This window comes from Thunnus thynnus, chromosome 21 (assembly GCF_963924715.1).
Source record: "Thunnus thynnus chromosome 21, fThuThy2.1, whole genome shotgun sequence".
Taxonomy (NCBI): Eukaryota; Metazoa; Chordata; class Actinopteri; order Scombriformes; family Scombridae; genus Thunnus; species Thunnus thynnus.
The window spans coordinates 18,308,136-18,378,782 of record NC_089537.1 but is presented as its reverse complement, the minus strand read 5'-3'; the positions used below and the strand labels follow the sequence as shown (position 1 = coordinate 18,378,782).

General features: G+C 39.9%; 6 protein-coding genes across 14 annotated transcripts in view; 2 read left to right on the top strand and 4 right to left on the bottom strand.

Annotated features, from left to right (window-relative positions):
- The window catches only part of slc22a17 (solute carrier family 22 member 17), a 19,670-nt gene extending 6,199 nt beyond the window's left edge, over positions 1-13,471 (bottom strand). The window contains exons 1-6 of the mRNA XM_067577909.1: positions 12,937-13,471; positions 10,210-10,757; positions 5,641-5,744; positions 3,723-3,877; positions 3,464-3,629; positions 1,264-1,388 (exon numbers count right to left, since the gene is read on the bottom strand). Of these exons, the coding sequence (XP_067434010.1) occupies positions 1,264-1,388; positions 3,464-3,629; positions 3,723-3,877; positions 5,641-5,744; positions 10,210-10,683 (1,024 nt within the window). The 5' untranslated portion in view covers positions 10,684-10,757; positions 12,937-13,471. The remainder of the gene's footprint in view (positions 1-1,263; positions 1,389-3,463; positions 3,630-3,722; positions 3,878-5,640; positions 5,745-10,209; positions 10,758-12,936) is intronic.
- Positions 13,472-20,632: 7,161 nt separating this feature from the next.
- Positions 20,633-23,180, bottom strand: cebp1 (CCAAT/enhancer binding protein (C/EBP) 1). Its single transcript, XM_067578461.1, has 3 exons — positions 22,764-23,180; positions 21,510-21,818; positions 20,633-21,388 (listed from the first exon to the last, which is right to left on the bottom strand). Exons 1-3 carry the CDS (start codon positions 22,764-22,766, stop codon positions 21,083-21,085), a joined length of 618 nt encoding a protein of 205 aa, XP_067434562.1. The 5' UTR covers positions 22,767-23,180; the 3' UTR covers positions 20,633-21,082.
- A 109-nt stretch (positions 23,181-23,289) lies between these two features.
- On the top strand, positions 23,290-28,399 carry ngdn (neuroguidin, EIF4E binding protein). The gene is made up of 11 exons (XM_067578456.1): positions 23,290-23,340; positions 23,575-23,634; positions 24,438-24,509; positions 25,129-25,266; positions 25,384-25,468; positions 25,642-25,694; positions 25,801-25,918; positions 26,197-26,371; positions 26,571-26,724; positions 27,418-27,481; positions 28,207-28,399. The coding sequence occupies exons 1-11, from the start codon at positions 23,320-23,322 to the stop codon at positions 28,224-28,226; spliced, it is 960 nt and encodes a 319-aa protein (XP_067434557.1). The 5' UTR covers positions 23,290-23,319; the 3' UTR covers positions 28,227-28,399.
- A 655-nt stretch (positions 28,400-29,054) lies between these two features.
- pabpn1 (poly(A) binding protein, nuclear 1) lies at positions 29,055-46,503 on the bottom strand. 4 transcript variants are annotated; one of them, XM_067578457.1, is made up of 8 exons: positions 46,346-46,503; positions 46,008-46,197; positions 43,391-43,499; positions 42,401-42,468; positions 39,089-39,195; positions 38,397-38,484; positions 37,397-37,548; positions 29,055-29,811 (listed from the first exon to the last, which is right to left on the bottom strand). In XM_067578457.1, the coding sequence occupies exons 2-8, from the start codon at positions 46,140-46,142 to the stop codon at positions 29,616-29,618; spliced, it is 855 nt and encodes a 284-aa protein (XP_067434558.1). In that variant the 5' UTR covers positions 46,143-46,197; positions 46,346-46,503; the 3' UTR covers positions 29,055-29,615. The 4 variants fall into 4 exon arrangements, with proteins under 4 accessions (XP_067434558.1, XP_067434559.1, XP_067434561.1 ...); XM_067578458.1 differs by having other exon boundaries at positions 46,426-46,498; XM_067578460.1 differs by lacking the exons at positions 46,008-46,197; positions 46,346-46,503 and adding an exon at positions 45,649-45,799.
- Positions 46,504-48,107: 1,604 nt separating this feature from the next.
- Positions 48,108-69,462, bottom strand: zfhx2 (zinc finger homeobox 2). Of its 3 annotated transcripts, XM_067578630.1 has the most exons (7): positions 69,092-69,462; positions 66,612-66,771; positions 66,326-66,495; positions 59,081-59,239; positions 56,651-56,711; positions 52,012-56,216; positions 48,108-51,225 (listed from the first exon to the last, which is right to left on the bottom strand). In XM_067578630.1, the coding sequence occupies exons 1-7, from the start codon at positions 69,371-69,373 to the stop codon at positions 50,788-50,790; spliced, it is 5,475 nt and encodes a 1,824-aa protein (XP_067434731.1). In that variant the 5' UTR covers positions 69,374-69,462; the 3' UTR covers positions 48,108-50,787. The 3 variants fall into 3 exon arrangements, with proteins under 3 accessions (XP_067434731.1, XP_067434733.1, XP_067434732.1); XM_067578632.1 differs by lacking the exons at positions 66,326-66,495; positions 66,612-66,771; positions 69,092-69,462 and adding an exon at positions 61,502-61,800; XM_067578631.1 differs by lacking the exons at positions 66,326-66,495; positions 66,612-66,771; positions 69,092-69,462 and adding an exon at positions 60,908-61,420.
- Positions 62,220-64,560, top strand: thtpa (thiamine triphosphatase). Of its 4 annotated transcripts, none has more exons than XM_067578636.1 (4): positions 62,220-62,338; positions 63,333-63,402; positions 63,694-64,191; positions 64,287-64,560. In XM_067578636.1, exons 2-4 carry the CDS (start codon positions 63,333-63,335, stop codon positions 64,385-64,387), a joined length of 669 nt encoding a protein of 222 aa, XP_067434737.1. In that variant the 5' UTR covers positions 62,220-62,338; the 3' UTR covers positions 64,388-64,560. The 4 variants fall into 4 exon arrangements, with proteins under 4 accessions (XP_067434737.1, XP_067434735.1, XP_067434738.1 ...); XM_067578634.1 differs by having other exon boundaries at positions 63,691-64,191; XM_067578637.1 differs by lacking the exon at positions 62,220-62,338 and adding an exon at positions 62,353-62,489.
- Positions 69,463-70,647: the final 1,185 nt, after the last annotated feature.

Genomic DNA, 70,647 nt, shown 5'->3' with positions numbered 1-70,647 from the left:
AGCTTCCACATCTGAGCGGCACATAGAGCAAGCACACTAGCATTTCATTTAAGCCCGCCTCCCAACCACATAAGCACCAGAGATTTCCGCCAGAAGAGCCAGCTAACTTCCAGTTTAGCTCTCTGCTATCCTGAAAGGGGATAAAATAATTCAATGGTGTGGCTTTTCTAGACTTTCCAAATGTTATCGGACTGAATGAATCAAATTCTGATGGGGTTGTGATGCTTAAAAAAATGTTTCCACTGTTTTACAGCCACTCCTTTTCCCATGATTGTGCACCGGAAAAATACTCTCTGGGCCAGTGTGGATCACGTGTCGGACCTGGAAGCTGTAATTGCACGGTTTGGCTACTATGTCAAATTGGCTTCAAAGCCCAGCGCTGTTTCTGGGGGCTTGAACTTATCTAAAAGAGGAAGTGCTACTTCTTCTTCCTCTCATGTTGGACTGAGGGCAGACTGGATGCTACATTGACTCACTATTGCCCCTTGAGGTACAAAGTGGTATTACAAGACAGTACGGACCAGGGCTAGCTGGTTAGCATGCTAAATTCAATAGATATCTCTGCAACACAATACATAGACCTACTTGATCACCAAAACTGTTAGTTCTTCACATTCTGTTGATAATTTTAGTTCATTTTTGAGTGTTTTAAACTGAAATTCATACATAATTCTTACACATTGCACCTTTGAGTATTCAGTAGTCATTAAATTTAAAAATTTGGTTGCTGATATAATTCATATTATTATGGCAATGATTTGCTTCCATAGAAATACTGATAAATAATAGAGGCAAGGATATAAAACCAGAGGTTTCTACAACATCGACATTTGTAAGGGTTGCTTTAAATTTTCATGTTCAGTGGAGAGAATTAAAATGAATCTAAACTCAGTTTTACTAAATATGCACCAGGAGTTTAACTTGTCTTCACAGAAGGTGCACAATCAATATAGTGAGGTTTGTTTGATTTCCAAAGATGCTGCACATTTTGTAGCAGCAGGTCATTAAGCTCCATTATAATTTAATTGATGGAGTCCCTATGTGCCTTTAATAAATCATTAATTATAACTGAGTGTTATTATCTGCTCTTGGTGGTGATGCATGATAGTAACTCATGTTTTCAAATGTACTGTAATAAGTAACACATAAATAATGCAGCCTTCATAAACTGAATGTCCATTCAGTGATGCAAAAAAACGTGAGCTGCTCTCATTTTGAGGGAGGGAATGAGAATCTGATCTGTTACTGTGAAGCTACACACACCTGTGAAGCTCTCATCATCCCTCACATCTCTGTTGGAGTTTCTTCTCTCTGTGAAGGAGTTCATGTCCCCAGATCGCTCTGACAGAAGGAGCCAGCGTGGAGACTCTGGAAATACCCCAGGAATGCTGCAGGAGAGCAAAGACACAACATAAGTCCAGCTCACTCTTTGATCTTTGCTGACCTTTACCCGGCACCAGAACTATTTAGAAGTATTATATTTTTTGCCTGTGACCCAGATTTGCTCCTTTTGCTTGGAAAATAACCAACGTGGGCCACAAAGTATCAGAACTCTTTATTTCTTAATCCATCTTTTCTTTGAATCTTATTAAAACCTGCAATTCATTGCCAGTAATCTTACTTTAATCTCTGTTAATTTGGTTTTGAAACTTTAATGAAGGCTTATCTTGTAATAAAAGTCTTAGAGGGACTGAGGACCCTAAACAAAGTACAGTTGTATGCAAAGTTTGGGTACGCTTTGACAAATAACATATTTCGGTGACTTTTTAATTGAAAATATTTAAACACAGTCTTTCTTGGACATGGAACATAAAACATAATAGTTTCAGCAAACATTAATACATAGTTAGTTTTTACGTCATAAATTAATCAAAATTTTAAAAATAAAATTAAATAAAAACATCATTGTGGCATGTGCAAACGTTTGGCCATCTGAAGTCTCAGATTCTTTTTACAAGATCTCAGACTTTAATCAGCTCGTTAGGCCTGAGACATGTCAACAGTTGTCATTAGGAAATGTCAGCTGATGCCAATTTCAAAGCTTTACAAATACTCTGACTCTTCAAACCTTGTACGAAAACACTCAGGAATCATGGGTTCCTCTAAGCAGCTGTGTAAAACTCTGACAATGAAAGTTATTGATGCCCACAACGCAGCCTGCAATTTCCACAGTAAGAAATGCAATTACAAGATGGCAGTTACGGAAACTGTGGAGGTCAAGATGAGATCTGACTGGCAGACCAAGAACACTCTCGGAGAGAACTGCTTGTATGCTGGTCAGAAAGGCAAATCAAAATCCCTATTTGACTGCAAAAAACCTGCAGGAAGATTTAGTAGACGCAGGAGTGGTGGTGCACTGTTCCACTGTGGAGCGATGCTTGCACAAACAAGACCTTCATGGAAGAGTCAGTAGAAGAAAACCTTACCTGTGTCCTCATCATAAAATCCAACGTCAGAAGTATGCAAGGGAACATCTACAGAAGCCTGATGCATTTTGGACACAAGTGCTGTGGACCAATGAAGTTAAAATAGAATCTTTGGCCACAATCAGCACTGGTATTTTTGGAGAAAACAAGGAGCAGCATTTCATGGAAAGAACACCTTGCCAACTGTTAAGCATGGAGATGGATCCATCATGCTTCGGGGTCGTGTTGCAGTCAGTGGCACAGCAAACATCACACGGGTGGAGGGAAGAATGGATTTTACAAACATCACACTGTGTGTAAAAAAGCTGAAGCTGAAAAGAGGAAGGCTTCTACAACAGGATAATGATCCTAAACATACCTCAAAATCCACCACGGACTACCTCAAGAGACGCAAGCTGAAGGTTTTGGAAGGACCCTCACTGTCCCCTGACTTAAACATAACTGAAAATCTGTGCTTAGATTTTAAAAGAGCTGTGCATGAAAGACAGCCAAAGAATATTGCAGAACTAGAAGCCTTTTGTAAGGTTTGCAAGGTATTGACTATGTAGGGTTCCCACACTTTTGCACATACCACAATGTTTTTATTTATTTATTTGTTCAATTTATGACATAAAAAGTATCTATGCATTAATGTTTGCTGAAAATACTGTGTTTTATGTTCCATATTTTAGAGTGTTTACACCTTTTCAATTAAAAAATCACCAATATGTTATTTGTCAAGTGGTGCCCAAACTTTTGCATACAACTGTAGCTCTAATGCATTCTGACATGAGCTAAAAGGCTCAGTGTGACGAGGGGAATGGAATCAATACAATCCAGCAAAGCTTTCAGCAAGTCAGTTGGCATCAAGACACTTTATCAAATGACAATCAGGTTCTATCACCTCTCGTCTTTACTCTGCAGTTTCTCATAAAATAACCAACAAATGTGCTCGACAACAAATATCTAAATGCAAAAAGAAAATTCTAATTATTTAATGATGATATCTTAGAATCCAGAAACATGGAGCATGGAAGCAAATACACACAGACTCGTACCCGTAGCTGAGGAAGAGGGTTAGCGGTGCGGAGCCGGCTCCCAGCAGGCCCCTCCAGGACTGGCAGCCGAGAGCCACGGCCAGCAGCAGCAGTTCCCCGGCTACAGTCATCAGTCCGGCCAGCATGGTGACCACCAGCCTCAGAGACGGCTCACACAGCTCCAGGCCTGACAAGATAAACACAACATCCATCCTATCAACATATAACTTTTCCCTCTGTCAGGTCACACGGTGCATATTTTAAATGTTCAAATACTCACGGGTGATGTACAGAGTGAGGTAGACTCCCGCACTGGCAGCCGCCAGACAGAAACGCATGACGATGAAGATGGAGGGGTACGGAGAGACACACACCAGCACCCCAAACACCACTGACAGGGTCAGAGAGGTCAGCAGAGTCTTGGACCGACCCAGCCTGCAGGGAAACAGAGATGTATACTGAAAACAGGACCTGGCCAACAACTCACTGAACCTTTACTATAAATATGACAAAAGAAGAAAAGTGCACCGAATCATGTATGTTTTCTAGTAGATACAAGTTTTTAAAACAACTACTGTGACTTACTGACAGATATGATTTGGATGTTGTTGATCTTTCACCCGATTTATTATCAAAACCAAAAAATATTTAGATTTGATTCATTTTTATCATAAAAAACAAATTAGCAACACACAAAAACATGATGTACATCAGCAATGAAATGTAATGAAAGTTCTGATAGAGCAAAAGCAAAGACACTACTTCACATGTTTGAATATTAACAGGAAGAGGACGAGGGCACAAAACAGGATCTACTGAACATATACTGTACGGAGTTTAGAGCCACAATGTGACTTCTAGACTTTTACAACATAATTTCATGAAGTTTTACTGTTGCCTCCACATTCACAGTCTCATATTATTAATTAAACGTCTTGTTCCGCTGCTGAAAAGCTAATTCTGACCAAATCAGAAATAAAATCAAATAAAAAGTTTACTCAAAACAAAATTAAGACAATTTACGGCCTGATTTCATTTCCATATTAAGATTAACCTGCAGATGCCCGGTTCGACAGAAATGACATCATCTGAATGTATCGAAACTTTCAAAAAGAAATGTTTCAGTCTTAATTCCACAAAGACAGAAACATAAAATTTATCTTCAAAGCCGCTCTGAAGCGTAACTGATCTAAATATGATGATTAGCTAATTCTCAGCTGCTTTCATCCGTTTTGCCTCCAACCTGCAGATTAGCGCTCTTCCCTTTTTTTCTTTGCATGTTCCCAGGAGGCGGCATTAATTCACTCGTCTTAACAAACAGATGCTATGCTCAATTGGTCAGCAAATTAATGAAGGCTGTTAGCTGATTAAGTTGGCATCATCTCCCTCACAATTCCCCCCAAAAACTACCGCTTCCCCTGTGCGATTTTCAATCTGACAACACAGCAGACACAGGCGGGATCCATTATGTCAATTATCTGTGGTGCTCGGGGTGTGCCTGATGCAGACTGTGCAGAGCTTGAGGCCCTGAACTCCAAGATCCTGTGTAATAAAGCTTGCAAATGTAGAAAGATTTACATTAACTATCCCTCGCTGGTTGTGTGTGGAGGAGACTTGAGGTTTTGTGATATATTCTTATGTTTGTCTGTTGCAAACAGCAGTATTTCTCATACAAAATGATTTCTTACTGTGATAGAGAGCCTTCCGACACTTGATACTAAATCTCTCTTCCTTTCAGCATGTGGCCATATGCTGTTTACTGATAGAGGAACCACTGGCAGGCACAGTAAATCTATGGCTAATTTCATTTGAACATTAACAGCTAGGATACTTTTTGTACTTTGTGTGTGTGTGTGTGTGTGTGTGTGTGTGTGTGCATGTGAGGTAATGAAACTGCAAAGTCAGAACAACAGACTGAAAAATGAGGAACAACGTTATTTTATGTGAAACACAGTTATGTTCACACAGACGGACTTTTACCAAAACATGCTTACAAATCTGTGTGTGTGTGTGTGTGTGTGTGTGTGTGTGTGTGTGTGTGTGTGTGTGTGCGCGCGCCCTGCGTAACAAACAGAAAGACCACATACAAATTTTCCACATTGACACAGTAACCTATTAACAGAACCTCTTCTTCTCCTCCTTCTGTAGGTTTAGTGTGTGTGTGTGTGTGTGTGTGTGTGAATACGAGTGAATATTACCTGTCAGCGGTGTAGCCCAGGCCAAGACAACCGGTCAGCACGCCCAGGATGAAACACACCTCCTCCACCGGGACCAGCCAGTACTGACCACACACCAGATCCCACTGGACAGCACAGACACAAGATGGAGAGAGAGGAGGAGAGTTACTGTCTGTTTAATACGTGTACATGTTAGACAACAGACAGGATGGGTGAAGGGAGGGAGAGGTTGAAACAAAGCAGAGACCTAACTGACAAAATCCAGATGTGCACCTGCTGGCTTAATATTTTAATACCACTTAAACCAACCCAAACTTTTACAATCATTTCTGACCCCAGAGCTGAAAATGACATGACAGCAGTTTGGATAAAAAGGGCTCAACACACTGCAGATCAAATCTGACTTATTTAACTAACATGCAACTAAAGTTCTGCTTTTATGTGATTTTATTTAGTTTTTATTCCCCAATGTATTCTTCCTACTTTTTGTTTAGGCCTACGTGTCTTAAGTTATTATATCATTTATAACACTTTGTAGACTCTGTTTACCCTAAAATGACTGAATTATAGTCTATATGGTAAACTGGTTAATTGTCAGAGAAACCATTAATGAAACTGGCCTACAGAGAGAATTTACACCTGGATGTGAAGGCCTATTTCTGTGTCAGACAAGAGGAAACTCTTTGCTCTTTTACTTTAGGTGCAGAGCTGGGACAAAGTATCAATTCATCTGTTAATCTATTATTTCCTCAGTTGATTGATCGGTCTATAAAATGTCAGGAAATGGTGAAAAACGTTAATCGCTGTTTTCCAAAACCCAAGATGCAACCTAAAGTGTCTTGTTTTGTCCCAACAAATAGTCCACAACCCGAAGATACCCAATTTACTATCATAGAGGATTAAAGATACCAATATTCACATTTAAGAAGCTGGAATAAGAGAATTTGGGCCTTTTATCTTGTGATAGTCGCTGATCATCTCAGATTTAAGGTCAGCGCAGAGAAATTTTCCTCCTTCAGCAGATCAATGTGAAAACAGCTTGAGTGTCAAACTCTGCACATGCATCATTCTTCACAGTGAAACTCAAACATCCAAGTGAAGTCATAATAAGCAAAACACATTTTTGAGTAGAGGAGGACTTAAACTATTTCCTAAGTCCTGTTTCGACCAAATACTAATGTTTGCAACCTCAAAATGCAGACAGAACTCATGCAGGTCCAGTAGAAAAGGGTTCATGATGCTGAAATGTGATAAAAGTGAGCATGGATCCCACCTGCAGTTTAAATATAATATAACCTAAATAATATAATATAGTATAAATACAATATATACAAGTTTACACATGAGGTATTAAAATGTTATTCCAGCAAATTCCTTCTTTTCTCAAAAGTATCTCAATAAAATCTGTTTATGGTTCTTCCTGGGTTTAACTGGCTCTCCATGTGGATCATTTCTGTCTGATCAATAATTATGAGTACAGTCTCAGGTGTAAACATAGCTGGATCATAGGCTGAGAGACTGATGCAGTCTAAATCCTTCAGGACCCATTAAACAGGAAGCTGTAACCACATCATATCACTGTATGTGTGGTCGTGGCAGTCAGAGGACAGTTGGTGCATTACAGTGAGTATTAGTAGTACACAGTGGTATCAGTATTAGTAGTGAACAGTAGTAACGGTGGTATTATACAAAAAGGACAATCTGGTCACATGCATTTACTTTGTGCAAAAACAGTACAGCCACATGGAAAGTCAGCACTTCTGTTGATAAAAACAGATATCTGCTCTCAGATCTGAATTTTAATCACATTAAGCCGACCCACTGATTTGCATTAACAGCTGAGCTCTGCTAACGTCGCTGTCGGCTCACCGCTGAAAGTGGAATGATTTTAATGATCTAGAGAGGGAGAGGGAGAGCAGAGGGCCGCTGATAAAAAAAAAAGGCCTCGCATAATTGCAGCTCGTGCGCAGAAACATAAAAGCTTGTCACATAATATCAGTCATCCTGTTGCTGAGACACAGAGCCACAACCCTGCGCACTCGCCGGGTAAAGGGCAGCATAGCAGCTAGTAGCGCTCATACGGGTGGAATGCTTTGGACAACAGGAGGGAGGAAAATGCACACAAACGAGTTTGTAAACTCCCCAGACTGGTTTTGTGAATGAGGATAAGGCACCAGCAGATTTGAGCTTTCTGGAGGGAATGAAACCTGCATCCATTTGCTTTTTTTTTTTTTTTTTTTTTTACATTTCTGGCTCCATTTGAATAGAAAGGGGCGTCTTGCTGCCACTGTGTGATGAACTTCACTAATTCATAACAGACACTCAGACGAGATGAGCTTCAGATGAAAGCTGTGTTGAAGATGTTTTAGGATGACGATGTTTCTGCTGGTGAAAAGCAGAAGCGTGACCCTCAGATGGACAGGCTAGTTATTGATCAGCAGCAGAGGCGGAGCTGACCAGAGTCCTCCCTGCTTCCTGCTCACCAGACTGCCAGCTCAGCAAAGCAGCACTGGAGGAAGAGATCATCATGACAGCAAAAAAATACTGAGCTGAACCTGATTTAAGAGCCAAATTATGTCAATCTTTGTCTCCTTGTCACTCTCACTATGTGAACTAAGGGACGAAGGAATCTGTACTTACTTACTGTACGTCTATACAAATGTATTTGGGAACAGGCTCCTGTTAAATGCTTCCCTTGGCAGTGTTTCTGTATCTTCAGCTCACTGCACTGGTGTGGGTGGATAACCAGTGAACTGTCCTAATGCCATGGACTGAAGGGTTGGGTGTGGCTCCCACATCACTAGGCACAGAAATGAAAACAGACACGCAGACCACAGAGAAACCAGCCAGAGTGGAAAGCTGTGTGCAGCTGGCAAGACTCTGTGAAAAGACATTTAGTCTTAACAAGAGCAAAGGTCTCACAGTGAAATCCAACAACTATGTTTTTTCCCACGATCGTCAGCGCTGACCGTGCTAATCCAAATGCACATGCGCAGTTTTTCTATTCTATACATAATCTGAGAACATATAAGAGTCAGAGGCAGCTTTTTCCTTCAGCTTGAAATCTGAGAATCAGATCTACATCTCTAATTTCCTCTCCACTGATAGATAATCTGGTATACTGGATTTAGGTGTCTAATTCTGAGTATAAGAGAAAAAAAAACGACTTACAATTGTAGATACAATTGTTGACTTTTCAAACCTGTCAATATCCCGGATGTTTCAGGTTTTCCAAGAGACACAATGCTATTTAAAGGAATGATACTATCATGTAACACTACACTGAACGCATCACTGCTTGTATTCACAATATATATCTTCTGCTGCTTTTTTATCGAGTGATCAGAAGTCAGCTACAGTTAAAAGGTTAGAGATAAGGTCCTGGAGGTTTAAATCCTCACAACAGTTAGACAAATAACTGATGTTCCCTAAACCTTCTTTTGATTATTGTGTTGCCCTCAAGCAAGGCACTATATGTGTGTTTTTTTCATGTTTTATCTCACAGTTGTGTAGCTCTTTTAAGATTCATTCTGTACCCTGGTTTCTATTAAATTTGGTACCTACTCTTTCTCTTATTAGTAATCTGGTTGTAATAAGGGACTGTTCCACTGTAGTGACGTTTCTGACCTCTGACATTTCACACATGTCTCAAATATCTCTGAAATCTCTCAGTGACGCAGGTTAAATCTGCATTTCTGAGCGGGTCAACAATCCTCCTCCCAAACATGGTTGAACGCAGGTCTAACAGCGCAGGGCAAAGATGTATTTGTCTTAAGCTCAGGAATTTCATTTAACGACTCCCTGACATGTGAAACAAACAGAGAAAAGTGAAGAGACACAAAATGAGTGGGTGAGCATGTGACACTAGACTAAACTAAAACATACATATATATAATTTATTTTTTTGCAAATGAACAATGTGTAATTCTATGTAACTTTGTGGTTTAGAAGTCGTGCGTACGGATCCACAGCATCAGATTGTGGCAGCCGTCTCATAGGAATAACTCACATGTATGCAGGTGCCACACACATTCATGAACCCACATAAAACAGGAGGTTTGAGTATAAAATGGTATCAGAGGCTCTGATGTTGAAGATTTCCTGAAAGTCAACTAAACGCTACGATTTAGGATTTATTACAAGTGCAAGTGGAATTTATTTGCATTGCAAAATGGATAAAAACCAGTGGCTACCTGGAAAGTTATCAGTTTTAATCTGTGTTTACTTTGGAAATGTATCAAAAGTCAACTAACATAAAAGCCTTTTAAAGTTAATGGGAATCAAAAATACTGTTTTGGTCCCTTAAGGCTCCAGTAGCCACCAGGGAAAAGACTTTTTGTCCAATGCATGGTTACAAATATGTGCAGCTGTATTAAAGTTTGGTGGGGCATTGCAAAAAGGGAGACTGCGTACTCAGCAAGAGCCTCGTGTGGATAAATACCGGATAAAAAAAGAAACACCATTTCAGCATTAAAAGGCCCTAAATCCACACATAAACAACATCGGTAGCCTTCCCACAGAAAGCTAAAACAATGAACCGGGCGAGGATCATAATTAAAGAGCTCAAGAGGCTCCCAGGCTGGAATTTACCTCAGTAACAATGTTGTTCCTCAGCCCTTCTGTGACATTGTAGTCCCAGCCGGCCTCGCAGTCCACCACAGCCGACTGGCTGCCGTTGACGTACTGCTTACACTGGGACAGGCCCCCGCTGTCCCCGGGCCGCTCCCCCTTCTCCCAGGGCAGGGAGGCGTTCAGCACCTCGGGCGACGGCAAGGGCCCCGGCAGGTGGCAGTGGTGGGGCGAGGAGAGGGTGATGAGGGGGTCGGAAGAGAGCAGGAAGGCCAGGAAGAGGTTGGGCAGGATGGAGAGAGCAATCAGGACCCTTTGCTTCTTCCTGCCCAGAGCCAGCACCATCACCTCACCCGTGGGCGGCAGCGAGGGCGGGGCGGGGAGGGAGGAAGAGGACGGCGCCGGAGAGGAGGGCACGGGGGAGGAAGGGAGGGATGGAGGTGGGGCAGGGCACGGGGAAGGGGAGACCAGAGGGGGCGAGTCTGGTGATGTCATGATGGAAGGGGTTAAAGGGGGAGGTTGTGGTGATGGTTGGTCCCCACGTAGAGGGGGAGAGATGTGGGAAATCTCTGTGGAAAAAAAAGAATTATACAGCATTTATTTTATAGTTCAAACACTCAATACAAGAATGATATATGGTGGCTAAATAAAAAAACTGCTAAAATGATTCCTGCATCATCAAAATGTATTATTATAATAGTTATTATTAGTATAAGGAATGACAAGAGATGAGGTTTCAAAAGAAGTATTTACAGACTTAACAAGTTTATTTATAAGTCGTGATAGCATTACTTTCCCTATTTAAATGTACATGATATAGATTAAATCAAATGTTTGTGAATAGAGGAGCTCCGGTGATTCAGCATTGCACTTTCATAACATTGGGGAACTCAAAAGAGGCAGATTATAAAAAGAACAGTGAAAATTGAAGCAAAAGTGAAAAAGATATCCTGACTTTTAGTCCCTTTATGGGTCAGGTCCTACATTTCCCAGAATGCAACTCAATAGCATCTTTCATTAGACTCTGTCTGTCTCCTAAATGCCCACTTCTTTCCAACTCCACCCTTCCAGTTTATAACGCAGGCTTTCTGTTATAATTTCACATAGACTTAAACCAAATTAACCCTGATGACATCACTATGACATCATCACGGTTATTTTTTACAACGTTGGAAAGCTCCGTCCAGCGCGACAGAAGACAACTGAATCACAGGCAGAGTAGCGCTCCTCCTGACGAGTAAACTGACGTTCATGTGTGAAGTTGGTGGAGCGCCCCTTTAAAGTTTAAACGCTCATTAATAACATATTAACTGTCTTAAGCCAAATCTAATGAAACATCTGTGGCTCGTTAGAAATCATACATCCAGGGAGCTGATGTTGCACATTGTTGGCCAGATGACTCAGCCATGTGGTGCTGCTGGACCACAGTCTGTGCGTAATTTTCACAGTGACACTAACGTGAAAGTTCACAGTAGCACGTGTGCAACACAATTCCAGAGGAAGAAGGCACACATTAGGTCATCTGACAGTGAGGCTACACTACTTTAAATACTGAGCAAAAATGTGTCAAATCATACCTACTGAACAAAAGACTACTGAGCAGGTATCAAACAGAAGCACATCGTTTACATAATCTCATTCTGTGCATCCATACCACAACTGAAACTGAAAACTTCTGTTAGAGGAGATGAACTCTGAAAGTAATAGATGCTCAAGTGCGGACACACTGGAGACATGTGTGTGATCTACACTAATAGATAAGCAAATCAACTCCAATGTGAAAATTTGCTGCTTTGCTTCATGTGAAAGTAAACTGAGTATCTTTGATTGAACAAAACAGGCTTTATGAAATTGTAATGAGCTTTTTTCACTATTTTCTGGTATTTTATGGACAAAACAATTAATTGATCATGAAAATAATCATTAGTTGTAGCTCCAATTCATACCAATTGATTTTTTATATAGTTGGTATTTTAAAAACGCTAATTTTTGTTTATAGCCTAATAATGAGCTTTCTAGGCCTTATAATGATCCCCAAGACCCCCAAGTTGTTACATATCAGGTCCTAAATTCACTATAAAAGAGACTCTAATTAAATGAAGATTTTTGTTGTTAGATATGACTCAACGTTTAACCATATTGTAGCCTTTAAAGGTGCATTGGGAGAAAGAAAAAATTCTAATAAAAGTACACAAATTAACTCAATAAACAACAGATGAGTACATAAAAAGCTCAAATGAAAAAAGTGAAATGATGGGTGTCTTCAGGGAAGAAGGGATGTTTGAAAAGCCCTGCACCTCTCTGTATTACAGGCTGCTCTATGTGTGTGTGTGTGTTTGTGCGTGTGTGTGTGCGTGTGTGTGTGTGTGTGTGTATGTGTGTGTGTGTTCCCAGTTGAGAGCTGGAATGTGAACAGCCTGTGCTTTTTCCTCAGCAGCCTCCTCTGTCGGTGCACATGCTGCTGCTCCTCCAGCAGCCAGTGTTGCTGTGTTTTCCTTTGCACAGGGCCAGGAAGTCTCCCAAAAAAAGGAATCCCACAGGGTTACATAAGAGCTTTTTACACGATGGGGGGGAAAGGACGTGGAGGGAATGTAACACACAGCGGGCAGACTGGCCTCTGTGGAAGTCCTCACACATTAAAAATAGGAAGGCAGCAGTGTGAGCAGAATAAAATACAATGTAGGGGGTGAGGAGACAAAGCTGCTATTATAATGTCTGCCTGGCTTTGAAACCAGATGTGTTACTTACCCCTTTAAAACACTGTTATATGTGTGCTGAGACTACTGCCCGTTGTCTCCTCCAAACATCCAAAACATTGCGCGGTGAGAGCAGACAGTAAGAGAGTACTTTCACCGCATTCACCGTATCTGCTCTGCGCCTCGATGCCAGTCTGCTTTGTCTGTTAGTCCAACATGAAGAGACATTTCTGTCCCGGAGAAGTGCTGCTGTCTGTCATAAACACCCCCAGCTGCTGCCTTTGACACACGCAAGGACACCGGACTACAGCGAACCCCTCCGCCACTTTGAGACGCGATGATGCCGGTCGGGGCTACACTCCTCTTCTTACCGTCGCTCCTCTGTAACGTTATTGTTTAGTCCAAGTTTCTGCCTGCCGACATTACACAAAATAATTAAATAACACATAATAGTCTCCGACATCATCTTAAAGGGAAACGCGTCGTCAGTCAGCCGGGCGCGGACAAAGAGCGGGTGGAAAGCTGCATTGGGAGAAACCTGTTTAAAGGGGCGAGCAGCTCCGCCGGCGGCGCCACACTTCGGGAAGAATCGGCTACACTCGGCAAAGCGACGAGATGTCAAAGATCGTGTACAAAGAACAGAGTAATCACTCAACAATAAATCCTTTCTTCCTTATTCATACGTGTATTTATTGGCTAATTCCAATAGGCCTACATTGATTTTTTTGCATTATTTATTTATTTATTTATCATATATAATTATCTTTATTTAATGCTTTCCATCATGAGGTTTTGCCTACTTTATCTCTTACTTACCAACATATATAGTAATACCTTAATATATAAGATAGCATATACTGTATATATCCTAGGATGGAGCCAGACTAACATGAAACATTACACATACACAAGACATGAGACGCATATACATTCATATATCCAAGTATTATCACAATCATTCATCTCATATGTAACACACATGCATCTCATCCTGACCCCCCACCCTCTGCAAACATAACACACACACACACACACGCATGCACGCATACACACACACACACCTCATTAGTTCTCTGTCCTGTGTTCCCCCTTCCCTTCACAGCCATGCCACAAGTTCTTTTTAAGTCTTATACAGTATCATAAATGTACTTTCACACCTCTTTTTTTTTACATTATTGTTTTTAACCTATTTATTGTTGATTTAAGTATGGCACATGATAAAAAAACACTAAAAGTTAATATAAGTATGTACATATTTTCTTAGTGCTCCTGCTCTGATCGACCCAAATCACAATAAGAACTCATTCTAATAACTTAATGTATGTATTACTATATAAATGGTAGTTTTTTACTAAAATAGTGTTTAGATTCACTCATCTCTCCTCTTTCCATTTCCTCAAGTTAAAAGTTTTTCATCTGTTTTTAAAAACTGTAAAATATCCCATGTATCTCACATTATCTGCTAAGATAATTATCATTATCGTGGCCCCCGTAGTTTTACTATTGTCCCACTGTGTTGTCTTTATACATATTATTAGATATGACTATTATTAGACTGGTGATATAAACTTTTTATTAAACTATTTTTTGAATTATATTTCTCTAGTCAAGAAAAGCAGAACGATGAATGAAAGTAAAAGATGAAAGTAGAACTTAACATTCCATACTTTGGCATACTGTAACTTCATGGGCAGAAAGTTTAATATGTGTATGACCTACTGTTGGATGTTCTTATTTAGTTTTAGGTTTGCACATTTCTCTCGTTTGTGCATTTTATTTCTGCTCCAGTTATAGGTACATTTCAGTAACTTTAACAAATGTTTTTGTCACTTAGGAGTTCTTTAAGACACCCTGAAAACTTATCTTTATGTCCAAACCAGCTGCCTGTAGCCATTTTAATGTGTCTGTCATTTTAGTTAATTTAGTTCGGAAAGGTGGAGTCGAAGGAAAGAAGTTTAGAAAGAACAATAGCAAATTCACATGGGAATACTACTTCAGTATGGCTATTGCATGACTTTTAAAAACCCCAAAATGTTTTTATGAATAAGACAATTAGATGTTTTTATCATGTTTTTAAACGTGAGAATCGTTTCTGTCATTTGATACCATGTCAATGACTGAAAGAATGGAACAAAAGACAGAACCAGTCTTGATAAAACTAATGGTAAAACAGAGGAAATACACTGAATGAGTGAGACATCTGTTTTTTCTCTCTGCTCTCTGTTACAGAAAGCCTGCATGCGGTGCTCTGCCGCATGGTGGAGCCATAAATCATAGACCACACAGGACTCACACTGTGCCTCCATGGTCCAGGCTGACAGGGGCTCGTTTTCTCATGGATATGAAAGGATTAACATGTTATTAGTATACATGAGAAAAGAATGGGAAAAAAATCACTTGGCCATTCAGTTTCAGTCGTATTTGTCACTCTGCTGCCACCCTGCAGATAAATCAAACAGTATTTTAGATGGTCTGCCATTGTCTCTGGAAGCAAGACATCAGAGATCTGTTTAATTTACTCCAGTCATCATGAGGCACAAGGCTTGCCAGCACTGTTACTACAGAGTGCCACTCCTAATTATGTACCACAGATATTTTGAGTTACTCTTTCTCCCAGTACACCAGACATTTACATATTGTTTCTAGGTGAAATATAGTGAAATGCCAGATTAAACTGACCCAGAATGTACAGTAACAGCATCCTATTTCATCTTTGGAGCATTTACACAATTTACAATTTTCATTTAAGATTAACTAGTCTTGTTCTTGAATATTGTTTAAATCAGGGAAGGAACATAACACTCCAATGCTCATATTATGCCTATCTCATCCGGTATTGAGTTCAAAGTACAGACAACCATTCATTTTTATCTCTGTGGTAATCAGGGTTTGACATTAGCATCAGTGGCGTCAAACACAGTTACTCACAGACTATCTACACACAGTTCACATTCTCTCTCTCTCTCTCTCTCTCTCTCTCTCTCTCTCACACACACACACACACACACACACACACACACACACACACACACACACACATGCACACACACAAACCACAGCTAGCAAGAGGAAAAATTAGGAATAGCCTATATAATTCTGTCATTTTGAATCATTTGAATTTGTTACATACTGCAGATTTCTTCTACTTTGTATTATTTATTTTGAATAGACAAAGTTTTTTTCTTGCTAGGTTTTTTTCAGTTTAGTTTTTATCTTTTCAGTTAATCTTCTACACCCCTGCACTACTTTTATTATATGCAATGATATATGCAGATTTGTCTTAATCAGCTGCATGTTTTCATAGAAAAAGAGCTTTACACACAGTCTTATCAGAGCTGAATATTTGATTACTGTAGTGTTATAAATTTTATGTGGCCTTGATTTGGGTGTTTACAGTGATCATTTACATTTAATCTTGTAAATCTAGTTCTTCAAATAAATTGTAGCACACCATAGTCAACCTTAATCGAACAAATCATAATTTCCAAACAACAAAACTGTGGCTAGTGATAAAATGCTGAGTGTCTAGTAACTTTAGAAACCCACTAGCCACAGTAGCTGGTGAGCAAAAAAGTCAATGTCAAGCGCTGGTGGTAATGACTGTTAATCTACACTTGATGGCACCAACACAGTTTGTTCACTGGTGTTACAGTAACCAGAAGTGGCTCCACATAGGCAGCACAGACATTTCTGTAAATGTGAATGCTGCACACCCTAGAACGCTTTTTTCTTAAGTCAAAGAGGATCATAAAGTGGTAACACTGACATTAAATCTAAGAAAAAAAAACACCCTCTTCATCTGATAATATTATTGTCTTCTGTCATTACAGTGTGTGTGTGCCACCCACAGAGCACAATGATGGCGGCCACTTCCCCTTTAAACACCAAGATAACATTGATACATTACAGATAATGAACATTTGTGGGGATTTCTACTGCTATCAGAGCAGTGGATCCTTTAAAATCCTGTATAAAACAAAAAAAAGATAGACATAAAGATAAGAAAAGTGCTCTTTTATTGAGGAATCAAACTCCTCCATGTCATGAAAAGCACCTTACAGTACGACAGACTGTCCACCACCACAGAATTCTTACATATCGATTATCTTGGCACCATCAATGGACAGTTTTTTGAAGGAAAGGTGGGAACCTGAAGCTAAAGAAACCCAGTTGTCTGTCGGCAGAGTTGTACTGAGCTGCCCCTAGTTGTGAACACACGTATGAATGTGTGCGGAAGTGCTGAAACAGGGGTAAAAAGTTTACATTTCCCATATTTGGACTCGATCTTGTGCAGCGTGTATGTTCAGTTTGGTCCCTGCTCTACTTGTCTTGATGGATGCTCGACTACAAGCATAGAAAATAAACATATCTTTAATTGACAGCAGCAATAAGATTGGAGCTGCTTCACTGGGGTTGTGGTGGGGCTCATATGGTCTGCTTGCTGTTGAGTAACTTGCTAGAGATTAGGTGAAATACAGTCTTTCTTCACTCTGTGGAGATGTTGCAGTCCTGGGACCACAGATTGCCCCACACAACGCTGTGGGACATTTCAACAGACACGGTCACACAAGAAGTCATTATGTGCTGCTCAGTACATGACACTGTATCACACTTTCACTCTCCTTTGTAAATTAGCAGTTCATTACACAAGTGAAACAAAAAACATATATAAAGTCAATGTTTTTAGGTTATCTATTTATCACGAGGATCCAGTTTGTAAAAATGTTGACATTTTGTCATCCACAGATTTCCATTATTCACTGTCTTACAATAAAAGGCACTTTAAACTGTTACATTTTCTGATGCTTTTACCTCATTTTGCAACAAAACCTCTGAATTTACACATAATTAGCTGTTATTCATCTCATGTTTGCAGCCTGTATTATCTATTGGAGATGGTGATTATCTTTGCAGAATTGCACTTACTAATAGCTGGATTTTATTTGTTTTCATTCCTGTTGGATCAGTTAAACTGCTGAATTCATCAAATGCAGATATATTAAAGGTGCATGCTCTAATTAAAATAGTGTTGTTCATGTTTTCAGATCGGTTTAGTGATTGCAAATTAACATTTTACACCTCAGACAAGTGGTTTTGTTATAACATAGTGAACAGTAGAGAGGAAGTGTGGGGAGAGAGATGGGGATGACATGCAACAAAAATCCTTGGCTTGGCTGTAACTGGGGTCACTGCAATTACACGGTCAATGTCCAAGGACACAATGTGTAAATGTAATTTTAAACTGCAACTGATAGTAATGACAAAATATTTTTACTATGTAAGAAGTTGTAATATTCATTCAAAAGAGAAGTAAACATTTGAATCCATGTTGCTTCATTTGTTCTTAGTTCCCATACCAGCAATAAAACAAATGTCTTGGAAAGACCTTTTTTATTGATTGACTTGTGATATGTAAAACGTGAGGGTCAAAGAGGAAATTAGACATGGAAGATGTGTGCTTTTTGTTATTTTTAAATACCATATTAAGAGTGATAATGCTAACATGCCTTGACCCTGTGAACCAAACTCAAAGGACGTCTTTCAGTTATTCACCGAAAACACCCCAAATATATTAAATGATGCAACAATTGTTTTGGGCAAAGATCTATATAAAAAATGTGTCTGGCTGGCTACCCCCACCCCCTCCTCTCTGTCCCCTATCTCTGTGTCCCTTCACTACCATCACAGCCACAGGAAGGCCCTGGCAGCCCGAAACACTGATAGTATCTCTGCGCTCTTCATCTCCGTCCTCCACTGTGTTGAAATCTTGCCCATCCCACAAAGGGAAACCGCTGGTGAACAACGGTCCATGGCATGACGTCCGTTTCTGTGGGTAGACAACTTATGGTAAATAATGTGGCAGGTGCACGCCATGTTCCCTGATGAAGGATGCAGTGCAGCATTGATACTGGGGTTATATCACACCATTTTCTATGAAAAAGACGTGTTCTTTAAGGGCACAGTGTGCTGTAATGAAAGCTGGATGGTGTCGCATGTGTAGAGGCTATTTGAGGAAGCAGTGAAGCTGCTTTAATAACCAAAGGCATATTTAAATATTCTGTGTTTATATTATAATGTAAAATTAGAATCAGTTGCCAGAGTTTGTATATATAGGGAATTGGTAGATATAAGAGACCATTGTTTCATACAATATAGGCACAAGCAATTTTTTTATTTAAGAAAATAATTGACAAAGTATCACTTCAACAGTGTATGACTATAAATTTATATAAAACACATTGACAACGTCAAAGATTATATCGTTACATATGTAAAAATGTGTCAAAATCTTTTCAAGTAATCCCATACAGATAAGAGTATACAGAGAGAGACACTTAGATTTTATTGAATCCTCTACAAACCACAGGTTGTTGTGTAACACTGTTGGGCAACAACACTTACAATCATCTCTGACAATGACTGGAGTATCAGGTCGATGATTATATAGTCTATGTATAGTACATATGTGAAGATGCTGCCTTCAAAAACCATAAGTAAGTTCATTTGGAATTTTCTAAATTGAAGTATATGTAGCATTTGAACTTCAGGACTTTTGTTTCTGGGCTTATTTGTCCAATATTTTTGATTTTTAGATCTACATTGCATCAAATTCTCCTTAAAATCCTTTGTCCATCTAACACAGCTGTTTTACAAGTCTTGCAGGTTTATTTGTTTACAGATTTGACCTCTTGTCTAAGATTTCTGTGTGCTCTCAGGTCTCTATGCTCACAGTTTTGAATATATAATGATTCAAGAGCATCTACATTCAAATCCACCACACGTTTTCCTACAGTATTCAATGACTTCAAGGTCTTTTATAAAGAGGCTCAAGCGCTTACTTCATTTATTCAAAGCTCCATTATGCAGGGCCGCAGCCACAGTTTCAGAAACACCGAGGTCATGAGTAAGTCCCCCCTCACCCAGAAAAATACCAAAAATAAAGTCTCAGACTTTAAATAATTTTGATTTCATTTTCTTACATTTTATTTACTCAGTTAACTGTTTGTCTGATCATTTTATTTCTCAACATAAAGATCTCAACTGTGCTGTAAAACCAGGAATTTAATTGACATTCTCTGAACTCTGACATTAGCTTTGCGATCATAACCAATCTGACCTGATCTGTCAAACTTCTGCTTTCTCCACATGTTGAAACGATGTGCATGAGGCCGTAGTGAGAGTGAGACTCTGTGTATAAAGAGTTCAACCTTTAGAAAACAAATACAAAAGAGTTATGGTACAAGGAAAATTAAACTCTCTTTATATGCTCCAAAGTAAAAAGTAAGCATGTCCAGCTAACTAGTTTACCAACATTAGTAAGCTAGCATTGTTTCCAAAGGCAAGGGTACATTATTTGGTGGGGAAATGTTCAGGACTGAAACATGAGGGTTATTTTTAAACAAGTTCACTGGAAACATTGAAACGTCAGCCGGAGACTGTTTTCACCCAGCTTGTGGGATGTCATCATTAGGCTGATAAAATACACAGTCATTGGCTAGAATTTTTTTTTTTTTCAGTGTAAAGTTGAATTGTTTCAAAACTTACTGCAAAATACAAATGTTAAATCTGTCACAGTAATCAATACCAGAATAGCAAACCTGACAGGCATAGAAACAGTAACTAATGGGGGAGGGCCTCAGCTAGTGGAAATTTGTTAGATATAATCTTCCCCCTGGTTGTACAACAAATACAGAGGACAAGACCTCAGTGCTCTCAGTGGTAGCTATGGCCCTGCTAGTGTGTTATGCTTTCCTTTTTTTTTTTTTTTTTAACAATTTTACAAGATGAAACTATAATTAACCTGCATATACTATCTGTCATTACATCTTCACAGAATGATTCTCAAATCTACTTCTATAAGTGACGTATTAGTATCTCTATGAAGATCTCAGTCATCCAGGTCATGGTTTATCCAGAAGGGCTGAGAAGAGCTTGAAAAAGCCTTCTGGATGAAACATCTGCTAGAATCTAAATAAAGTCCAGCTGCCCTTGACTTAGCCTTTCTGGATTTCTATAAGTAACTTTTTTATTTCCTAAATTATCACAAATGTTTGCCTTGTTGGTGACTATTTGAGAAATCAACCAGGAGGCTTTTGGGTTTGAGTCTTGGGGGTCTGACTAGACATATTAAAGATGAATCTGATGCCTGCACTTCATTAGATGTGAATACCAGGTAAACATGTGCTTCTTGGCTGTGTTCAGAGAGCAGACTCTCCTGCTGCTCCGTCCTCGTTTCCCTGCTGGTGCCGCTGCGACAGGATGTGTTTTAGAGTGTCCAGCTCCTGTGTCAGCTGCCCTATCCGTATCTGCAGCTTCTGGTTTTCCTCCTGCAGCTGCATGGCCCTCTGCTGGGTCAGCAGGATCCTTCTACGGGCCTTATCCCGGCTCTTTCTCACTGCAATGTTGTTCCTCTCGCGTCGCATGCGGTACTCCACACTGTCCTTGCTGATGCTCCTCTTGGTCACTGGGGCCCGCAGGGTCGGCAGAAGGAAGGGAGAGAAGTCCTGTAGGTCAGAATATCGTATATGTTTAAGTTATGGGGAAGCAGGGTGACATTTTACTTTAATTATCACACTCAGAAAATGTGTAAGAATTACTTTTTTTATATATTATCCTCTCTCTCACCTGCTGAGTGTTGGTGTGGCTCTGGTGGTGGTTTGTGCTCCCTGCGCTCGAGGTGTTGCTGAGACAGGACGATGTGTACGGCAGGTACGGCATCCCCATCATCTGCTCGGCCACTCTGTCCTCACCGCCCCCCCTCACCAGTCCCTGAGACTGGCTGTACGAGATCATGTCCATTGGAGCCAGCTGATTGGTCGAACCAGCCAGGTTGGAAGTGGAAGGGTTCAGGGTCTGGGTGTGGGTGTGGGACTGACCCGGGTATGAGCTCACCCACTCCTGGATGACAGAGGACACCCTGGAATCAGACATCTGCTGGGGTTCGGAAATAGAATAGGATTTAAGTTCAAATTGTTTTTTTAGAGACTTTTTTTTGTTGAGTCTAATCCCCTTTTTTCAAATTAACAACACAAACAGAATCCAATCTACAGCATACAAATAAAAGCACTCTAATAGTCACATATAAGTAACATACAGGACAAAAAGAGACAAGAAAAAAAGGCAGAAGGAGGCATGAGAGTGATATTGATTAGGGCTTAAAGAAATGGCAGATAAGTGGTTTCTATTTTATACCACTTCACTACATGTTAGAGGCAAATATTGTATTTTTTTACTGCACTACATTTATCTGACACCTATAGTTAATAAATATATTTCACATTAATATTTTACATATGAAACATGAGATCTTATAAAATATGATGCACTGTTATAGATTAAACCAGCCAACTATATATAATGTAGTTATAGTTAGCTCCAACTCGACCAACTACAACAGTAAAGTGCTGCTTACATGTTAATGCACTGTTAATGATATTCAAATATAACATATCACTATTCAACACCCTGAAAGAGCTCATTCTGCCGTACACTGTATACTTACTAACTAACTACTACTACTAACCATAAATATAACTACTAATAACCATAAATGATAATTACTTATTTGAGGCCAACGGTCTTTGTTACATTATGTGTCTATAAAACTGTGAGCCAGACTCTAGCTTGTGTTTTAAAAAATTAAATCAATCTGCACTGTATCAAATAAAGTATAAATCACATGAAATAACTTCTAAATAACTCCACATTTCACATCAATTTTCTGTTCAAAAAGTAGAGAGTGTGGTGACTGGTTATATTAACTCTAAGAGATATTTTAAACCACCTATGGTTTCTTAATTTAAATCATAATGGTACAACTATGCTTATTTAATATTTGTATGAAATTTCCCAACAATATTAAATTCTGAACTGACTTACCATGACTTATCGCTCCACAAACTCTCAGAATATTCTTCAGTCCTCTGACAGTCTGCAAATGGTCTGAAAATGAACCAGACAGGTACTCCTGTGATTATCACATCATCACTTCCCCTCTCTCTCTGTCACATACGCACACACACACACGCACACACGGACAGACACACACACACGCACACACGCAAAGACACACACGCACGCACACATACACACACACACATTAATACACACACAACAGTATGAGCTATAATTATCTGAACAGTGTAACATTGTGACATTAAAAAAGTATGAACTCTAATTATGTGAACAGTGTAACATGGTAATATCATAACAGTATGAGCTCTAATTATCTGAACAGTGTAAAATTGTAACATTATAACATTATGAACTCTAATTATGTGAACAATGTAACATTGTAATATCATAACAGTGTGAGCTCTATAACATTGTAACATTATAACAGTATGAACTCTATCTGATCAATGGAACAACGGCAAACCAGGCGCTGCGTCGACACTGTCCCTTCTTGGTATCCGTAGTCACAGTAAAAATCAAAATGGCTTCTACTATTGACAACGTGAGTTGAGCTTAGCTTGCTGCTAGTCAATAAAGCATTTATATTATCTTTCCGTGATTTCTGTTAAAATTATAGACCATTCAGACGACTGAACATGTATACGCAGACTTTGTTTGACACGTGAGCTTGACTAGAGTGAGCGATAATAGTTGTTTCATTTGTAAAAACTTCGGCTTACCAGCTAGCTGCCGGCTAACACACCTCTTTCTTGTATGTCATTTAACTGTCTTACAGGATTTGATTCAAAATGATTTGCCCAAAGCTGTAGAGCTGCTGAATACTCTCACAGAGCAGGTACAGTATTTATTGAAATTGTGGTAAAGTAACAGTCCTGAATGTAATGGTTTCTGTTTAAACTATGCAAACAAATTCGGAAAAATGTGTTTCTCATGTCATGACACCTAAGACTAATTAGAGCTGAAACTATTGTAGTCACATTGTTGGAGTAATCCCATATAGCTACTATTTAAACTGATCTCAAACCACGACGCTGAAGTTAGTTTCTGATTAGGAGTTAAAGGGAAAGTTAAGGGAAATGTAAATAATGATATCGAGTGTTCAACATCGTGGCAAAAGCCTTAACACAGCTTTAACCAAGTTTCAGATTTATGAAACCTTTATTTTGTTTATAAAAACTGAAAAAAGGGCGATTTCACAGTTTTTTCCCCATCCAAACCACATTAGACTGGGTCCAGATCAAAAAACACTATACTTAGACTTGTCAAATCTGGACTAGATTATTATTATTTTTAAGATTTGACAAGTCTAAGTATAGTGGGTTTTGATCTGGACCTGGTCTGCTGTGGTCTGGATGGAGAAAAAGCCATTTTTTTTGTTTTCATATGCAAAATAAAGGTATCACAAATCTGAAAGTGGATTTACACAGCATTAAGGCTTTTGTTACAATGTCTAACACTTTTTTAAGTGTAAGTGGTGCAAAAACATAGAATCAGCAGTAATAATTTATGTTTCCCTTAACTTTCCTCTCAGAATCGGAAGCTAACTTCAGCATCGTTCACAAACAGCTTAGTGATTCTCTCATGACTGCAGAAAGCCTCTGTAGATGTGAGGCTGAAAAACTCTTCTTTTCTCTTTAGGTGGCTTCAGTCACAAGTCATGTCCGCAATTTGCTAACAAAAGTCAAAGATGGGGCATTTAAGACATCGAAGGTGAGTAAACGCTTCATCAGAACTGTAAAAGTCCAGACCAGATCTGTTTGTATTTTCCAAGGATTCTGCTTGAAACTCCATTTTAAAGTCAAAAGATAAGTGGTGGCTTAAACTCGAACAAAATAAAAAGATTGAATACACTCCCAGCTGCTTGTCCAAGCAGATTTAAACACACTGTTAAATTGAAATCGTTTGCTATTACTATTTGACCAAGGTCTGGTTGAGATAGACTTGTAATTCAAATAAAGCTGAAACGATTACATGATCAACAAAATATAAATTGGCAATAGGTTTGATAACTGATCATATGTTTTAACTCACTTGTTATTCATAAATACTGAATTTTTACTGATTCCAGCTTCTTAAATGTGAGGATTATCCACTCTTCTCTTTATTTTTATAAGATCATTAATTGAATATCTGTGGGTTTTGGACTGTTGGTCGGACAAAACAAGCAATTTGGGCTCTGGGAAATTGTGATGAGCAATTATAAAATGATTTATTATTTAGTTATATTCTATACAATCACTTAAAGGAATAATCAAGAGATTAATTGATAAGGAAACTACCTGTTGCAGTTCTTTCAGCCCTTCTGACTCTCTGTCCTCTCTGCCTGCAGGGTTTGTCTTTCTTGGACCTTCGGTATCACCTGCTGCTCTTTTACCTTCAAGACCTCACTCACCTGATCAGCATCAAGACAGAAGGAGGCAAAATAAAAGACAGTGAAGCCTTGAACAGAGTGGTCACAATCAGAACGGTGAGATGTTTGTACAAAAACACCACTAATAATAAACTTGTTTATTCTCATCTATCCACCCGGCATGATATTTAAATACATTTTACCTTGCTTTTTTTTTTTTTTTTTTTTTTTAAGGTCTTGGAGAAGATGCGACCCCTAGACCACAAACTGAAATACCAGATTGATAAACTGGTGCGCACAGCTGTCACTGGCAGTTTAGGTAAGACTGATGTGGTGTCTGGCAATGATCTTACTTTTAATCTCGGCTTAGCTTCCATGAAAGATGTGATTTATGACACATGACAAATATCAGACTTGTAGAGAAATTTCCTTCCTTCCATGTTTCTCAGGCTTCAGTGTATGAAAACGTCTTTTGCTTTTGTTGATTTTTAGCTGAAAACGACCCGCTGCAGCTGCGTCCTAACCCTGAGAACCTCATCAGCAAAGTAAGGCCAACAAATCGTCATAAATTAAAACTGTAATCTAGATACTGCAGAGACATTTTTGTTGCACTGTGAGTTTTTTTTCTTACTTGCTTCATAATTCAAACAGCTGAATGAATCTGAGGAGTCTGAAGGTGAAGCTGAGAACAAGGCGGCCTCAGAGAAGAGAGCAGCCCACTCTAGTGGCAGGAAATATGTACCGCCCAAGATTGCTGCAGTGCATTATGGTAATGTCATTTGTATTTTTTTAAGAGTTTTTGTTTTTCTCCTTGTCATGAAAATACTATTCAAGTCTTCCTTTTATTGATTGAATTGAAAAATGATTGAAATTGAAAATTTTGTGGAAGTTTATCAGATTGTACAGAATGTAGAAAGCAGCACATCTCTCCTTTAGTTTAATTTTAGATGTTGACGTGTATAAAAATAGCCTTTTTTATTTTTAACTTATCCAAAAGTAGAATTTATAAAACCTGTACAAATAGTTATCCCATTCCTTTTCCTCTAGATGGCGACATGACAGAAGCAGACAAGAAGAAAGCTCTGGTGGAGCGTCAGCGGCGAGCAGCCCTGAGAAGTTCTGTGATCCAGGAGCTGCGGCAGCAGTACAGCGACGCCCCCGAGGAGATCAGGGACCGACAGGACTTCCAGACTGAGCGGGACAGCCGAGAGGAGCTACACAGGTTTTTATTCTCCTGCATGTTGTTAAGACACATTAGGAAGCATGTGTTATGCAGAAATCTTTTTTTTTTTTCTTCCGACAAGGACATGAAGTGAGGCGGTTTCACAGTAATCATGTTTACCCAAATAGAAATAATAAGTAATGGCAAGTCATGTTTTCCAATAATTCAATAAACAATAATTCTCTTTTCCTCTTCACAGGAAAAATTATGAGGAGTCGATGATGGTGCGTCTCAACATGCCAAAGCGCCAGAAGAACTCCAAAAAGAGAGGCATGATGTCTATGTCCGGCCAGCTGAGCGGGATCACACACTTCAGCGACATCACGGCGCTGACGGGAGGCGAGGGCGGGCAGGTGAGCTCTTACAGTAACATCTGTATCTCATCTGTCGGTGAAAATTCCAAAGTTTGGTCTGGACAGTTAAAAAAAAATATGTGTAAATCTCCCGTCATACGGGTTCAGACAGGAATTGATTGGGAGTTTTAAGGTAGATGTCGAGGCTCTAATCATTCAGTTTATCTGGAGGGCGTATTGGTTGGATTCCTAACTGAGTATGGGCTGAAAACAGCAGGACACACCAAATTATTTATATTGACTATTATGCAACTTTGGCTGCCACCAGCACACAATTAATGTTGGACAGAACACTGCTGTTGTGTGTTTTGAAGAGGTCTGGGTATCTTGGTGACTCAGTTGTCTGGTGCTGTTGGCAGCACTGTTGGCAACAGCTACACTGTGTGCCTACAGCCTGCTGTCATAAAAAGTACTAATGAGTGAGAGTAATGACTGGCCGGCAGTCTCATGCTGATAGTCTGTTCCACCGTTTGCAGATGTGGAAAATTCATTCAGTTAAATGTATTTAAGAAGACTTGGAAAAATCCATGTGTGCTATGTTTAGACTTTGCACTGGACAACATAAGACACCACTAAAGGATGTCGCTAACAGGCCCATCTCCAGTATGAATGGGACCATTGTGGCCTGTTTTTATTTCGATCACATTCTTAATGTGGCTGCTGGTTCTAACACTTTTATCTTTATTGGCGCAGGATGGGGACAACCCTCGCCCCAAGAAAAAGAAGAAACTCATGAAGAAGAAAACTAAAAGAAGAGGTGAGGACATTCAAATATACCAGACACTACAAATGGATTTCATGGCATTTCTACACATCATGCACTCTTTGATAAGTGACAAGTCAAATGTGACAATAAAAAGACCAAATTATGGCCAATTAACTTCAAACTTTTAACTTCTTCGGTCTGCATTTAGTGCCTCCTCTGTAGGCTTGGCTCCAGGGCTGCAACTAACAACTATTTTCATAATCAGTTCGTAGGCAGGTTATTTTCTCAAATCGTTTTTGTCTATAAAACATCAGAAAACAGTAAAAAAAAAAAAAATGTCTATCACAATATTCTAGAGCACAAAGTGACATCTTCTTATTTTTTCTGACATACAGTCCAAAACCCAAAAATATTCAACACACTATAATGTAAGAGACCAAGAAAAGCACATTCTTATATTTAAGAACCTGGAAACATCAAATATTTGGCATTTTAAAAAATGACGTACACTATTATAAAAAGTTCCATTTTAATGATTTTAGGGGTTGAAATTTTGTCAGTTCACAGATAACCCATGGTTTATAAAAACTTCATTTATAAGTTAAAAACCAATAAGACTATTACAACTTTTTTTTTCAGATTTTCATAAATGCTTATTTACATGACCACCTCTCTACAACTGCACAGCACTAAGAGACGGGAAAGCAGCATTCAGTCATTGCTATTATCTGCATTTTACGCCTGTTTCATCTTAATGATCGTTTTCTTCTCTGCAGCTTTCAAGAAGCATAAATAGACCTGAAACATGGCGTCCGATGATGTTCAAAGACCAAATGATGACATGAAGAACAGCTATCATCACTTCAGTTTATAGGACTTTTATTACCAACAAGTCAGTTGTACTACAGATATAAATTCTCTAAAATGTTCCCAGTTTTTCACTGTTTGTGGAATAAACATTTACTGTTACCTCTTCTATTTGTCATGTTTCAATAATGTGAGACTGCCTTACACACATCTACCAATTATGATTAAATAAACGAAATGCTGAGTAAATATTAAAATTCAGTTTTCCCTTTTATTCCCTCTACTGTCTGAACTACTCCTGCCACAAGAGCATGTGAACATTGAAATGAGGAGATAAAAGACATATTGAACAAATTCAATCCAGGCAGATGTTGCTTTAACATCTAATCATAACCTGGTGTGGCATACACGCCAGCCAACTGACCACAATGCAAATGTTTTGGTACAGTATGATGCAAATGTTAAAACCGCTTGTTCATGCATTCCTATTGAGGAATTCACAAGCCCACAATCACTACCTCCTGAATAAAAACTCCAATACTTCATCTCATATTAAAGCGTAAGTATACGCTAACGTCATAATTGTGTGCAGTATGGTCAGACTGTAGTCAAGTAGGGTCAAACCTTTTACAACTAAGTAGTCTTGTGTTGAAATACTAAAATATTCAAAGGTTTGGTCTGCGTGGTGTTCCACATCAATACAAATTGCTCCAGAAGATTAATTCTATTATGATAGATATCTATATATACACACACACAAATACTATTGAACTATCATTTCACACCACATGCAGGACAAACTCACACAAACACAGTCTCATTTTTACACAATGTCTTTATTTTTTTTTCTCCTAATTACAGACTCATGGGTTAAAAATAAAAATAAAAAAAGCAAAACATTTGTTGTTCAAACCCACTCCCCCTTTTTTCAAAAAGAAAAAAAAAAAAGTCTCCACACAAACCCCACCCCTGTCTTTCCCCGCCCTAAAGTAACAGCTCCGGCCCACTCCATTCATTAAATTAATAATCAATGCCGTTAGCTCATCAGCCTTCCTCAGACAAGCCGTGACTGCACTGCGCGTAGTCAGAGAAAGGGGGCGCCTTAAGGTCCGCACTGTACACCCCAAAAAACACCCTTGTCTCTGGTCCTGCCTTCCTCACTCTCACGCAAACTTGCCTGCCTGCCACTCAGCTATGTTGGCTTCAGCTCTCTGTATATAAATCATGTGTTGGGTTGACGGCCTGTTAAGTGCCATCTGTACTGCAGTGTGCTGTGGTGTATGTTGAACAGGTGTGTGTGTGTGTGTGTGTATGTGTGTGTCATCAATGTGTGTGTTTGTGTGCGCGAGTTGAAGTGTGAAAAGGACTAAAAGCATCATCAGCGTTTGCTGTTGTAGTAAATGCCCCCCGCGGCGGGCCTGTGGTCGCCCTGCCCCCCTCCCCCGCCCCCCCACACGGACAGGATGGGGTGAGTGTGCATAGCGGGAGCAGAGAGAGAGAGAGACGCTGCAGAGACAGTGGGGGGGGCCTGCGCCACCTGGGGAGGGGTCGTCAGCCTCCACTGGTCCTGAAACCTGAAACGACAAGAAGTGGTCTAATATACAGAGAGAGGAGGGGGGGGAGGAGGAGGAGAGACGGGAGACAAGGAGCACAGAGGGAGGGAGGGGAGGGGAGGGGGAAAAAGGGGGGTGGGGGGATGGAGGGGGTTGCACGAAATAAAAACATTGATGCCTGTCAAAAGAATAAAACAAGCTGCGGCCATGCCTGAGTTGGGGGTGACAGGTATGGACGAGCGGTGGGGAGTTGGCTGCACAGCAAAGAACCCCACCCTCCAGAAAAAAGGGGGGGAGAAAAAAAAAAAAAAAAAAAATTATGGATGTACAATCCCACGGAACACCGAAGGTCCGTCACTGTCCAGAGATCAGTGTGGACAGCAAATAACACAATCCATGGTGTGATGAGCCAAAGAGGAGGAGGAGGGAGGGGGGGGGCAAATGAGTTATAAAATGCAGGGAGATGGGGGGTGGAGGGTAAGGATGAGAGAGGCAGAGAACGGCGGACACAAAAGGGGTGGAGGGTGGGTGGGTGGGTGGGTGGGTGGGGAGGTAATGATATACTCCAAGCCACAAACTTAAAACACAACAACAATACTCTGGCTAGCAGAAGTTTCACACATGTACAGTACATTAAAAACAAAAAACAGAACACAGTATCTTTTCTTGTAGCTGTCCCCCCCCCTGTTCTCTTTTTTTTTTTTTTTTTTTTTTTTTCCTTCTTGTATAGGTGGTGGGTGAGTGGGTGGGCTGTGTTGGTGATGGTGTGAAAGCAGGAGGTCACAGCCAGACCAAAGGAGACACATCTGCAGCCTGAGATACCATCATCCCCTCCCCCCCACCCTCAAAACCAACAAAAAACAAATAAAGAAAAACTGCCACCACGTTCTCCCCCCAATGGCCAACTTATACCTTACCAGGGGTGACCGCATCAACCTCCGCACACGCACGCTCACACACAATCGCACACTGCGGCCAGTCAGTCTCTCTGTCCAGAAGAAGTTTTTTTTTTTCTTTCCTTTTTTGTCTTTTTTTTCTCTCTTCTGGGGGGTTCTCTTCTTTTATTGTTGGGGAAGGGGAGTTGTTTTTTTTTTTGTTTTTTTTTTTTCATTGTGTGTGTTTTTAAATGGGAACAGAGAGGGGAGAGGGTTGATAGTAAGGGAGTGTTGGGAAGGGGTTGGGGGTGTTTAGTAAGGGGAATACCACGATGTTGTTCGCCCTCGGCCCCTGGAAAAGAGAGAGAAAAAGAGGGTGAGTTTTTTTCTGGTTGGCTTAAGAAGACGGACACCAATTTCCTGGTGTGATATTATATTATAGATATGTGGTATGTGTGCGATTGTGGGCAGAGAAAGGGTCTGCTGAAATTTCAGTCCTAGAGGTAAACTGAAGGGGGGAAAGAATATATTTATATATATCAAAATGAATGACAGGGTTCACAAATCACTTAATAGACATACCATCTTAACGGTATTGTGCCTTTGATCTTACAAGGTGTTGCGTTACAACAAATCAATCTGGAAGAATGAACTACAGTGCTGAAAAAAGCTGAAAGCAGCTTTGCCAAGAGAGGAAAAGTGTTTAATTTCCAGATATAAAGATAATGATTAGTGGGTGTGGGTGTGAGGGGACAGCAAAGGCACTCTCTCTCCCTCTTTCTCTCTCTCTCTCTGTCTCTCTCTGCGAGAGCCGCCTCTGGGGTCACTGTGGGGGAAAGACCTTGAGGACAAACAGCACCACACATATACCCCCAGCAAGACAGTGCACACACACACACACACACACATACATGTACACACTCGCACGCACGCTCGCACAGACAATTTGGGGGACAGGACTCACAACTGCATTGTTATTTTTCTTTGGTGAACACACTCAAAACACTATCTGACACATACACAAAAGCCAGGCGGTAGCAACCTCTCCATACATCACCCCCCTCTCTCTCGCTCTCTCTCTCTCTCTCTTTCACACACACACAAACAGAGCATTTAGTGGCAACAAACACAAAAAGGTCACACACTGGGACTGAAACCAGTGGATGTTAGGCTAGATGCTGAGGTCAGGCTGCAGTAATGAACCCTCGTTTCTGGGAGTGAACGCTGTAAAGGTGAATCTGAGTTGGGGTATGTATATGTGTGTGTGTGGGTGGGTGGGTTCATGTACATGCAAGGACATACACTCTACATATGCACAGAAAAAAAAAAAAAAACCAACAAAAGATTCTTCCACTTCATGAGTACAGTATGTGGGTCTTCTGGCTCATATCAAAATCTTGGCTTTTCACTATGCCAACTTGGGAAGATGACAAGCATGATGTTAATGGATGCAATACCAGCGAAAAATACCTTTAGAGTGAATGTTAAAATTGTTCTTTGCTCCCTGACTGTTTCCTGCACTAGATAAACGCCACTATTTGGCTGCATTGTCCTGTAATACTATTAAGTTCTGGCAAATTAAGCTTCACATCAGCCTCTAAAGAAAATACCTGCTGGCTCCTGGGTAAAACTTAACGTCTCCTTGTAAATACAAAGCCAATCAATAATGAAAACGCTTTAATGTAACAGAGGACTATGAAATCTTCCCAAGCTCATAATAGATCAATGCAAAGATTTTGAACAGGCCATATGTTTTTGTTCACCATGGATGTGTTCCCACAACAAGACAAGGCACCAGTGAAAAGTGTTATTTTGTTCAGATCTGAGCCTGATTCTGTTCAACTGCAGCAATCTTAAAGGAGACTAGAGATGAATTCCTGATGTCAGCCTTTCTGCTCTCCTCTGCAAGAAGTGATCAAGGCCAGATCAAGTGAAACAACACTCCGCTTCTCTGCATGCTATTCTCTGTGGGTGATTACTGCATATTAACCAATGCTGCTAGATAGTGAGAAGATACATTATGTAGCCATCAATAATACCCACAAGGGTGTTTCATAATAACAGATTACTATTAGTACAGTCATTACAGTTAAATTACTGATGACGAAAACAATTCAGCCTCTCGTGACCTTGGAACTGCCAGCTTTAATCTGAATGACAAAACTGTGGGAACAACATATTAAAAATCTTCAGCTATTACATTGTGTGTATGTGTGTGTGTTTTAGCAGAGTCTTCTGAGGTTAATGGACTTTTTCCGCTTTGCTGCTGGATTTTCATTAGCTTAAAATAACTGCAAAACAGTCAGACAGAACTTTAAAGTTCAAAGATGACAATATGTCTGACATATGCTTACAAAACAACAAGCTAAATTAAAGCTTTTAATGCCAAATGCAAATAAGTCTTTCGGCTTGTAAACTGCCCATGATCAGTACTTTCGGCTTCTGGAGACTTGATTTAATATGAAAATCCCCTCAGCTTCTCCTCGCGTCTTTGTGTGCCTTGTCCTGCAGCTTGGGCCAAATCCCAGCGAGTAAACTGGCAGGGTTAGGGTTTCTTGGTATGTGTGGGAGTGGTTGGGATAAGCACACAGAGTGATTAGAGAGATTCTGACCTTGAGGTTCAGACACTCTAACACAAAGGAATGAACAGAGATTAGGGGCGTAACGGTTCGTGTATTCGTCCTGAACCTTTCAGTCCAAGATGTTCGGTTCAGTATGTGACTTTCCTCGCTGACCCAAACAATTACTGTCAAAATAGTTACTCCGACATGTGGAACAATAACACAAGAGTTGCACCCGAACGTTCTGGCAGTGAACCAATCATCTGTAGCATGCTCATGGATGTATGCTCGCCAGCTTAGCCAAGTTACCCTGGTTACCCCTGCTCATGTAGTGTTGTTGCTGTTATTAAAATATGCATCGTTATCTCCATATTTAAAAACGATATCGGTTCTCATCGTGCCCCTCCCCTCTCTGTAACAGTCGGTTTTCACTCCGCCTTTGAATGAAGCCATTCAGAACAACTATAAACACATTTGATTTCTGATGTGGTCGGACAGCATGTCGTAAGAACCAGTTCTCAGCGACCATAAATCAGCATAAAACAGCTGTCAGCAGGTGTTTTGACTCCTTGTAAGAAATAGAAAGGTTGTTTTCCTTTTCCACCGCAGCACAACTAAATAGACTTTTTCTTTTATGTCTGACCTGCCGATTCCAATTTGCTTTCTTTCTAAGAGTTATAATTGACAGCATACAAACATTTTTGTAACTTTTCTTTGATGGAATTGTATGTTTGTAAGCCACTGTTCATATAAAACATAAACACAGTATTTGGTTTTCTAACTACATGATGAACTTTAAAGTTCATTGAAGTCAACTCAAAGTAAAAATACTTATAAAATATTTGTCAGTGGTGCAGATAAACCCTGGTGGGTACCACAAAGTACTTTCACATCCTATTCTCCACCTATAATATTTTCTTATTCCCTAAATATTATCTTTTTACAGTAATCAAAAAAGCACTTTACTTATTAAGCAAATATCAACTCTGATGTCTTTTTAATGGTGATTTGCAGCACTCAACGGGTGTATAGTTCTTTTTGGTCATTATATCTAGATTAATAATATTTATCACTTGTATTAATTCAAATTTACTATTTTATATTTTTTCCCTACAGATTGAAACACACAGCAGGATTCATGTCAGTGTATCAGATAATGAGAAAGAGGTTAAACTAAATCAAATATAAACAAAAACAACAGCAGTATTAACAGCAGAGCCACACCTGCTTTCACGTTAACTGTGTGTCAACAGCTAAACACGTCCCGGCATGTAAACTCTCTGTTACATAATGGCTACTCTGGGCTGGACTGACTCACCATCTATCCCATCCTGAGCAGACCCAGGATGGTCCGGGTGTAGCCCGGGTTCAGGCCGTCGTCTGAGTCGTGCCTGTTGGTGGTCGTGATGATGGTGTGACATGTTGCCAGTAAATAAAACCAGTAAATTAATATTTAAACAAGTTAAAAAACGGCAGCAGACATGCAAGTTTCTGCATTTAGTATTATTGCGCGTTTGTGTGTGTGTGGCTGTACCGTCTGTGCTGCCGTGTAAATTTGACTGATGGGAGCAGAGACTGATCAGGGACAGTCACCAGTCATGGCCAATCAGTCATTTTTGATTAGTGGCCGATCGATCAATGCTTCTCTAGTTTATATTGTTTTCTTCCTTTTTTTTCCTGCCATACCAAAAATGTACTGAACCGTGACCCTGAAACCGCAGTACATACTGAACCGTGAATTTTGTGTACCGTTACACCCCTAACAGAAATGTAACCCTCTCTAGAAATTATTCAGAGGCAGCCTCGCTAAACTAGTAATTCACTGCACAACTACACGAGTCAGGAGCAAGGTCAAAAATGAAACAAGAAAAGCACACAAGATAAAATGGACTTAATGAAGGGTTCTCAGAAGAAACTGTTAAATCACTGAAATAAAGGCTTTTATGCTTTTTCCAAAATTACTGCTGCAGTGTCTTTTTTTCTGGAAAAAGTTCTTCGTTTATTAAAACATTAAGTATTAAGCAATGGTCCAGGGCCTAAGGGTTCCACATGCTTTCCACAAGCGATCAAATCAGAATCTCTCTGTTTCAAAACTCAGTGCATGTGTGAGGAAGTTGGCATGCTGATCAATGTGTTTGGCACCACACCTCCCTTCTCAGTCTCAACAGAAAAAACAAGATGGCTTCACAGATAGAGCTCCACCCTGGGGCTTACATGGAGTGAGACTCTTTGCAGCCTTGCTCCCTACAAAGGCTCGCCATAATGTATTCAAGGGGCCAGTAGGTTGTGTTTCAATTACCTCCACAACAACCTCTCATATTTTTCACATCATCTCATTTATATTAACTAATGGAATTATTTTTCGCATTATCTCATTTACATAAACCAAGGAAATTAACGAAAAAAAGTTTTGATAAATCCTGTAAACAGTTAGTCTGCCGTGACTTAGCCTTGCAGTGGAAACAGGACTGGAGACTCACGGAGCCCCACAGCAGAGCTCTCAAGTGAATCCCACAGAATTTCATTCTTATGTGACCAGAATCATTGAGAGATCTTATCTCACTTCACAAACATTGTATGTGGAGAGCCACTAGAATCCCAGTGCACATCACTCTGATCAGCACCAGGCTTCTCCTGTTGTTCAATGTGGATCACAGTAATGGCAAACCAAACTGAGGGTTTACATGCCTATCAGAACACCAGAGGAAGCACTACGATTTCCAGTTGCAACATGGTTTGATGATATAGAGCATTAAACACAAGACTGCAGTAGAATGAAAGCACGGTCACTGTAAATGACGTACTTCATTTAGTTATCATACTGCTCGTCGACACAACCTAAACCTCTCAGTTATGCAAATGATTTGCACTCTCAACTGCCATGAAAATAACCTTCCAATCTTTCTAAAACCATTACATGCAGCTGCTGGAGCCTTGCACTAGTACCTGCTATCATTAAATTGCAGGAGATTGCATTGGCACTGACCCAAAAACAGATCCAACTTAACAGAGTATGTACAGCCTGGGAAGGACAAATTGATGTGCACAGAGTCTGTTTGCCTCCATTGAAATGGTTGTGTGATGTGGCATGCAATGAGCTGCACCATCCCAAAGCTGATGTGATGTGATCTCTAAAACTGACTACATGGCATGTTTGTGTGTGTGTGTGTCTGTGTTTCTATTACATTTGTGTTAATACAGTATCTGTGTCTCTGAGTGAAATAATCCCTTCCATGATGACCAGATTACAAGTAATACTGAAGTGGATATCATGATAAAATATGATTTACGTTTTTACAAGTCTTTGACTATATTTGAGGACAGCAATTAGCTGATATCTTAGAACATTGAACCCAAATTCTTGATTTCAAAATGAATGGGTAAAACTTTTTGGACATTGCACCTCCTCTCCATTAATTAGAAACTGCTACTCTGACCTTTCTGTACTTACCTTCTCTATACTATCCAATCATAAAAGCAAAATATCTTTTCAGCTTCACTCTTAACTTACCTTCCTGCTCATTCTTTTCAGTTCTTTCAATGTGACCACATTCAGAAACCATTTTCCTACTCCATACTATTCTGCCCAATTAAGTCTGGAGTTTAAAAAATGCATGCAGCTGGGAATAGTGTGGTGGGCAGTAGCTCCAGCTGCATGAAGTGCACAAACATTTGCACTAGTCTATTTTCCATTCGTTATCTATTTGAGGCCAGCCCAGGGTCCATGTTTTTCCTCATATTCTCAGATTAGTTTTCCGTGTAGACGATCACTGATTCCTCCTCTATTTATTCTTGTCGTGGTAAAATACAGGGAGAGGGCAATGTTAACCCTATCATTGTAGGCCACAAAACGCAATGTTCTAATATGCCGTGGAATAGTTTATCATTTTTATAACCTGACAGGCAGTTGTGGCAAAAACTGTCCAATACTTGTTTTTCTTCCTAGCTGCATCCCTCATTTGCACAACAAAAGAGCAATAAAAATCATCATAATTGTGGGTTTATGTAAATCTTTTAACACCAGCTGCTACTTCTGGCTGGTCATGATGGGCTTTGTTGTTTGTCCTGTCCTCCCTTCCCCTTCAGTGGAAACAGTGAGTGAGATGCTGTGCATGCGGGTGCAGTGCTCTCCCACGCTGTCAGAAGTGAGGCGTCTTGGCGTCAGCTCACCTGAAGGCCCGTCCTCTGCCTCTGGGTGGTGTGTAGCCACTGTAGTAGCGTGCACGTGACGAGAAGCTTCCTCCCCGTGATCGGAATCGAGCCCGTGGAAAGCCGCGGTCTGTGGTGCTGATGCCTGGTCTGTTTGTTCTCTTAGCGCCCACCTGAGGTGTGAGATTTGAGCAAGAGACCGTTACACAAACTAACAAGATTCAGAGTGTTGTGGCTCTTTTCTCGACAGCTTTTGTGTTCACGGACCAGAACGGAAAACTCATAGCCATGAAACGGTTCCACAGTTAATTTCTTTAGAAATGTGTTCATTTCACACAATTTCTTTTCAATTTGGATAATGTAAGAAATCTGTTTAGCATTCTGTGGGTGATATTATACTTGTGTTTCCAATCACGTTCCTCAGTGATCCAAGAATATGAAATGTTTCCTCTCACACCAAACTACACAAGCCAGTTTCAACCATTAGCAAAATCAATCATTAAAATGAGCTACTGTAATGCCTAGCAAGAAGCATGAAGGCAAGATTTTGCAACCCTACTGCATAAGTACAAAGGGAGTCTTTTTAACAGGCTAACTTGCATGTACCCACTCAGCCAATCAGAACGAACCTGTCAAACCCACCCCGAACTGGCACAGTGATCAAAGTAGTTCCTGCCACCGTCACTCCAAGTAACAGCAGCAGCTACATGAAGCCAACAGTGTTTCTTCTGCAACCGTTTAGTTATGGTGGTCACTGGGATTATTTTGTGTGTTTCAGTTCATTTTATAAATGCAGCAAGTGTTCCAAGTTGGACAATTGACAATGATGAAGCTCCATCACAAGGACTAACCTTGTTTTTGCTTCTTAATAAGAGAAAATGAACCACAATAATTTCCCATTCTCTTACAATGGTACCTCTTTTCTTGCCATAGTGACCTGTGACTCCTGAAACTGCAGTGTGAGCGTCACTAAATTACACTGAGGGAAAAAACAAATATCTGAAAATTGAACTTGACTTGCCTTTATCTGCCTTCCTCTGAAAAGGGACTCGTCCAAAGCCATGGCTGTCCTAACAGACTCTTTGTCTGCAAACTCAATATAGGCAAACCTGGAGGGAAGAAAAAAAAAAAACATCAAAGGAATCAATGGCCATTCAACTACAAAAGTACAGCAAAAAGCAACATGAGAGCATGATAGCGCCATTATCTTGATTCATCACAGGCATATCATTGATGTATTCTGATAGCAAATCCTGTTCATTGCCACCATTGGTAACAAATGACTAGTTCATAAAAGGAAACCTATTCCCCTCCAGGTGAATAACCCAGTTTGTATAAAGTTGAAGCCACTCTGGTGGGAGTTGATGTAACAGCAGCATTCAGGAAAAGTGGTTGCCAAGAGGTGCAACCAGAACTCAAAATGTTTGACAATGATAAAAATCTAGTCCCGGGCAACCATTTCTGTCTGCCCTGGATTTTCTAACAAAAGAAAACCACATTCTTTGAGAGTTCAACTGCTGAGCTCTAGCAAGCCTTTGGGAAGACTCCGTCGTTTGTACTAACGCTCAATTAAATCTTTCCACCTACGGTTTCCCTTATCTCTTTGTCAACTGGGTTACCTTGTATATTTGCCTCACAAGATAATAAGCTGTAATCAACTCCTCCACCCATTCAACAACTGTATAGTGAAAAGGTATTATGTTGATTTATTACCCCTTGGGATGCCCTGTGTATTTGTCACATAGGATGGTGACTCTGTTTACTGAACCGCAGCCATGAAAGTGAGCCTCAAGCTCTTCTGCCGTGGCACCATAGTCCACCTGAAGACAGAAAGGATAAAAGGTTAGACATCAAGAGAGTTGCATCGCCATTACTTGAGCATGTACATTTACAATTAAGATTGAACTATTTTTGCTCATTACAATAAGATTCAGTGTTTAGGTTTTAACATCTAAGATTTTGTGTATGGCTGTGAAACAAATCCACACCAACATCTTTGTTCTCTGTCCCAAGACAACTTTTATGTCATATATATATATATATATATATATATATATATATATATATATATATATATATATATATATATATATATATATATATATATATATATATATATATATATATATATATATATATATATATATATATAAAGACATACAGCAATAGAAATATGAGAAAGTATTCACCCTCCCTGGACTTTTTACTACACAGAATCACAGTGGATGCATAAAATCTTCCAACAAAAGCCCAAATATTTACTGTGAAGCACCTAAATTACTACTGGAGCAGCCAAAACTTGTAAAAGTAAAATGGGAATTTGAGTGATGTGCAATTAGTGTGCATGATTTTAGGTTAAATACACTTGTACCTGTAAGGTCAACCTGCTAGTTAATAAATTAAAAATTCTCAAAAAAAAAAAAACCCCAAGAAGGAATGTTTCTGATGTGAGGGGGTTCAGTTAGGTTAGTCTTTAGAAAAAGGAATGAATACAGAGGCTTTAAATCTGCCTGGAGCAGGCATCCCTAAATAGCTGTGTAAGAAAGACACCAGTGGGGGTAGCCACCTAAACAACTCTGAGGGGGCAACAGGTTTCCTTAGCTGAGAGACACTGTGCATACAATCACTGTTGCCTTTGCAAAAACAAAGCCACTGTTGGAGAATCTGAAACAAAGTGGAGGACGGCTGCCATGGTATTGATTTTTTTTCCATTATCACACAAATTAGCGAAGCCATTCAAACCGTTGTGGTAACCACCATGAAAAAAAAAACCTCAGACGTTATAAAAGAATTGGTTTCTAGATACTGTACTGGCCTGAATATAAGGCGACCCTGATTATAAGACAACGGAAAAATACTTGATGTAACTTACACCATAATCTAGTTAGGTACTCACACACTCTCCTACCAGGCTCATAAGACTGCCTGTTTGTCTTTTTGAGCTCTTTATCATCTGTCACAGTGGTATTTGGCAGCTTGACATATTCATTTCTTCAGTAGAGACGTCGGAAGACACTTTGGACTCGTTTTCACTCATCATGAATTTATTTCCTCCGTGGCAGAAAAATAGTTTCGCGAAACTCCTGCAGGTTAAACTGGACTAACTGGAAATTAGAACCACTTTTAGGGCTGACTGGTTAACACACTCACTATAAACAGACTTTAAGACACTCGCTAGCCTAGCAATGCAAACATTTGTGTAGGAGTTCAGGGTTTCCACCAGTGTACTGTAAGCCTGGTGGCTCGAGGGGCCTGATTTGACCCTCTCGCCAGGCATAAGCATCGGGGAATTTTTTTTTTTTTTTAGAAGTATTTTAAGATGTTTTCTAAACTGTAGCATAGCTCCTTCAAGGAATAGCTACAGCGACCGCTAGCAGTATAAGTTAACTGTATAGCTGTATGTGTGTGTGTGTGTGTGTACAGTTCAGCCTATTTGTTGGTGAATAAATGCTAAAACTTCTCAAGACCCAAGCCAAGGTCCCCTGTCTTGCTTATTTCTGCCGAAAATAAGCAGCGAGACCCGGGGAGACATGAGAGGAGCTGCTCGCTAACAGCTACGTGTGTTTACAGAAGAGAGCAGGAGGGAGGACAGGCGTCTCCTTCCATTTTTCTGTGCTGCAACTCTGCTACTGCTCCACGGTCACCGAGCAGACACTTTCAGTTTATAATTGTACTGTCCGTCATTTGACTAAGTATTGATAACACGCTTAATACTTTACAAATGAGTTTTTTTATTTGATGAATGTGGGAGTTGATCCGTGAAAATTCACTACATGAGTTTTATTTGTATTTAAAAAAAACAAAACAAGCGATGGTGGGGTCCGTGGGTAAATAATCAGTGTATGCCCATATATCACCGGTAACACGTTTGGCTCAGTTTTTGACGGAAACCCTGGAGTTGTTCAAAAAGAATCTGATGTTGTGAACATGTAATTACACCCCGAATATAAAAACAACCCCACTTTTTCAGACGTATTTCTAGGAGGGAAAAAAAACAACAATCTTATATTGGGACCAATACGGCAAACTTTTCGAATGCATTTATTCCTGTAGTTGTCTATTCCTTATAGCCTCTATAATCTAAATGTCTGATTTTATTCCTGTGTTGTCATTAAGAGGTCGATTTTGCAGCATGACTAATGGTCAGCATTCAGCAAGTACGTCATTCTTTATGTCAAGCCTGAGAGAATAACTAATGTCCCATCACTTGAGTCGCTCACTCAGTGGTGAAGCGGTGATCAGCTTGACTCTGCAGTGGGCGTGACCTGATTGCATTACCATGGTAATGCGGTAATCACTGCAGCTCTATCTAATGGTGTCAAATTTTAGCTTTGTAATCTTGATGCTAAATGCCATGTTTGGCATAACACATAACAGGACATGGGGCTAATTTATCAACAAGACAATGGCCACAGATACACTCACACCCACCATGCTAGTTGACAGAACTTAAGTGTAAGTTAAGTATCAAGATTTGCAACACTGATGCCAAACCTCATAGACTCAAGGATGTATTTGCTGCCAAATTTGCCTTTACAAATCACTTAAAAGGTGGCTATATCATTCTCAAATTCTTTGATGTATATTTTGATAATTATCTACAATCAGAAAACTATAGATACATTTGTATCAAAAACCACTACAGTACTCTTTATACTTGGCATAGATTACCATGTGTTTGACATTTAAAAGAGGAACTGGACAAATTGTATTTTGATGCTTTGGTGACATTGTTCTTGAAACTTTCATGCCAATAAAGCCCATTGAAATTGAAAAAATAAAAAAAAACAACTGAAAATTAAAAGTATTTTCTGTTAATTTGTGTGTGTGTGTGAGGGGGGGAGAAATCACAAACTATAAAACCTGAAAAATTCCAAGGGGGGATGAGCAATGTCTATAGACACTGTAAATCATGATTCAATGACAAAATTTGATGATTTTTCTTTAATACCATCTCAAAAGTTACAACAAAATCAAGTGGCCAATATAGCCTCTGCATGAGACAACGAAGAGACATTTACTCACATTTCCGACATAAATAGATCTGCCATCTGCTTCCATCTTCTCCTCGATGGACATGATGACAGGACCGACTACACAAGGGGAGAGGTGGGGGGAACAAAGCTAAATGAGCAACATAATATTTTCCTATCGAAACATTCAAAACTCTTGTGTCTCAAACTACATAATACAAGTATTTCTACAACTGGCAAGTCCATCAAATGAAAAGAATTGTGTATAAAGTACGGTTCTGAAGGCAACACTAAATTTCCTGTTTGACGTAAGTGCTGAAAATAGTTATCTGGATTTTTTTTTTTAACAGAAACTGGTTTAGGGTTACATAAAATTACAACAAAATTATGACTGAAATTTGGTCTATTTCCTTCATAGTGATGTCTTCTGAAGTACTGCCAAAAAAACTTTCATGCACCATCATTCTCTCCGTCTTATAAGTGATTTAAATTTTGCTGAATGTGCCAATAGGGCCCGAAAGATGGTGAACTATGCCTGGGCAGGACCAATCTGAATAACATATCTCCATCTTGATGTAGGCTGAACATGTATACTACACATTTTATCAATGAATCAGTCTGAATAGGCCTTCCACTAGCAAAGTGCAGTCTCTTGCAAATCATCTATTGTTGAATTAAGTGTTCAGCCATAATACAAACATGCAGATTAAAGTTATTCTAATTTTAAACTAATTTTAAAGCAATTTCCTACTACCGGCACACCAGCACAATGGCTGAGTACTGACAAGAACATGGTGTGGATATTTTTCTGATAGTTGCATGCACTAAACTGATCCCATATTTTATAATTATTTCTATCTATCTATCTCTCTCTATAAAAAATGAACTTAAGTCACAAAGATAGAAGATTAAATTATTTTTAAAATGTATAATGACACGCTTCCTTTATTGGATTATATTGTCAGGAGAGGAACAAGAAACATGGACAGATGGGTAGAAAGGGAGGCCTCCCCCCAAAAAAACCACACACACACGCACGCACCTGGTGGGGGGCTGAGATTCATCTGTTTCTCCACCTCGTTCTGTAGCTCCTTCAGCTTCTCTGCCTCTTCCTCCATCTCTCTCACCCGGGCTTTGATTGCCTCCAGCTCCTGCAACACAGACACAAATGTCAGTCCATCATGTGCACAAAACCATACACTGGAAGATTAATCACAAGTCCTATAATCATACTTACACCAACGAGAGCTGACCAACCACCAAACTTGACAAATGTTTCCATAACACCCTTTCATCACATGCCGTTGACAACACTAGACTAGACACTTGAGATGCTGAACCTGAGTGATGGTGTCGTCTTAACATGACCTCAATCTAAAATAGGGAAAGCGAGTACATGTAGTGTTTCTGCCTGAACCACAAAATCCAACATTGAGACTATTATAATGTAAAAAAGTGCCGTCTGGCTGGTTTTGCACATTCACTATAGTTACACTGCCTCTCATCCCACATTGTTAACCATATTTCCTACCATGCAGCATAATTTTGGCAGTGGCTGCTTTCTATAACTTGAAATTTGACCTCTAAGCAATTAAATAAAAGCGCTCCATCTGCCCATGATATGCCTGCATATATTTGGAACACTGGAATAAAATTGATGAATCAGTAAGGCACCCTCAGTTTTTGTGTTTCCTGAACAAAGCCACTGTTCAGAAATGGCATTAAAACAACACAGAAACCAAATGATAGTAAAAACATTTGTAAACAAAATAATCAATACACATTTCAATCCAATATTCGTTGTTTTAGGTGTTTAACGTGTAGAAATACATGACATTGATAACACAAATGTGAATAAGTGCTCATTATTCTCATAATTTTAATATTTCTGGATGTTGGCCAGAAAAGTAAAATAATTTAAAGACATTAACTTTTGGCTCAAGCACCCGATGATGCATTGCTACTAAGTTATGTATTTATAGGCTACATGACACTGAGCATGTCAATAAATAATTGGTATATTAAATCAATAAGAAAATGCATTTGTTGCAGTCTTAATGCTATTCAAATTCAATTAAGAGACATCTTGGAACCACAACAGGAAATCCCAACACTGAGGACGTTTATCTAAACTCAGAAGAAAAACTGACATCCACAAAACAAACAGTGCCAAAACAATGTAAATATTCTTATAGCCAACACAGAAATGACAGTGTCCTCATGTGAGAACAGACCCTCCTGTACAGTGGTGCACTGCAGCACAGTGGGAGTCACTCCAGCTCCATCCAGGGCTGCTGCCTATAGTGACAGATACCCACACCAGCACACAACTGACTGCAGGGCCACTAGCAGATCACATTAAATTCAAGTCTTCTTACCGGAGAGGAGTGCCCCTGCATAGTGACATATTGCACGTGCTCATAATAACACCATCATTTCTTAGCCTTCTTGTATCCATGTGCCTGATGAAATGTCAACAACCTTTATATATTAAAAAAAAAAAAAAAAAAAAAAAAAAAAAAGGTACAACTATCATAACTGAATGTCAAGATCGTGGAAAGGAAGAGAAAGTAATCCACAACCACAGCGAGATTGTTGCAATAAACCATCCAGCACTGACACGTTGTGGCTCCTATTTTTTTTTGTCGCATATTCAGTGCAACCTCTTTCACTCCCCTCCCTTCTCTAATTCTCCTTGCTCCAGCAAAACACTTAAGGATGTAAACCCAGCCCCTCAAATACCGCAACCCCCTGCATCTGCTGTTGCTCTACTACCCCCAAAAACCCACCTGGACATACTGCATATAGACACTACCAGGGAATATATGCATCAGTGCACAGGTGTTGGAAATGGAAACCAGGCCGAGAAAAACGCTGATTGTGCATCTTCAAAAGACAGATACGGGACAGAGCAAATCCTATGTCTGCCAGTCCAAAAAAAAAAAAAAAAACGACAAAAGACAGTCAGGTGCACGTCTGCCATCTCCACCCCAGCTTTGTTCAAACCAGCTAGCTTGTTAGCCAATCACAGACCCATCATCATATGGTAATAAATCTAGCCAGCAGCCCGATACAAACGGTAGCTTACGGTACAAAGGCCGCATTTTATCTGGTGACTGGTCATTACGGTTGACATGTCCCGCTGGTCAGTCTGGCTGCAGCATTTGATGATGGTGCCTGCGATAAGCTACCCGTTAGCCTGCCGTCGCTCGGTCATCTTGCATGTGAACACACCGGCGCCTGAAATGCCGCAGCAGCCAGCATATGTTGAGGGTAACGGGAATAAAAAGGTGACATTACCGTCAGTAGGTCGCCTTCTCAAGCAGGTAGATTCGCACAGCGGCGGTTAACTGTCTCTAACATCTCCGTCTCGCATTTTTTTTTACCCCCCAACGGCTCAAACTGCTCCCTGGCGCAGAGAAACTGGCGCCGCTCTTGCGCCAAGATGGCCGCCGACACCACGCATGTCACCACCCATTTCTACTGCACTGCGTGAACCACAATGGCGGTTAATATCGTAACGCACACGGCATGTGACCCAAAGATTTTTTGTGGGGAAATTTTTCAACAAAACGGTTGCTATTGCCTTCACCGAGTACTCCGATATGACCAAAATGTATCCCCGTATTCATGTGGCTGAAACAATGCCCTTCACTTACCGGGTCTTCAATCGCGGCCTCTCCCTCTTCTAACCCCGGTTCTTCGTCGCCGACACCCGGGTCTTCCAGCTCGGGATGTCCGGGGTCTGAATCTAGTAGAGACTCCTCCGCCAGTCCGTTACCGAACTCCGCCATCGCCCTGATCCAACTGTACCGACGCGCCTCGTGGCCAAACCACCGTTACAGGCCGCTACTCACACACACACACACACACGGGGGGAGAGTGAGCGGAGCGGGGAGGCGGAGAGGAAAAAAAACGGCGGAAAACGCCGCTTAGTAAAGTTAAAATGGGGAATAAAATGCCAGCTACAGTCCCAGCCACTACTCAAACAGCATACCACGATAAACAGGGACTGCTGTTTCACTCGTTGCCTTCAGGTAATGGTCCTAATTAAGACAAAGAAGCTAGTTTATTTACTTAATTGTGTATAAAAAAGGCGAGGACTCTACGCGAGAGCGGCGGCGTCGCTTCACTTCAGAGATGGCAGCCGAGGGCGGAGTCGTGTATCACTGCGGGCGTACAACTCTCGCTCCTATTGGTCAGTAGACGATTCTAGACAGCCCTAGTTGTCGTTTACTGCGCTCCCATTGGATAACTTAACAGGACGTTCCGGTTCCCAAAATCGCATCTTTGCCTTTTAATTGGGTTACATTTCTGTCAATCAAATATCCCTGTCAGGTCCTGTGTATATAGGCAAAAGCTAATTGTTCAGCAAATTAAGTCCAAGCACATTTGAGTGTCATATAAATTGCCCCCCCTCCCCTAGTGCGACCTCAGTGACCTTTGTTTTAAAACCTCAAGATTATTGAATGATGAGATAAAGAATTTAAAGTCCACCTCTGTGCAGAATTATGTATGTGGAGAGTTTGACACCAGAAGGCTGTTTTCATATTTATCTGCTAAAAGTGGAAAGGTTCTCTGAGATCATTGAAAATCCAAATTTAAGAGACGAGCCTACAAGCATGATTTGTGAGATCACAAATAGTTTGGAAGCCAATCCTGATGCAATATTCAATTAACACAAGTGTGATGTGGAAAATTGAAGCCAGTGGTGAAAAAATATTCAGATCCTTTTACTCAAGTAAAAGTACCAATACAACAATGTAAAAATACTCTGTTACAAGTAAAAGTCCTGAATGAAAAATTCTACTTAAGTAAAATACATAAGTATTAGCAGCAACATCATTAGATTATTAATATTGAAGCATCAGTGTTAGAGCAGCATGTTACTGTTGTAGCTGCTGGAGGTGGAGCTAGTTTCAACTACTTTATATTCAGTTAGCAAGTTTAGTCCAGTGGTTCCCAACCTAGGGGTCGGGCCCCTCCGAAGGGTCACCAGATAAATCTGAGGGGTTGTGAGATGATTAATGGGAGAAGAAAGAAGAAAAAACAAAGCTCTGATACACAAAGCTGTTTTCAATTTTCTGACTTTTTCTCTTTTCTTTGATTTTTGGTGAAATATTGGATCATCTGAAAATGTATTGAAATGAAACCATGTGAGAAGTTCAGAGAGAAAAATTACTATTTGATGGAGCTGTTAACAACTCAGACATCTGGAATCCGACACCAACTACACACTGTTTTTTGTAAGACATCCAATCTTCATCTGAAAAAGTAACTAAAGCTGTCAAATAAATGTAGTGGAGTAAAAGTACAACATTTCACTCTAAAATGTAGTGGAGTGAAAGTATAAAGTAGCATCAAATGGAAATAGTCCAGTAAAGTAAAATTACCTCAAAATTGTATTTAAGTACAGTACTTGAGTGAATGCACTTACTTTCCACAACTGCTTGAAGCCTCCATTGCACACACACTGAGAATGGACTTTACAGTGAAGTAGGACACATCTTGTGCCAAGCAGTTAAATTTTTGAGATGAAATATATTTGCATTATTTATAGATTCTGGAATTTTTAATGAGGGAGAAAGAACAGATGTCATTTTAAGGATATTAACAAGATCATTTAACTTTTTTGTGGAAAAACCATATCAGACACAAATTATTATTCAAAGTAGAGTATTTTATATTCATTTTAAAACATGTCTGGAGGAGTATCTTTAAACTTTAGTGACAAAATTCCACTGCGATTAAGACAGATGTAATGTTGTTCAACTGATTTTATTTCTTTTTCTGTATATCAAAGAAAGCATAATGGAGACCAAACACAAAAAGGCAGGTACAAGTGAGGAGGAAAAAATAAGCTTAATCAAAAATCTAACAATTCAGAACAACACTGCCACTATTATTGTTCAATATTCATAGGAATACCAGAGCAGAGAGGTGGCATTTAAAACAATTATGGATCATAATAATCAAAACAGTGATGAGTAGTAATGATAAATCGTATAAGTAGTAGTACAGTTATAACAATAGTGATAATCAAAGTGACAATGAAACGTAAGAGAATAAAAAGCAGATCTCCATAAAAACCTATCTAGTTTGGACAGTGCAACACCGTGTCTGTGTGTGTGTGCGTGTGTGTAATCCCAGTCTTGAGGTTCAAGCACTCCAGTCCTTTGCTTTACACACAAGATACAGTTTCCAACAGGAGTACAAATTATAACTCATGAACGGACATTGTCACCCTCCTTGTTTCGAAAACCACACCAAGTGACTTTTCACGTTGCGTTAATGGCTGTGTTCATTTGAAATGTCTGTAGCTTGTGCAAAAATTGTGGACTAGTGCAAGTGTCAAGCCGTGGGATGTCCTTTACAGTTTGCATTTGCGAACACCTCTCCTGCTCTCTGTCGACCTCAAGATTGCTTTTTGGTTTTTGAATGACAGAAAGCAAAGGGAGGATTACTTTGGAATATCAGTTATTTTAATATATTTCCTTTACAAAAGTTCATGTTTTAGTTTTGCATTTTGTTAAAACTATCAATAGTAACATTAATATACAACTTAAATTGAAGGAAAACATCTTTAGTATGTTAAGTGTCCTTCAACACAGCACCATCTTATTAGCTCTCAGTCAACACATTTAATGTTTCCCAATTTGCTTCCTAGATTTGAGTATTCATTAGTCCCTTACAGATACTAGTAATACCCAACTTTCTCCCTTGTCTTGGTTTCCAGATATTAGATCTCATTTCACAGCACATACATTACCAGAATTAGTAACTCTGTTTCAAAACTCAACAAAACAGGGAAGGGGGGGAGACAGGAAACAGCCCATTTTAAGCCCTAGTCTCTCGATATTTCTAGAGTTTTGGCTTTTTGACCTAAATAAAAAAATCAGTTACACCAGTTTTTAATTGCTTCTATTGTCATTGGTATAAATATTGAAGTAAATAAAATGAGTACTTAACTTTCCTGTCTTATCCACAGTATTCATGGCAGAGAAAACCGTAAAATTTACGAAATCGGTCTAAGCCTCCGTGCTAGATGTGGATGAAATTAATTCACAAACATTTTATGAGGATCACCTGGGCTTGTATTTATATACCTGGTGGTGTTTCCTCTTAAGGCTGTCATATTTCTAACACACCTACAGTAGGTGAAAACATTTATTTTTCCAGACAGGTTTGAAGAGCTGCATTCCAAAATGAGATATACACCATTTGGGGAAGAAAGTGAAATCCACAGGATCAAAAGAGATTTGTCGCAAAAGCAAGTTTGTTGGTAATTAACATCCTTGGCCATAAGAATGCTGACAACTTGATAGGCAGGATTTGCTATGTTCTAGGAACAAAATACGACATTCAGAGTTTTTTTTTTCCCCCCCCCCAAAAAAACAGATGTAAAAGCAATTTGGAACAGAGCTCTTCTTCATTTAAATCCCCAGGTCTGCTTCTTGCACAATATTATGCTAACACCTAAAGCATGTTTCATTAGACTAGCAAAAAAATCAATTTATTTCACACGATTTATATTAAGGCATCCAACATGCATGGATGTATCTTTCCATAAAAAGACACTTGCATTAGAATGCTTAAAAACATTTTCAAACAATGTAAAATGTGTCAAAGTGCGGTATGCCAAGATTCTACTTTCCTCAGACTCTCTTTTTGCCCTGTCTATTTGGATTGTCATGAAAACTATGAACATGTACATGGGGACAATTCAACAGCCCTATTATCTCTTAAGTACCTCTTTTATATCCCAAATGAGTAGACACAACACTCTTCAGATCACACTCTGTAGCAAATAAAAAGGTGACAGTCAATACCAGTTCTTTCTCTCCCAATGGTTCAGTCCGTTCATTTTATATCCAAGCAATCTTTGCCCTAGAAGTGAAAGTAAGCATAAGAAAAACAATTCCACAGGAGCAAAGTGGGAGTTATTAATGTGAGTATTTCATGTTATCATCCCAAAAAGTGTTTCTAGGCCCACTGTCAAATGGCCACTTCCAAAGAAGAAACGCTTTTGCATTAGTCACTAGGGTAGGACAGTTCAAGCATGGCAAGTTGAGTGCCTTTACAAATTATAGGAAGGTCAATGAAGTAAGGTAATATATAACCACAGGGTTAGGACCAAAAAGTTTGGGTGAAGTGTGTGAGGATTGAGGGAAACTTGAGATGTGTTCATCACTTATCAGACAGCAACTGATTAAGTAAGAAGCAGCCTGGAAATAGTTTGCTGTTGGATTCTAGGTGAACTCTACAGATTAACGGATATCGAGTCAGTGAAGGTTGAGCAAAGGATGCAGGGAGAGCCAACTTCAAAAACTAAAGAATATTAGCTTTTGAGGATTAGTGCTCAAATTTGTTTATTAAAATCTGAGGAGCCCAAATGGGTCCAAGAATAGTCAGTGTGCAGACCAATCCTGATCTGAGTCTTTAACTGTTGCTGGTGGCCGTTGGTGGAGGCGACTCAATAACCATCTCCCCTCCAGAACCAGCACCAGAGCTGGTTACTTGAGTGGAATGAGAGACCTGCGAGCTTGGCACAGCGCTGCCAGGTCCCCCATTTCCGGTTCCGTTCTTGTTGACGAGCGTCGTCGGCTGGCCAAAGTTAGTGGTTCTCAGGGTTGCCAGATGACGTGGAGAGAAGACATGGGCCCTTGCTGCAGCCCGGGATTCAAAGGAGATGTTGCAGGCATCACAGCGGCCCGTCAGGGTCTCCTTTGGCACAGACTGGCCGGCCATTGGGGAAGCTGGAGGATCAGTAACTGTCAGCTGAACTGGTTTGGGCAGGATGGGACGATTGGCTTTGAGAGCGTTGTACTGCAGGTAGCTTCCTGAGCTCATGTCCACTTTCCCACCTGACAGAGGCGACTGAGAATGGGGAGGTGGAGCGGATAGACAGGACCAGAGGAGGAGAGGGAATACGTTTAATGTCATATCTGTTAAAGTTTGATTTTTATTTATACCTGTAGACTAATCCAGTCGATTTAAGCCCTCTACATAAATCCTACAAAACACATTTACCAAGTCTACTTTTGACTTGCATTATACTTTTACAACTAAGACAGCAAAATATGCGTTCTCTGGCAGTATTTCAAGTACTCAAAAGTAAGCGAAAGCAATACACTGATCAATACAAACTTTATTTGTAGTACTACAAAGACACTATGTTTAAAAATGCTGTATGTTGACTGCAACTACAGTATCTTCAAGTATCTTTTTTTTGCTGTCTGAAAATAAAAACAGTAGGGGACTATAGCTGAAATCAATATCACATCATTAATGAAAATATTTGTTAGAGATTAACACCACAATATGGCAAATGCAAAAATCACCAAATCAAATTAATGTTTAATCCAATGCACTACTGTATGTTCCAATGCTATACACTGCATCATTCAAAACATTTTAAATGTGTAAAACAAAAATGTAAGAAACCCAATAAGTTCACCACAATGATTCCACTGAAAGTTAATTTAGGGATGTGCAATAATTCAACAACGTATTAGAGGGGGAAAGCCACAATGTGATACCTATAAAATAAGGTTCATAGTCTGTGTCTTGTATCTTGCTGTGAATTTTATTATTCTTTCTAACAATTTTTATTTAGTTACCAAATATTTAAATACCAGAATGTGAGTCTACTTGCCAACTTACCATTTTCTCTTGCTGCAGCCTCCAGCGCTTCTCCTTGGCTCTGGTGTTTTGGAACCAGATCTGCACCACCTTGAGTGGCAGGTTGAGCTCAGTGCCGATGGCCTCACACTCCATGGCATTAGGGTGGGCACAGGTCTCATAACAGGATTGCAGAATGGACAGTTGTAGGCAGGACAAGTGTGTGCGTGGCCTGCGGCTGGATGAATGGGTCAGAAAGCTGCTTTCTGTTGGACTTGATTTAGCTACAACCGGGGTAGATGGGCTGGCCACTTTGGCAGAACTAGGGGTATTCGGGCTGACTGGTGCAATACTGGGGGTGGGAGGAGGGGGGATGGTACGAGGAGTCGTGTGTGTGGGAAGAGCCAGTTGTTCTCTTGATAGGGTGTTGATCTTAATAGGGACTTTAGGGGTCCAGTAGTTAAGCCCATTCTGTTTTTGTGACACCACTGTTGTGGCAGGAGGCCTGTTGTTGATGGGTGTTGAGGGCAGCTTGGGCACCATGCGGTTAGTGGTCCATGGTCCCGGACCCATCTCATTCTCATGGTCTTTCTCTTCATCAGTCTTTTCCTCCTCGCTCTCGTCGTCTAGCTTTCGCTTCTGGGACGGTCGTGGGGCAATGGGGATGGGATCCTTGGGTGGTGGTAAAAGGACAGGGGGGTTGACTTTGGGTGCAACTTTGACCATAGTGACATTGCTGGTGGTTTCGAGCTTGGTCTTTGGCACTGCAGAGGCACTGCTGCTCACAGGAGAGACTGTGGTAGAGGAAACAAACTCCTTAGGCTTGATAGGAACTGGGGTTATTTTTTTCACCACAGCTGGTTTTCCCAGCTCCTTTACAGGCTCTCGCTCTGTCTTCATGAGGGTGCGCACAATTGGAGTAGTTGTGATGCATCCAGTATTGTTTCCAGCAGGCTTGTTGGAAAATATTGGTTTGGAAAGAGGCCAGGTAAATTTGATGAGGGGTTTGCCAACTGCTGCCAGGGTCCCATCACTGATGAATCGGACTTCACCCTTGCGTTCCCTTGCCCTCATGTTCTGGAACCAAATCTGAACAACCTTCTTTGGAAGGTGAACCCATTCTGAAATCTGTTCAAACTCATGTTTCCCAGGGTTTGGGTCTTTGAAATAGCAGCCATACAGTATATCAAGTTGTTCAGCTTGAATGATGGTCCTTGAACGCCGCATATCCCGATACCTTTTTCCTTTGGACTTCCTCTGCTGCTGCTCCTGCTCTCTCTCCTTCTCTTTCTCCTTTTCTCGCTCCCTTTCTAATAGTGTGGCATTTGCCCTCATGTAAATACTAGACTTTGTCAAGTTATTGCAGTTGACCAGACTCGTACTGGTATTGGAAGAGGACATGGCAGTAACAGATTCAGGTTTAACCTGGACAACAACCAGACCTTTGGATGTGGGCCTTAGGCCAAGCCCATCCAGCAACTGTCCCTTCTGTGCTGCAATTTTATCAGCAAGAGATGATGAGGAAGAAGCAGATTTTGAATTGTTTTTCCCCATGCTGAGATCCAGAGCAGACTCACAGTCACCACCATTGGACAAGTAGTGAGAAGTTTGGTTGTGGGAAGAGAGAGACTGTGAGAGAAGAGAGCTGGAGAAGCGTGTGATGGTTGGTGGGTTAGGAAAGACAGGTACTTTGCTCCCATCTCCAACCATTGATGGAGTAAGAGAGAGGACATAGGGGCTAAGGAATTGAGTAGAAAAGGAAGCGAGAGACAGAGGAAGTGTGTGGAGAGCACCACTTGGAATCTGGTCCATGGAGTGGGACTGTGAACTTGGAGGATCCCCTTGGGCCTCCAACTCAAGATCCACATCTGGGTCTTGTCTCTCCTTCTTCACTTCCACCTCATCACACTCAAACTCCCCCTTTCTCTTTTTTCTCTTGGACCTCTGACCCCCTCCTCCCTCCTCATCTTCATACTCATCCTCCGCATCGGACAGAAACACAGTTGTGGAGCGCAAGACCTTTCCTCCAACTGACCCCTTGTCACCATGGACCTCCCGCTGTGTTTCATCTTTAGCAGGGCTCTCAGGACCTTCCCTCAAAGACTCATTCTGACTTTCCTCATCTGACACAATGACAGAGGTGTAGACCTCATTTTCTGAGTCAGAGGTCAGACAGGAATCTCCCTGACCCTCCCTTCCAAAATCTCTCTGTCTGCGTTTCCCTCTTGTACTAGACAGATCGATTGCTTGACTACCTGAAGCTTCAGCGTCATCTTCACCTTCTGCTATAATCAGTGAGCTTTCTTCGTCATCAAAGTCATTGTCAGAACTTTGAGCATTTCTTGTGAATCCTGCCACGCCTTGCAGGTGTTGCAACTCTGTTGCCCTCTGTCTTTGTTTGGCATGTCGGGCCTGCCTCAGCCACCTACGCACCTCTTCCTCAGAAAGTCCTACCTCTCTGCCAAGCGCCTCACAGTCCTCACGGGGAGGACTTGCAGCATCAGCCTCACTTCGTGACTCGAAGAACGCCCAAAGAACCTCTGACTGAAACTCTGACAGCACTGGAAGGTCTGGATAAATGGATGCCATTGTATTACAATGGGGCCGAGTTTGATTGTTTGTTAAGGCATTTGTACTCGGGCTGGATTTTGGGGTGCCAAGAGAACCACATGGGCTAGTGCCAGATTGTGATTTTTGAGGAGTAGAATCAGGGCTAAGTGTAAGGTTTAAATTTAAAGGACTGAGGCTTGAGTTGCTGGGCATAGATGCAGAAGGCGAGAGGTTGTTATTTTGGAGGTTCTTCTCTGGGCCCGCTGGGGAGAGAGTCAGGCTAACTGCTTTATCACCTTCCAGGTCCATCTGATTAGACGAGCTGTCTCCATCTGTTGTGCCATCTCTATGTGCCTTCCCATTGTCTTCAGTACTCTCACTCTTCACTTTGCTTTCTATATTAAGACCTTGTGCAAATTCTCTACTGTCCTCTTCCTCAACTTTCTCAGTTTTAATGTTCACTGTAGTCCACTTAACCTTGTCCTTGACCTGATCTGAGACCTTTTCTTCAACTGCCCCATCGCTGTCCTGCTTCTCTTGTTCTCTCTCACTGTTTATACTCTGTTTTTGCTCTTCCACACAGGGCTGTATGTTTGTTGGAATTCCTGCAGAGGGCCACTGGTTCTGTAAGCTGTTAAGTCTTTGGGTTAGGAGGGCTTGCTGGGCTGTGCTGAGACCTACGAATGGCACACACTGGGTAAGGAGCTGGCCTTGCTGGTTTTCTGGGTGCTGCTGGGTTTGGGCTTGGAGCCCATTCAAGATCAAGGGCATGACCATCTGAGGCTGAGGCACAAGCTGAGGTGCGGCGGCACCAGGAGCAGCACCAGCTGCAAACAAGGAGGGGAGGAGGGAGTGTGAGAGTGTGTTGGGACTAGATGTAAGGAGGGTGAGAAAGGCTGAAACTGCCTGAGCTGAGGCCACAGGGGAGGTGAGGAGGGAGGGAGCGACTTGTGTTGTTTGGATCTGCTCTCCATCTTTTGTAGTAGTCACCATCAAGGTTCCAGGAGCTGCACAGTTGGTGGTGGTAACTAACTGGCTGGTTCCATTTCCAGATGTGCTCACTATAGTGTTTGAAGCACTGGTGACACTGCCTCCCAAACCACCAGTGGCCACTGCACTGTTTGCAGCATTTGCAACAATGCCAGCATTTCTGCTGCGGGTCTGGTGCAAGACGGATTTCATATGGCTCTCAAGGGTGATGGCATGATTGTAAGAGACTCGACAAATAGCACACTGGTAGGGTTTGTTTGATATATATGGCCGAGACAGGACAGGTACTGAAGGAGTTTGGGGATCACTTTCCCCACCTTGTTTTGCAGAGCCTGTTGTCATCCTCTGAATGTGGGATGCAGAGTTGTAATGAACGCTCAAGGCAGTTCTGCTGGGAAAGGTTTCCAGGCAAGCATTGCATTTGAACGACCGGGTGTTATTTGCAGCTGGCACACCATTTTTACCAACTGACTTTTCACTAGCGTCTGGGATTTCTGTATTTTCAGCTGTATTTTGCTGTTTGGCTCCTGTGAGTTGATTTCCCTCCTCTTCTGGCTGTGGCTCAGCTTCACCTCCCTCCTGTTCCTTTATTCTCTCTTCCTCCATCTCTTTGTCTCCGAGCGTCTGGGTAGCGTCTGAACTCTCACTAGATTGGCAGGGGTCTGAACTGACGTCTTCAGCGGGCTTCAGTTGTGACAATACAGCATCTGAAAAAACAGATATACATTCAACATTTATGTTACAGTAAATGGGGTACTTGTCAACAGTGATACACATTTGCATACTGAATTTTGTACCAGTGCCCATATCAACCTTTTTGCCCATCTGCACCCTCCCAACCTGTATTAGGGCAATTTTTTCCACTGCCAAAGTATTATTCCTTTATGGAGTTTTAAAATATGCTTAACACCATGTCATTGCCTAAAAAAAAAAATCCACATTATAATATAAATTCATTCATAACGTATTTCAGGCTTATCTAACTAAAAGCAAATAAGTAATTATACATCAAATCAATGTTATAAGAAGAACAATGAAAGGCATGTACAGTATGTTATTAGTTTTCAATTTGGTGATTTTCTATCTTTTATCACTTGAATAATAAAAAGTGGATGAAAAGAACAGTCTTTTTCACACTGACCTGAAGACTTTAGAGCACCTTTGTCCTCTTTCGCTCCACTGGCACTCTGTTTTAGAACAGCCTGTTAAAAGAAAGTCAATGGAGAGAGAAGTCAGCAAAATTCCCAGAGAAAACTTAACTCTGCAACAGCGCCTTTCAGATGAACTGAATGCTATGTAGCTTTTGACAACATTTGGGCGTGACTCATTGATGTGTGGTTATATTACACATAGCAAGCCTAGCTAGCCTCTAATTTGCAAATTACCCTAAAGGCACAAATGTAGCTGTATTTCATCAGTTTACCCACCAATAAAATTCCCTCTGTTTCTTTACACTTTACATAGTAAATTGTTATAGACCTACTACAAATAGTGTGTTCAGTTAAGTGCTTACTCTCTTAATTGATAACTACTCAGTAAATACTTTCAGACTGGTTAATCCAAACAATGAAATATTCAAACTCATATCAATATAATGAACACCAAAGTGCAAACTGTTAAAAGTAGAAACAACCATCCACCAGAGTCCAATTTACAGCTCAAACAACTAACTACCAAGAAATAAATCCAGAATGCAGAAATAAGTTATGTGTATATTTTCTCTAGTTGTTCAAATATGTCATACAATATTTATTTTGTTATGCTGGGGATCTGTGGAATAAGAATTTTATTAAAGATTATTAGGGGTGGGCGATATGGCAAAAATATTATATCATGATTTCTTCAGGCACGATCATGATCCATGATCTTATCACGATTCTTTTTTATGTTGGTGGTGGACTATTTCGCATGCCATTGAACAGTAATCAAGATTCAAAAAACTTTTTCTATCACATGATAAAAATTTGTCTTAGTTTAGGGGCTCACAAACAACATAAAAACATACACCCATGAAAGACCCACATAAAACTACTTTAAAACACAAACAATTCCATAAATAAATTAGAGTAGGTGTGCAAAGCTGCATTAAAAAGTAATTACAGTCTATTTGGCCTTGTTTAAAATGGATATTGCAGTGAGAAACCAAACTAACAGTACAACCAAACTAATTTCACAGCTGAAAAGCAAACAGTCGATATTGTGTAGAAGCGTTAGTGTGTTGTCCCGAATAACTAGCAGGATGTGCACCATTAAAAAAAGGCACCAGCACAGTACACCTGAGCTGACATCACGCTAGCTTGCACTATGACAGAAGTTAGTGCTACTGGTTAGCAGGCAAGCTAATCGCTAAACAGTGGCATTTACCTACAGCCCAGCTGTCAGTTTAACTTGATGTGCAGTAGGTTAGCCTCATAGCAGGACATTGAAACTGCTGTAGATTTCACAAACACGCTAGCAAGCATCAAATCTGTGAGCTAACTGGTGAGCTGGCAACATGACAATGCTCAGCATTTATCATTAGAAAAAAAAACAAAACAAACAAACAAAAAAAAAACAGTTTGGGCTCCTGATGTGAACCGTGCAGATAGTTTGCTCTGCTGTGAGCTCATTTTTGCCCTGAAATCCTTGTCGCTGGAGGTCATTTTCTCTATTAGATTTGAGGTATGGCACAAGGCGCTTGCCATGTTGGTGCTGTTACCCGTTAGCCTCCTGCTAGCAGACATCACAGAGCTGAACTGATACAATGTGCACTGAAGCACAATACTAATGATCTGTCTGTAAAGGCAAATCGTGGAGATATTTTAATCGTTCACACTCTAATATCATACTGCACACTCCTAGGTTCAGCTGAATAACAGTTAAATAACTACATGAGTCACTACATGAGTCACTACGTGTTATTACCTCGTTATAACATGAAGGAATGTAGAAGAATATTAACTTTTATCAAGTTGTTGTTTTGCTAATAGAACTTCCCAGTGTACAGCAGCCCAGCAGTAAATACTGATTTGGTGAAATGTGTGTTTGTTTTAAGTTTTAAGACATGAAATGTTGCTCCAAGCCTACCTGTGGCTACTTTTCCTCTTTGCTGAAGCAGTTTACCTCCATTTTATCATCTGTTATCATGATTTTTTTACTTCTCTACTTGCCACATCACATCATTTTGCAGTATTTGTTACCAATACCCCAGTAGGTCAGGCATCAACTCTCAAGCCTTTTGCAACTTTACTGCTTCAAAAATGGAGGGCAATAAAGTTGAGTCAGCATCTCAGAGAGTCTAATGCAATAAATAAATAAACAAACTTAATAAACTACACCAAACTAGTATTTACCTCAGGGCTAAAGCTTTGCGTTAAAGGGTGTTATTCTGCCCAAACGCTGTATATCAGCCAGCAACAAGTGGGCTAATCAGATATGATGCACATAATTTATGTATCAAAGTAAACAGGTTTTACCCTTCAGGGAGTAAAACCAGTGTGGAGGAAAAAAAACCCCCATGTGAACACAGACACAGATTACAACCCTGACAATCTTATGATATGTTTTGTCTATATTGCACAGCCATACTTACAATGTCCAGCAGTCTGTCGACACAAGTTGGAAGTACGCTGTGTTGCTCAGTGAGATGTAGAGACAGGGAGGATCTGTCTGGTTGCCCTTTTTGGCACAGGGGGCACAGCCACTCTGCTGCTCCATTGCTTTCACTGCTCACCTTCTCTCCAGACTCCTCCTAAAAGAAAAAAAAATGGCTGTTAGAGAATCCTACTCACTAACAACATTTCTGGTGCTGTTTATATTTATCGTAAATGCTGTAAAAAGAATTTCACAGACAGGAGAAAGGAGAAAAAATAACATTTTCGGGAAGGAATGCAATATGAGATAAAGAGGTGAGCTACAATCCACTGAGATAAAATTATATAATTAGTTATTGTTTATGCATCTTACAGTAGACCTGTATCCATCATGCAGTGTTGTGTTTAACAATCTGAACTCACAATCACAAGCCAAATACATGCCCACTACAATAGGCAGGTCACATCCTTTAACAGTAAAACTGACCCTAGATCTGTATCACCTTCTTACAGGTCTTTGAAGTTGCATTTCTGACTTCTTTTTCAACATTATCCATGTTTTGTAGGGAGGTTCAAAACTATTTTGCCTGCAATGGCTGTACCAAATTGCACAATGATGCAATTATTTAAATGGCACCTTTGAAATGTAAAAGGAAGTAGTCACCTAATGCTTTCAAGCAGGTTCTATATGGCACTGTTGTAAACTCCAAATGGGTTCTTCCAGATAAAAGATTATTTCTTACCTCTTTGCAACCCATTTAGCTTTCAACAACCTGCCCTGATATAACATGTGAAGATACCATATATTAAAATGCAGAATATTCAAGAGTAACACTCCAAAAAAAAAAAAAAAACAACAAAAAAAACAATGCAAATCATAACATGTGCTGCCTAACAATCTACGAGTATACTGTTTCTAGAGCTACTAATTCCCCCCAGTTTTGACCAACGCAAAAAACATGTGGCTAATGTATTAAATATGATCTGTGGTCATACTGCATTAGCTCGACACATATGATGAAATAACTGTTATTCCCATGCAGTTTTAAGGAAGTCCAATCAGACCATTAGTTTAGATTTTAGCACACAGCTTCGATGTATTTTTCTTGAAGCATTCATGATTCATGAGGCAACCAAGACAGCAAATACATGCCCATGAGGAGAAATACCTACACAGCTCCAGTCCTCACTTCCTCGTCATGCCAATTAGCAAGCTAGCGGGGTTATATGACCAGATAATGTTTCGACAACAAGTCTATATCTGCAGAGTATATCGTGTTTAAAAGCTGCTCACCACGAGGTTCATAATTAAACCCCAAGATATAACTAGACTGACGTATCTCTGCTTATAGTTGGCTAATTAATGAGCAGTCTAATTAGCTATGCCGACCAGAGATGAATCAATTAGCTCGCAAGCTAGGTTGAGGAGCCCCCCTGTACCGTCGCATTACAGTGGTGTCTCTGGAAATGCTGGTTAGCTGTTAGTTTACTGGAAATAATTCAGCAGAGATAACCAGACACTTCTCCGAAACTGCAAAAGACAGAGTAGTCGGACGGTTAAGGCTGGACGGTCGTTACATTAACAAACCAAAAAGGGGGTAAAGCCATTAACAGTCGTGTCACTTTGCTAGCTAGCCTGTTAGCAAGCAGAGATAATTAACCGCTCCTCAAACTGTCTCCAACTGGCTAGTCTCCGTTCCCCTACAAACTCTGCCTGCTCCAGGTGGGAACTGCAGCTTCAAAACACCGACTGAGTTCACCCAGGAGAGAAAATACACTCCCTAGGCTTCAGATCAAAAGACCTCGGCCTCGAGTTGTTTCCTTACCCCTGTGATTGTGGGCTGCCAATCGGGCATCTAGTGTTGCACCGCCCGCCGCCTGCTGCTCAACAGCGCAAATTGAGGCCTAGCCGGAGTAAAGCCATTTAATTAATGAACGTGGGCTCCGTTTACAGATGTGTTGGAAAACACTCGCACCCCTCCTCCTCCTTCTCCTCCCTCGCCGCCCAGCAGACCCCGTTTTGACGCGTCCTAGCGCTCAAATCCATACCTTTAACACTTACGGTGCAACACATGGCCATTTAAACTCTCATTTTTAACTGCTTCACGCCGTAATTGGCGAAAGAATTAAGCGCAAAAGCGGCGAGTACGTGCGCCGCGGTCGCCTCGACGATGGGGGGTGGTGTGTGAGGTAAAGGAGAGCAGGCGAAAGAGAGACGAGAGGCAGGAAAAAAGTTTGGGATTTAATGCTGGATTTCTATAAGGGATCGGATTAGTATGGGGCACAATCCGTCGTTTTGCTCGATCCTCTATCAGTCGCAGGCCACTCTCCTCTCCCCCCCCACCACGCTCAAATCAGCACAATTAATTCGCGACTGTCGTTTAATTAAGTTCGGAGCAATTAGCTAATGCGTTTTTTACCTGCATGGTCGCCGCTCCAGCACGCACACACACACACGCTTCCTCTGTGGCTCCTCAGAAGTGAAAAGTTTTCTTGCCTGCCCTCCCTCTCCCTCTCTCTCCCTCTCTCTCTCTCCGGTTCTCCCCCTCCCTTCATTCGCCCTATCCCTCTCTCCTTCCCCTCTTCCCTCTAGTAAACAGACCACAGCTCCCCCCAAGGCTGATTGCTGACATTCAGAAGGGACAGACACGGCTATCAAATCCCTTATGTAACCCCGCAGATATTAGAGATTATTAATGTCTGCTGGAGCGCCGATTACTTATTGAGCAATATAGATAAGACAAGAGATAAATGCTTCATAGATCATTTTCTTTAAAAGAAAAAGAAAAAAAGTATGTCGATGATTAGATTGATCGGAATCCTTCCTAATAGCCAAATCCTTCCTCATTCTTACATTAAAGGTGAATAAATAAACGAGTCCCCATTCTGCCAACTTGGATCGAGTGTGACGAGTTAATTAATGATGAATAATAGAGATGTGACCGCAAGAGGCTTCACTCAGCACCATCCGCCTGATTTATATGTCCTGTTCTCAATCAAATGATAGGTGTGGCGCACATCAACAGTCGAGTATGTGGAATAAATATTTATGCAGCAGAGGGGGGGATTAAAAACTGCACCATCTGTATGCCCCTGCGTTACTGGGACAGGATGTGATGTCCCTGAATACCCTAATAGGTGTCTTTAATTGCGCCTGTGCAAAATGAACTTTGCTGACGTGTAGGAGCTGCTCGGATTGCTCTGCCGCTCAATCTTTCATGCCGATTTGTCTGGATTTAAGGACGTGACTTTGGAAGGTGTGTGAGGGTGCGGTTTTATACGTGCATGGTGTGTTTTAAACGCTCTGCGCTTCATTTTGGTGTTTTTCCAATTGTAGTTCATGCATGATCTGCAGCAGCAGCAGTTTCGCTGAATGACTCGACTCTTTGACCGTTAACAGTAAGACAGGTGCGACAGCAGCAGCAGCTAACGTTACTGTACTGTAATATAGTTAAATACAATAATAACAATCCATCAGCATTGACAGACTGTTTATAAAAAATAACAATAAAAACCAAGCACCACAAGATCAAAACTTAAGAACCCGGAGAAGATACAGGCTAAGTTAAATGCAATATGGTGGAGGAAGTATTTTGATATTTTACTTTGGTAAAAGTGAAGTATTCTGAGTATAATGTACTTAAGTATCAAAGGTAAAAATGTTTCATTTGATACATTAGATTTTATAAGATATATTCACCTACAAAGTAACTGAAGCTGTTAAATGTTCTAATTGTTCTAATTCACTCTAAATTGTTATGTAGAAAACTACAAAGCACAAAGTTGAAGTGCTCAAGTAAAATACAGTAACTTAAAACTGTGCAAAAGTATAGAGCTGCTTGGGTATTGTACTTTAGTTAATTTCTATTATTAGGTAAAAATAAAATAGATAGATATCTAGAATAGACACAGTCTAGAAAAAAAGAAGCATTTTAAGTAATAATTAGTAATAATAAGTAATATTAAAATAATATAAGGGATTGAAAATACAGCTATTAAAAAACAATTATTGCAGTAAAAATGAACCACATCAAATCCTAGATGGTTTAAATATATGTTGAGGCAGTTTGTAATTTTGGAAAGTGCTGAATAAATGTGGAAAAAAAATCATTATATGGCTAAAAATTACATCAGCTGATTAAGTTACTTACTATAATTATTTCTATCAGTCTTAAAGTAGGTTGTAGGTGAATCACAGTGTATTTGTAGTCATTAAGTATTGATGGTGTTGATCTGACTGTGTCATTTCAGATGAGTGTGGAAGTGGAGAGAAAGTTTTTATGCAGCGCTGACACTCTGAAAACACTGGAGGAGATGGGGGGTACGTGTTCATTCTGTCTCTATTTACGCATGGGTAAATTTAGAATTGAAGCATTTAGCTGATGCTGTGATCCACGCTGACTTACAAATGGTCACTGAAACGCTTTTCAAACATTTAATGACACTAACTGCTCTGTAACTGTGGTGACACTGGCCATCTGTCTCTTGTTAATAATGACGCTTAATTATTTTTATCAGCCTCATTAGGATATCTGAGCTGAAAGTCATTTTTATGTAAAAGTTGCTCTTTTTATCATCTTTCTCTCTTCCTCCCACTTCTTATTCTCAGCAGTGTGTGTTGGTCAACGGCAGTTTCATGACCAGTACTTTGACACGCCAGTGTTTGACCTCACTTTGAAAGACATGTGGCTGCGTAAACGTAAAGGATGCTGGGAGCTCAAGTGCCCGACAACAACAGTCAACAGAACAGAGGAGACAAGTGGGGAACAATCTAAAGCGGCTGCGCTGTGTACCCGCTACAAGGAGATAACCAATCTGCCCGATATTCAGCAGAGAGTGAAAGAGGTCATCAAAGAAGACACGGACAGTGAAACAGCAGAGAAAATCTCATCACAGGAGGATGAGTCTTGGCTGAGTAAAATGAATCTGGTCTGCTTTGCAGAGTTTACAACAGTGCGGCGGTCATTCACTTTAGAGGAGGAGGGGGTGCAGATAGATCTAGACCAAGCTGACTTTGGCTACCATGTGGGAGAGATAGAGGTCCTCGTACCAGAGGGAGGAGATGAGCAGTCTGCCCTGGAGAAGATTGAAAGAACAGCTCAGAAGCTGGGTGAGCTTTAATACATTCAATATCATGTTTTCTATTCATCAAGTAGGATATCAGTTGGCAGTTCTGTGACCTGCTTTTTTACTTCTTCTTCACAGGTCTGACTGGACATCAACGAGTTGAGGGAAAAATGAATATTTACCTTAAAAGAAATCGCCCAGAACACTATGAAAAACTACTGAGTGAACATGTTTTGTAAAAGATACAATACTCTATCTGTGACAGATTAATGGTTTTTGACATGTACATAATCATATCTGTAAAACTGCTGTATTATTTATTACAAAAGCTTAATTAATTTTATTGAAAGAAAACAATTGTGTGCAATTTTAAAGAGTCTTAATGCTGAACAGAGATAAATGTTTAACTGTCCTCACTTGTGGATTGTGTGATCTGTAGATGTCCTTACCACACTAATAGTAAGGCTGCACCACAGAGATCAACTTAGAAATACTGTAGTTTTTCCACTGAATCAGAAAAGCCCTGTAATAGTGTTACAGGGCTAGTTTATATTTATTGAATTACCACTAGAGCAACAAGTTACAGCAGTTTTTTGGCTGTATTGTTTTGGGTTTTTTCCCCCCAAAAGTAGGCTAAAGAATTATCACATCTTTGAAAATGCAAAATCTTATGATATCAAGATGACTTTGAGGGGTAAGTAAGACTTTATGCATGTGCACAACTCAAACTGAGCCTGAATCACAAGACATTTGAGTTTGAAACGTAACGTTTTTCATGCTGTTGTAATCTATCTAGACATTTTGTGTTCCTACAGTTATATATTTTTTGGCTGTAACATGGACAGTGTCAGAATAACAATGAATACTCATGCAATGAGTAATGATGAAACCTGGCAGCTTTCTTACATACCATGGCATCTACCTCTGAATAACATAATCACAAGACTAATTTCCAACGCTTTGGAAGTTGGAAGTTACTTCACCTGTAACATGTTTATATTTTTAGGGCTGCAACTTGCAATTAATTTATTCAATAAATTGTAGTCTATAAAATGTCAGAAAAGGGTAAAGCTATTACTTATCACACGAACAGATAAAGAAAAGCAGCAAATTCTCACATTTGAGAGGCTGACACTGGGGAATGTTCATTGAAAAATGATCGATTATGATAACTTATGTATATATATAAATATATATGAAGTGGCTCTATCCCAGTGTAATCTCTCTCCTATAGAGCAACAACGTTGACAAACTCCTTCACAGCGCCTGCATGCTTATAGCAATTCCATGCATATTTCTAGACAAGACCAAAATTTCACTCACACCCTTAAATACAGCAGTGCAGAACTGCCATTGTTACCAAAAAATTCAAATTATTTCCTTTTTGCTATAACAAGAAATGTGCCGTGTTATCATGACAAGGCATCGAGTTATAATGAGGAAATAATCTTATTAAGTTGGCAAAACTTTTTTACAATAACAATAATTTTCTCATTATAATGAGACAAGTTAAAAGCAGTGTTGCCAGTGGTATACTACAGAAGTAGTAAATTAAATGGTGTCTTTTTTGGCAGCACGCTCTTGTTAAGCAACATACATGAAATTGTAATTATAATGCAGACACTGAAGAATTTAGTCTACTCTGCAACTCACAACAAAAGTTCTCTGTCCTACAGAGCCGCTTTGGTTAACAAAAGTATCAACACAGCCCCTACCATGAGAAAAAATAATTCCTGCAGTATCTTGTTATGTTAAAAATAAAAATAAAGAAAAAAGTCTTCTTTTCATTTAAATGAAAAACTTAATCATGACACTTAACCATAATTATAAAGAGAGCAAGATCTGTGAAATTACAGTGATGGCCCAAGACTAAGGAGATGAACATTACAGAAGTAGCTGTGCCATAAACGTCACTTTGGTTAACCAAAGCAACTTGATTAAAGAAAGTAATTCCTCTTAGTAATTCAGTGGAGTAGACAAAAAGCAATGCGGTGTCTGCTTAATGACTATCCCATGATGTATATTGATTAACAAGAGCAAAACTTCATCGTCTCTAAAAGAAGTGCATTGAAATGCTCACGCTCATCCATTCCTGGACTATTGTGGCGACAACACTACTTGATTCTTCCATGAGAGAGAGAGGGAGAGAGACAGACTTGTAACAAAAGATGAGTTACCACAGTCACGCATTGATCGTCATCTTCAATTTCAGGCTGTGACCAATCAGGCGGAGGAGATGGAGGAGGTCTCTCATAGGTTGAAATCAAACCTCCAACATATTGTTCTGCTAGTGTAGTTTCTTCTGTACCAACGGCAGCACCTGCTGTGAGTAGCTTAATCTGGACACCTGTGATAGACACACACGTTGAACACATTAACTCATTATATTCCACTGAATATTGTGGGATGTTTGTAAGCATATTTAAAAGCAGGGCAAGCATCATTCATTAGAGAGACACACACCCAGCTTTCTCCTGTATATCAGTCTCCGGTCTGACAGCTGGGTCCCCACAGTCCTCGTCCTGATCACAGGAAGATTGCACTGGAGGCCAATTTCATGCACGACCACTGAGTTGCACTGACAGGCCACATCTGCTCTTTGTAAACATAATGCAGCTGTCCCCTTCATTAAAGACAAAGACAAAACAATAATGTGGTTACATTTATAGTAAATATAGATGTTACACTGAAGACATTTTAACCTTTTGTCCATTTTCACCCACTTTTATTATTTATCAGTTTGTGGTAACCAGATTGCACAGACATAGCATGGCTGTGGAAGCATACTTCAGTGCAGCCTTCACAGAAAACTGTTACTGGCTAACTTGTACAACATGGTTTACTTCGAATTTTAAAAGTATTTAAAAAAAAAAAAAAAAAAGTGAGCAGATCTGTATGCTTGATGTGTATAATGCCAGACCTAAAGGATCTATTATGCAGACAAGGATAAGTGAGCCCAATTTTGTATGTGAGTTTCAGGGTTCAACGCAGCCTTGTTTTTTTTTTTTCAACTTTATTGGCAACAAGTTTAAAGAAGAAAAAAGAGGAAACAAAGTGCAGGGAAGTTCAGTTGTGACAAAAAAAAAAAACATTTGGTAGAGGGATTATGCAAGAAACTTTTTAAATTCAATGAAAGCAGAATAATACACAGGAGAAAAATAAATACATAAATAAAAGGGTACAAATTAATGACATTAATTAATTAATTAATTAATTAAGTATATAAGTAAGTAAGTAACATTAGTGGATAATTGTATATGTTTCAAATATTGTTTGTGTCTTTGTTGCTTTTCTGTTTTTCAGCTTGACAAGAGAAAAGTAACAGAGCTTAATATCAATTAGAAATTAGGTCAAATTTGTTTTTGTTTTTTTCAATGATCCATTTCATTTTATGTATATAGAATTTGCCAAAAGTTATAAACAGTTGTATTAAAAAGTTAACATTTTTGTCTCCTGAGTTATTTTCAAAATAACTTAAAATACCACTATCATAAAGTATGACCATCTGACCTGTTTTTCTAGATAGAGAGTTTTGTGTATCAATCATAAATTCCTATTTTAGAATACATACAATGGAAAAAATAAGTGAAAGATTGTTTCTTTGTTTGGACCATCACTAGAATGATTAATATTCAGTTTAAACCTTTCCAGAACATGATCCATTACATGCTAAACTCTGTGTAAAATTTTAAATGAAACTTCTTTCATTTTAAAATCCATCAGCCTTTTACCAATTCAAGTCACCATAGATAGACGACCCGGACATTTGGATTTGGGGGAATATTATTCTCTACAAGAGTTTTCTGGATTTGTTTATTACTACATGTTTTATTTAGGAGCACTTCCTTGTTACTGTTTTGTTTTCTTTTTTAAATCTAATTTACACAATGGAACTTACAACAGTAACAAGGCAATGTAAAGTATGCTTGAGGTAGTGGACAGATCATATTACATTTACAAAGAAATAAAAATAAAAAGCAAACATAAGAAAAATTAAATTAAATTAATTACAAATCATATTCATTAGATAAGGCTCTAGCTTTCACAGCTTTAGAGTTTGTGCAGTATTTTAGTGTGTCCAGGTAGGATTTTAAGTAGGAAATGAAGAGTAGGTTGGGAGAAGGTTGGGTTTCTGTTTTGCAAATTTGCTGGCGTGTATATGGAATTTGGCTTACAAAGAAATAAGATTGATAACTTACATTTTATTGACAGGCATTTAATCAGCAAAAAATTAAATTAAATAATTTTTTTTGAGTTTGATTTGAGTATAAAATTTTCTGTTTAAAAAAATTTAAGGTCATACCAACAAGTCTGACTAAAGGTACAGTCCCCCCCCCCAAAAAGTTGTCGTTTCATCTGACAGAGAGAGGGTCGATATTTAGCCTATATTTTACAATAACTGAATTAACTGGATAACACATGCGCACCTTTTTTGAAACAAAAAATCCTGGGTAATAGCCATGTTTTTCCAGTCTACACCAATCATGGATGGATTATAAGAGCTCATGTAATACATCCATGATACCAATATACAGATTATTCCAAACAAATACAGCCTTGTTACAGAAGCGTCCTAATCAATACGTATCACGTCACTACCAACGCGCTTGCGTCACAGCCACGTACTACGCGTCTGCTGCAGAAACCGTTCCAAAACATACAGCCACAACCCTCTCCACATCCACAGCTCGCTTCTAAACAGGGACGTGACACAAGCAAGTCATTGCATCAAAAGTATTCTCATTTAAATCACAAGAGACGAACGTTTGATTGCTTATATGTTCGCTAAGCTGTGTAACGAGCGGTTAAACACACAGTATTTAGACTTCACCAGGCAGCTAGCTGCTATTAGCGAACACTTTGGAAAGCCACCCCACCTCAGACAGTGTTGCACGGAGGAAAATATTTGTTTGAAACTTTCGGCCAGTAAAGCATATACTCACATGCTGAAACCATGTTGGGTACCCTGGATAAATGGATGGCACTGCGTCAGCTTTCAGAATCAACTTCTTGGCAAAACCCATCGACCTTTGAAAGAAATTCACGAAACAGTCGTTAGTAAAATGTGAGCCGCAGATGCGGATTCCCACAGGATTTGACGGTCTGCTCAAGCGGTGTCTGTAAATAAAATCCAGCCATTTCTGTTTCAGCACAGGGTTCTTTGGTAAATAGTGAATGGAAGCTCTCGGATCTGGTCTGCATCCCAAAACAGCACAGTCTGTCATATTTACAGTTGTTTCAGAGATTATAACCACCACACCAAAAGCTCCACTCGAACTGCTTTCCCCCAAAGTACCTTTACTGTTTACTGTGTGCTGGAAGTTTCACATTTCCACATTGGTACTTGTGTAATATGCATGTACAGTGTTTGCATTTTCAGTCATGATTGGCTTCAAGCTTTGTGATGTCACAAATATATGCAGTGCCATGTGGACATAACTTATTTCTAGAGGAGCCCCTCCCCCAGCAACAGTATAGGTTTATAAGTATGTGGTGAGCTATATGCTGGTGTTAGGAGCCACCATCCATCAATATTATGCAATTATTGTAATAAACATGTAAAGTGCTGATTTGAAGAATTTTAAATGTGACCTGTAAGTGTTGGCATCCTATCCGATAGAGATGTTTCTGTGTTGTGTGATTGGATCTGGTGTCAGATCATTTTACAGACAACACACAATCAGGTTATAAAGTGTTTCAATCTAAGGTATATGTGTTCTTTCTATGCATGACATGGAATTTCAAAAATACAGAGTGACTACTGTTTTCATAGTTATTTTCAAAGTCCAGGTAATTACATGTTTAGGTAGTAGATTTTTCTTTTTTCTTTTTTTTGTTTTTTTTTTGTTGGTGAATTATTTAATTATATAATCATGGGAGGGTTTTCCACAAGGAAGATCCATGTCAACAAGGCTGGAGTATATCTTCTGTAGGGTCTCAGGGGCAAAAATTAGCTTTTGGGCCCCTATAAATCCCCTGTTTGTCCAGCTCTCTGTGTATTGTATAAGTAAGCCCTCACCTCCAAATACCCTTTAAGTGCACACTGCAGACAACACATGACAACACTATATGTCACCTTGAAACCCAGTAAATTGCCTCCTCCGGATTTTCTGTATTTCTATTAGACTTTTATACAAAAATATGCTCAATCAGTTTCTTGCTAGATTGTGACTTGAGGCCCCTCTTGTCTTTATCAGTCTTGTTGCTGTTAACCTTGCTTTTAACTTAAATCCTTTATTCTGAATTATGTAAAACGCGTGAGTACTTTTAATGTCTTCAATTGTCTTATTGTGTTCATGTTTAAGGTTTTTGTGTTTTTGTGCTGCCCGCTGCAAAAAAGAATTTCCCCTCATGGCACAATAAAGATATGAACTGGACTGAACTACAAGTCAGAGCTTCAGAGTGAGTGGTGCGTAATCCAAAATTTGGAGAGCAAATTTGCAGTTAATGAAATCACTATAAACCAAATGACACGCAGTGAGTGAACCCGTGGCTTATG

Bases quoted from the DNA above. Each gene is read 5' to 3' on its own strand.
- cebp1 (XM_067578461.1), bottom strand. The intron at 21,389-21,509 runs GTGAGAGAGAGG...TCTGACCTACAG, and splicing joins GCCACACCAACACTCAGCAG to GACTTCTCTCCCTTCCTTCT.
- ngdn (XM_067578456.1), top strand. From the start codon at position 23,320: ATGGCTTCTACTATTGACAAC. The intron at 26,725-27,417 runs GTGAGCTCTTAC...TTATTGGCGCAG, and splicing joins CGGGAGGCGAGGGCGGGCAG to GATGGGGACAACCCTCGCCC. The intron at 27,482-28,206 runs GTGAGGACATTC...TCTTCTCTGCAG, and splicing joins GAAGAAAACTAAAAGAAGAG to CTTTCAAGAAGCATAAATAG.
- pabpn1 (XM_067578457.1), bottom strand. From the start codon at position 46,142: ATGGCGGAGTTCGGTAACGGACTGGCGGAGGAGTCTCTACTAGATTCA. The intron at 43,500-46,007 runs GTAAGTGAAGGG...TCTGTGTTGCAG, and splicing joins AGGCCGCGATTGAAGACCCG to GAGCTGGAGGCAATCAAAGC. The intron at 38,485-39,088 runs GTAATAAATCAA...TCTTCCCTCCAG, and splicing joins TACACAGGGCATCCCAAGGG to GTTTGCCTATATTGAGTTTG.
- thtpa (XM_067578634.1), top strand. From the start codon at position 63,333: ATGAGTGTGGAAGTGGAGAGAAAGTTTTTATGCAGCGCTGACACTCTG. The intron at 63,403-63,690 runs GTACGTGTTCAT...TCTTATTCTCAG, and splicing joins AACACTGGAGGAGATGGGGG to CAGTGTGTGTTGGTCAACGG. The intron at 64,192-64,286 runs GTGAGCTTTAAT...TCTTCTTCACAG, and splicing joins AAGAACAGCTCAGAAGCTGG to GTCTGACTGGACATCAACGA.
- zfhx2 (XM_067578630.1), bottom strand. From the start codon at position 69,373: ATGACAGACTGTGCTGTTTTGGGATGCAGACCAGATCCGAGAGCTTCC. The intron at 66,496-66,611 runs GTGTGTGTCTCT...TGTCTATCACAG, and splicing joins GATATACAGGAGAAAGCTGG to GTGTCCAGATTAAGCTACTC. The intron at 59,240-66,325 runs GTAACTCATCTT...TTTTTCTTTTAG, and splicing joins ACGATCAATGCGTGACTGTG to GAGGAGTCTGGAGAGAAGGT.